The following is a 72,089-nucleotide window of genomic DNA, read 5'->3' as shown; positions in this document are numbered from 1 at the left end:
ATCCGGCTTGTGGAGTTAAAGGAACATGTGCTGATTACAAAGTATCATTGAAGATTAAGGGAAAGAGACTTTGTTGCTTACAAGTTCATGGTGCAGCTGCACAGGTCATTATCTTAAACAGTCAAGTTTAAGTAATATGGCAATATAGTAGTTTTTATGTTTATTTTTATATTTATCATACTAATGTGTATTGACGCTGGCCGGTATCAACTATAGTGATATATTCTAAAAAATGTATAATAAAATCCACTAACAGATTAAATAGCGCTTTCCCATTGTTTTTCTTGTTTTTGTTGTATAAATAAAGCCTGCTGCAGCCTGGCCTGGCACAAGACTCACAACGTTATCTATTAGATGATGGAGGACCGGACCGGGAAGCGCACGCGAATATACTCACGTATGTACATTGACTGTAGCCATTTACTCTGTTATATTGTAGTGTATTATTTGTATTGTAAACCCCCTTTCAGCAATAATCCACTGTGGTGTCGGAACCCAGCAGTAAAATCACAATTGGTGTCGTGTCCTCATTGCCCTGCTAAGGTTTAAAGTGTTTTATCATTGCATTACATTACTGCTAAGGTTTAAAGTGTTTTATCATTGCATTGCATTACTGTAAAGGGTTAAAGTGTATCTCTGGGTGTGCGCGCGCTGTGTGTACTTTGTACCCCCAGCGCGGCGTTTGTACGCAAAGTCCGTACAGTGATACGGGACTCCGTGCGCAAACAGTGTATAAAGTACGTAGCGTGTGTACTAAGGTTAGCGGCCGCAGCGGCTCCATGGTAAAGTGTATTCTAAGTGTGTGTAAGGTATAGCTTTCATTCCTGTAAGAGAATCAACATTATCAATATATATATATATATATATATAAATAATTTATATATATATAGATAGATAGATAGATATATATATATATAGATATACATACATGTTGACAGTCTCTAGATGAGAGTGCCAGACAACAAGACATTTTATATATATATATATACATGTATATATATATATATATATATATATATATATATACTGTACATTCATAGATTGCAATGGTGGTGGCACGCCTGGTCATGCAAGAAACGTAATGTTACATGCTTCTAATTTTCGTTTATTAAAAAAGAGTAGCATTTTGCTTTAAATTTCTTGCATAACCGTGAGTGCCTACCGCCATTGCAATTTATTTTATTTTTATTTTAGATTACTAGGTTGATGCAGTACCAGATAAGCAGGAGCACTGGGATTTGAAGTACACAAGGCAGGATTACTGAAGGGAGTCAGTGAGTGCTAGAGGTGACAAGCGCACTGGAGTCAATCAGCTGAACATTAGCCAGAGACAGAGGTGGAACTACCGCCAGTGCAACCAGTGCGTTGCACTGGGGCCCGCCTCTGTCCAGGGGCCCAAAGCATGTAATGAGTCAAACTGACTCATTACATGCCGCTGTGTGCTGCAGGCAACCGCTGCCCGCAGCACACAGCCGCCCGGACAGGAGAGAAGAACAGCGCAGCGGTACGGGGGAGAGAAGGAGGAGGAGGGAGCCGCAGCAGTGCTGTTTCATTGGCTGCTGTCCCTGTGCTTCACTATAGGCTGTTCTCCGCCCATCCCAGCATTCACAGCGGCGGAGAACAGCCTATAGTGAAGCACAGGGACAGCAGCAGCAGCGCCTCCACCAATAACACAGCGCTGCTGCGGCTCCCTCCTCCACCTCCCTCCTCCTCCTTCTCTGCTGCCCGGGATCTCTGGAGAAGCTGCAGAGAGGGTAAGTATAATTCTTTCTTTCTTTCTTTCTTTCTTTCTTTCTTTCCTTCCTTTCTTTCCTTTCTTTCTTTCCAAAAAGGGGGACTGTCTGCCGTAATGTGTAAAAAAGGGGGAATCTGCCTGCCGTAATGTGTAAAAAGGGGCACACTGTCTGCCGTAATGTGTAAAAAGGGCACGCTGTCTGCCGTAATGTGTAAAAAGGGCACACTGTCTGCCGTAATGTGTAACAAGGGCACGCTGTCTGCCGTTATGTGTAAAAAGTGTACGCTGTCTGCCGCTATGTGTAACAAGGGCATGCTGTCTGCCGTTATGTGTAAAAAGGGGACGCTGTCTGCCGTTATGTGTAAAAAAAGTGCACGCTGTCTGCCGCTATGTGTAAAACGGGCATGCTGTCTGCCGTTATGTGTAAAAAAAGGGGACGCTGTCTGCCGTAATGTGTAAAAAGGAGACGCTGTCTGCCGTAATGTGTAAAAAGGGGAATCTGTCCGCCGTAAGGTGTAAAAGGGTCTCTACCTGGTGTAGTGGTGCTATTGTGCGGCGTAATTTGAATAATGGAGACTACTGTGCACCGTTTTATGAATTGGTATTATTTTGTGGCCACACTCCTTTCCCACGAAGCCAAGCCCCTATGTATTTTTGCGTGCGCCTACGGCGTGCACTGCCCCTGTTTTGCATGCAGGGGTGGGGCTCCGATGCCGTTTCATTCACACAGTGCTAAAATGTCTAGTTATGGCACTGTTGCTAGGTATCCATTTCTCTGGCCCTGAGCAGGTCCCCCTCACCAGATCCTCTCCAGGGGTGAGCGAGTGGACTTGGATGGGATGGGGGGAGGGCCCAGAGCATTTTGTCGCACCTGGGCCCCCCGCTCGCTAGTTCCGCCACTGGCCAGAGAGATACTCAGCGTAGGTCTCAGCAGGTTATGGACAACAAAGCACTGACAACCAGGAAGTGCTTTTGCAGGATGCTTATACCTCTGTGTTTCCAGTGATTGGTCAGGGAAGTCGCTTCCTGTTATTCACCATTGGTGCTCGGCAGAAAAGTAACAAGAAGCCAAGATGCTGGCATCCACATAGGATGCCGTGATGACAGTGACAGCATAACAATACTGCACACAGGAGATTGCGAAGATTTTTACAGAGCGAACAACTCGGAATGACCCCCACAGTCTTACATTGAAGTCTGAAGTCTGTAGCAAATCTGAAAGAAATCCTGAAAATCACTTCATACATGAATAAAATAAGAATCGTGACAGTACACCCCTCTTCACAGGTGGACTCCAGACACCAATCTTGAATCTTAGGCAAACTTGACGGATTTTCATATAAACTAAATGGTTCTGACAAGGTGGGTTGTGAGATTTGCGCAATAAAAACAAAAGAACTTGCAGCACAATTAATCAGTCTGAAAGTAAAAAAAACAATAATTACTTGAAGTTCATAATTGGACAAATGGATGACTGATTAATTCTGTGCGCTGAACCTTGTTAGATGTAATAAACTTAACCCAAGTAGAGGTATAATCTGTTTTTTGAGTTAAAACATTTATTTGCAACACGGGTGATATAATGACACAGTACGTTCACCTTGTGCATGAAGACAACAAAAAATCTCATAAAAATTGCATGAGAAAAAAGACAATGGGTACCATATGAATTTGTATCACTATTTAAATATCTTGTGAATTATAAAGGTGCTCCTCGCTCACACCGTATGTGCCTAGGTGGTGTAGTCGAATATCAGGCAGTTCAGCAACACACCACAAAGCTTGAGCCCAAAATAGGTGTCAGAGTCCTCAGGAGCCCAGGTATACAGCATTCAGCAGTACATCTCCGGGAAGCTGAAGTTGAAGTACTGGAATTCACATCAGAATTGAGGCACTTACATCTCCTTCAAAAGCTGAGAACTCTGAACGCTTTGTTGGAAGAGTTGAAATAGAACCTCTTCCTGAAGCAACAGATTTGAGTCTTGTACTGAAGCAGACAGAATCTGGACTGGAGCCAGAAACAGGAAGACTCTAGATGTTTAGAGGGCCCATTTTGTAGCTGGAACATAGAGACACTCTCAGGATATGGCTGACTGGAGTTCAAGTCTGCATCTATAACACTGCAAACCCCTCCTGGGACAGAGAACTCTAATGTCTTCCTGGAGCTTGAACATTGAATGCCCCTCCTGGGACTGGCGGATCAGGCGCCTCTTAAGAGGCTGTAAAGCATTGGGCTGCTGAGTCAGGTGCCCCTTCTGGGGTTGTAACTTCAAATATATTTTATAGGATTGTTAGAACGGATGCAGTTCTTGAGGGTGAGGATGTCTCTCCTGAGACTACCAAATCAGATGCCTCATTTGATGAAATGGGATCAGTCCTCTGTCTGGTTATGAACATCCTATTTTGATTCCTAAACTTAGAATAGGGCCTCCTTGTCATAGGACCCCAATCATAAACTTGTGTTTCCTCTAGGGCACCTTTCTTGATTTCCTTTCAGAATTAGTGGAAGCTGGAAATGCAGATGACACATTGGATAACTTGAATACGTAGACACTGTAGCAGTGAATTCTGTCCTCAATTCTTGGCATACAGAGGGTGCAATCTCTAAAGTGATGATCAGAACTTCCACAGTAGAAGCAGAGGCATAGCTGCTTAAGCCGCATGAATTCAGTTTCAGAGAGCTTGGCCCTTGGATAACTATAATGCACAACTTCTCTCTGTACAGACTGAAGGACAGTGGCATTAGAGTGGCTCAAACCAATAGATTTCTTAGCCACTGGATATGTGGTAGTAGTCTTTATTGTTTCAGCAGTATTTTCAAAAAGTCTGGGTATTTCTGAGTTAGAAGGTTTTGTTACTGTACAAGCATTTGCTGAAAGGCTCTCAGTTGATCGGAATGGGCTATACTGGAAGTCTGGGAACTGCCAAAATTGAAATCCACTTACTCAGGGACTGTGAGCAAAGAAGGGGTGGAAACAGCTTTAATTGTAGAACTTACAGGAGGAATCACTGCCGAATTGTCCCGGTAGTGGACATGGACAAGCAGGGTAAAGCCAATGAGGATTGCACATTATCTTGGTGTGCAAAGAGGTCACTTAAGCCTTGTACTAGTTGCCTCTGTGTTGCTTCCAGTCCTTCTATCTGTTCTGCAATGAGTTGCAGGAGGTTAGAGTTAACTCCTGGGTTACCCACCGAATCCATGGGTCAGTGCTTACTGTCAGGCTTGGCTTGATTTGTGGGCCAAAACTAAGTGTTGCCATGGGAGTGGGGCTGGAAGTTTGGGTAGAGAACTAGGCAGCTTAATGCAATTCATGATGCTTGGGTTTAGAACAGAACCAGTTACACAGAATAGGATACTGGGCTTCAGAGCAGGACCTTCTTTCAGGATAGCTGGGACACAGCTCCAATACTTGGATGCCAGGATGTGTAGCAGGACCGGCTTTCAGTATAGCTGGGACACAGCTCCAATACTTGGATGCCAGGATGTGTAGCAGGACCAGCTTTCAGGCTACAAATGAAGCCATGCTAATCATGGCTCCATCTGCGCTGCTGTACACCCGCCGAGGTGCACCTATCGTAGCGTCTGAGACGTGAGTGCGTGTAAGACGCGCCCGCGCCCCATTCACTTCAATGGGAGCGTATCTGTGCACTCCCGTAGCATGGTTAGGTGCCAGATAGCCTAGCTGCGCCAGGAGAGCACGTTTGCGATGGAGCCACATTAGATGAGCGCAGCTCCATCTGTAGCTAGGACACAGCTATAACACTTGGATGCCAAAATGTGGAGCAGGACCAGCTTTCAAAGAACTACTGGGATTCTGCAGTACCAGATAAGCCGAAGCACTGGGATGTTGTAGTACCAGTTAGGCAGGATTACTGGAATGATGCAGTACCGGAAAAGCAGGATCACTGAGATTTGCAATACCAGCTAGGCAGGATTACTGGGATGATGCAGTACCAGATAAGCAAGACCACTGGGATTTGCAGTACCAGTTAGGCAGGATTACTGGGACGATTCAGTACCAGATAAGTAGGAGCACTGGGATTTGCAGTACCAGTTAGGCAGATTTACTGGGATGATGCAGTACCAGATAAGCAGTGGCACTGGGATTTGCAGCACCAGTTAGGCAGGATTACTGGGATGATGCAGTACCAGATAAGCAGTGGCACTGGGATTTGCAGCACCAGTTAGGCAGGATTACTGGGATGATGCAGTACCAGATAAACAGTGGCACTGGGATTTGCAGTACTAGTTAGGCAGGATTACTGAAGGGAGTAAGTGAGTATTAGAGGTGACAAATGCACTGGAGTCAAATCAGCTGAACATTAGCCAGAGAGATACTCAGCGTAGGTCTCAGCAGGTTATGGACAACAAATCACTGACAATCAGGAAGTGCTGTTGCAGGATTCTTATACCTTTGGGTCTCCAGTGATTGGTCAGGGAAGTCATCTGACTGCTGATTGGATTCTTAAGTGGTCTGCTGGTCTGTGATGTCATAGCTGCTTCCAGCTGATGCCGCTGTTATTCACCATTAGTGCTCCGCAGACATGTGACAAGAAATCACGATGGCAGAACCTGGTACCAGCTCCATGTGGGACACCATGATGACAGTGACCGCATCACAATACTGCACACAGGAGAGCTTGCTTAACCTCTGCAAACAAGCAGTCATTGGGGCTAATTCAGACCTGATCGCTGCTGTGCGCCGGCGCATTCCAGACAGCCGACCGATGTCTTAGCCCTGCGATCACCTCTGCCTGATTGACAGGCAGAGGCGGTTGCTGGGTGGGAGGGGGCGGGCCGGCGGCAGTTGGCCGCCAGTAAGGGTCGTGGTCTGGGCAACGCAGGCATGCCCGGACCGTTGGGAGGGTGGGCCCCGGCGGCTGCGTGATGTCACACGCAGCCGCTGCAACCCGGGCAGCGACGAGTAGCTCCCTGCCAGCGTGCAGGAGCTGCACAGGCTGGGAGGGAGCCGCTGTGCAATGCTTTTGTACTTGTGTGGTAGGGGTCGAGCCTGACATGCTGGGCGTCCCCCTGCATGTCTGAAGACTAATCGTAGTTGTGCTAAATTTAGCACATCTACGATCAGGTCTGAATTAGGCTCATTGTCAGCTAGTCTGTGATCACTGCTGCAATCTGGAGTTGGCAGCGGTGCACAAACAGCCTGGAAAAGTGCTGCAGCAGTAACATAGTCTTACACTGAAGGTGCAACTGCTTGGAAGCTAAAGTCTGTAGCAAAGCTAAAAGAAATCATGAAACCACTGCAGGACAAGAGGGAAGGCACAAGTAATCACTCAGTACATAAATGAAATAAGTCAAGACAGTACACCCCTCTTCACAGGTGGACTCCAGACACCCATGTTGAATCTTAGGGAAACTTGAAGGATTTTCATATAAAATAACTGGAGAAGAGAAATCCAGAGTCTTCTCAGCTTTCATCTCCATTAGAAAGACCCTTATCTTCTGAACGGTGGGCCTAATTCAGACCTGATCGTAGCAGCAAATTTGTTAGCAGATGAGCAAAACCATGGTGGTCATTCCGAGTTGTTCGCTAGCTGCTTTCGGTCGCAGCGCGGTGATTAGGTAAAAATGCGGCATTTCTGCGCATGCATATGGTGCGCAGTGCGCACGCGCGACGTACTTTCACACAAGACTATGCAGTTTCACACAAGGTCTAGCGACGCTTTTCAGTGGCACTGCTGACCGCAGAGTGATTGACAGGAAGTGGGTGTTTCTGGGTGGTAACTGACCGTTTTCGGGGAGTGAGTGAAAAAACGCAGGCGTGTCGTATAAAAACGCCGGCGTGCCTGGGGAAACGGGGGAGTGGCTGGCCAAACGCAGGGCGTGTTTGTGACATCAAAACAGGAACTAAATAGTCTGAAGTAGTGATGTGCACCGGAAATTTTTCGGGTTTTGTGTTTTGGTTTTGGATTCGGTTCCGCGGCCGTGTTTTGGATTCGGACGCGTTTTGCAAAAACCTCCCTGAAATTTTTTTGTCGGATTCAGGTGTGTTTTGGATTCGGGTGTTTTTTTTCAAAAAACCCTCAAAAACAGCTTAAATCATGGAATTTGGGGGTCATTTTGATCCCATAGTATTATTAACCTCAATAACCATAATTTCCACTCATTTCCAGTCTATTCTGAACACCTCACACCTCACAATATTATTTTTAGTCCTAAAATTTGCTCGAGGTCGCTGGATGACTAAGCTAAGCGACCCAAGTGGCCGGCACAAACACCTGGCCCATCTAGGAGTGGCACTGCAGTGTCAGACAGGATGGCACTTAAAAAAATAGTCCCCAAACAGCACATGATGCAAAGAAAAAAAGAGGTGCACCAAGGTCCTGGATGGCTAAGCTAAGCGACCCAAGTGGCCGACACAAACACCTGGCCCATCTAGGAGTGGCACTGCAGTGTCAGACAGGATGGCACTTAAAAAAATAGTCCCCAAACAGCACATGATGCAAAGAAAAAAAGAGGTGCACCGAGGTCGCTGGATGACTAAGCTAAGCGACCCAAGTGGCCGGCACAAACACCTGGCCCATCTAGGAGTGGCACTGCAGTGTCAGACAGGATGGCACTTAAAAATAATTGGCCCCAAACATCACATGATGCAAAGATAAATTAAAGTAAAAAGAGGTGCAAGATGGAATTGTCCTTGGGCCCTCCCACCCACCCTTATGTTGTATATACAGGACATGCACACTTTAACAAACCCATCATTTCAGCGACAGGGTCTGCCACATGACTGTGACTGAAATGACTGGTTGGTTTGGGCCCCCACCAAAAAAGAAGCAATCAATCTCTCCTTGCACAAACTGGCTCAACAAAGGCAAGATGTCCACCTCCTTCTCGTCGTCCGATTGCTCACCCCTTTCACTGTGTACATCCCCCTCCTCACAGATTATTAATTCGTCCCCACTGGAATCCACCATCTCAGGTCCCTGTGTACTTTCTGGAGGCAATTGCTGGTGAATGTCTCCACGGAGGAATTGATTATAATTCATTTTGATGAACATCATCTTCTCCACATTTTCTGGAAGTAACCTTGTACGCCGATTGCTGACAAAGTGAGCGGCTGCACTAAACACTCTTTCGGAGTACACACTGGAGGGGGGTAACTTAGGTAAAATAAAGCCAGTTTGTGCAAGGGCCTCCAAATTGCCTCTTTTTCCTGCCAGTATACGTACGGACTGTCTGACGTGCCTACTTGGATGCGGTCACTCATATAATCCTCCACCATTCTTTCAATGGTGACAGAATTATATGCAGTGACAGTAGACGACATGTCAGTGATCATTGGCAGGTCCTTCAGTCCGGACCAGATGTCAGCACTCGCTCCAGACTGCCCTGCATCACCGCCAGCGGGTGGGTTCGGAATTCTTAGCCTTTTCCTCGCAGCCCCAGTTACGGGAGAATGTGAAGGAGGAGCTGTTGACGGGTCACGTTCCGCTTGACTTGACAAGTGTCTCACCAGCAGGTCTTTGCACCTCTGCAGACTTGTGTCTGCCAGAAAGAGAGATACAAAGTAGGCTTTAAACCTAGGATCGAGCACGGTGGCCAAAATGTAGTGCTCTGATTTCAACAGATTGACCACCCGTGAATCCTGGTTAAGCGAATTAAGGGCTCCATCCACAAGTCCCATATGCCTAGCGGAATCACTCCGTTTTAGCTCCTCCTTCAATCTCTCCAGCTTCTTCTGCAAAAGCCTGATGAGGGGAATGACCTGACTCAGGCTGGCAGTGTCTGAACTGACTTCACGTGTGGCAAGTTCAAAGGGTTGCAGAACCTTGCAAAACGTTGAAATCATTCTCCACTGCGCTTGAGTCAGGTGCATTCCCCCTCCTTTGCTTATATCGTAGGCAGATGTATAGGCTTGAATGGCCTTTTGCTGTTCCTCCATCCTCTGAAGCATATAGAGGGTTGAATTCCACCTCGTTACCACCTCTTGCTTCAGATGATGGCGGGGCAGGTTCAGGAGTGTTTGCTGGTGCTACAGTCTTCGGCACGCGGTGGCTGAATGCCGAAAGTGGCCCGCAATTCTTCGGGCCACCGACAGCATCTCTTGCACGCCCCTGTCATTTTAGAAAAAATTCTGCACCACCAAATTCAATGTATGTGCAAAACATGGGATGTGCTGGAATTTGCCCACATGTAATGCACGCACAATATTGGTGGCATTGTCCAATGTCACAAGCCCCAGGAGAGTCCAATTGGGGTAAGCCATTCTGCGATAATGTCCTTCAGTTTCCGTAAGAGGTTGTCAGCTGTGTGCCTCTTATGGAAAGCGATGATACAAAACGTAGCCTGCCTAGGAACGAGTTGGCGTTTGCGAGATGCTGCTACTGGTGCCGCCGCTGCTGTTCTTGCTGCGGGAGGCAATACATCCACCCAGTGGGCTGTCACAGTCATATAGTCCTGAGTCTGCCCTGCTCTACTTGTCCAAATGTCCGTGGTTAAGTGGACATTGGGTACAACTGCATTTTTTAGGACACTGGTGACTCTGAGGTTTCTCTGAGGTCTGTGTACATTCTTGGTATCGCCTGCCTAGAGAAATGGAACCTAGATGGTATTTGGTACCGGGGACACAGTACCTCAATCGATTCTCTAATTCCCTGTGAATTAACGGTGGATACCGGACACACGTTTAACACCACCGCAGCCGCCAAGACCTGAGTTATCCGCTTTGCAGCAGGATGACTGCTGTGATATTTCATCTTCCTCGCAAAGGACTGTTGGACAGTCAATTGCTTACTGGAAGTAGTACAAGTGGTCTTCCGATTTCCCTCTGGGATGACGATCGACTCCCAGCAGCAACAACAGCAGTGCCAGCAGCAGTAGGCGTTACACCCAAGGATGCATCGGAGGAATCCCAGGCAGGAGAGGACTCATCAGACTTGCCAGTGACATGGCCTGTAGGACTATTGGCGTTCCTGTCTAAGGAGGAAATTGACACTGAGGGAGTTGGTGGTGTGATTTGCAGGAGCTTGGTTACAAGAGGAAGGGATTTAGTTGTCAGTGGACTGCTTCCGCTGTCACCCAAAGTTTTTGAACTTGTCAATGACTTCTGATGAATGCGCTCCAGGTGACGTATAAGGGAGGATGTTCCTAGGTGGTTAACGTCCTTACCCCTACTTATTACAGCTTGACAAAGGCAACACACGGCTTGACACCTGTTGTCCGCATTTCTGTTAAAATAATTCCACACCGAAGAGGTGATTTTTTTTGTAATTTGACTAGGCATGTCAATGGCCATATTCATCCCATGGACAACAGGTGTCTCCCCGGGTGCCTGACAAACAAACCACCTCACCATCAGAATCCTCCTTGTCAATTTCCTCCTCAGCGCCAGCAACACCCATATCCTCATCCTGGTGTACTTCAACAGTGACATCTTCAATTTGACTATCAGGAACTGGACTGTGGGTGCTCCTTCCAGCACTTGCAGGGGGCGTGCAAATGGTGGAAGGCGCCACCTCTTCCCGTCCAGTGTTGGGAAGGTCAGGCATCGCAACCGACACATTTAGACTCTCCTTGGGGATTTGTGATTTAGAAGAACGTACAGTTCTTTGCTGTGCTTTTGCTAGCTTAAGTCTTTTCATTTTTCTAGTGGGAGGATGAGTGCTTCCATCCTCATGTGAAGCTGAACCACTAGCCATGAACATAGGCCAGGGCTTCAGCCGTTCCTTGCCACTCCGTGTCGTAAATGGCATATTGCCAAGTTTACGCTTCTCATCAGATGCTTTTAATTTTGATTTTTGGGTCATTTTACTGAACTTTTGTTTTTTGGATTTTACATGCTCTCTACTATGACATTGGGCATCGGCCTTGGCAGACGACGTTGATGGCATTTCATCGTCTCGGCCATGACTAGTGGCAGCAGCTTCAGCACGAGGTGGAAGTGGATCTTGATCTTTCCCTATTTTACCCTCCACATTTTTGTTCTCCATTTTTTAATGTGTGGAATTATATGCCAGTAATATATCAATAGCAATGGCCTACTGTACCGTACTGCTATATATATACTGGTGGTCAGCAAAATTCTGCGCTGTCCTCCTACTATATACTGCGCACAACTACAATGCAGCACAGATATTGATGGATAGTATACTTGACGACACAGAGGTAAAGCAATGGACTACTGTACCATACTGCTATATATATATACTGGTGGTCAGCAAAATTCTGCACTGTCCTCCTACTATATACTGCGCACAACTACAATGCAGCACAGGTATGGATGGATAGTTTACTTGACGACACAGAGGTAGAGCAATGGACTACTGTACCGTACTGCTATATATATACTGGTGGTCAGCAAAATTCTGCACTGTCCTGTTACTATATACTGTGCACAACTACAATGCAGCACAGGTATGGATAGATAGTATACTTGATGACACAGAGGTAGAGCAATGGACTACTGTACCATACTGCTATATATATACTGGTGGTCAGCAAAATTCTTCACTATCGTCCTACTATATACTGCGCACAACTACAATGCAGCACAGGTATGGATGGATAGTATTCTTGACGACACAGAGGTAGAGCAATGGACTACTGTACCGTACTGCTATAAATATACTGGTGGTCAAAAAAATTCTGCACTGTCCTCCTACTATATACTGCGCACAACTACAATGCAGCACAGGTATGGATGGATAGTATACTTTATGACACAGAGGTAGAGCAATGGACTACTGTACCATACTGCTATATATATACTGGTGGTCAGCAAAATTCTGCACTGTCCTCCTACTATATACTGCGCACATCTACAATGCAGCACAGATATGGATGGATAATATACTTGATGACACAGAGGTAGAGCAATGAACTACTGTACCGTACTGCTATATATATACTGGTGGTCAGCAAAATTCTGCACTATCGTCCTACTATATACTGTGCACAACTACAATGCAGCACAGGTATGGATGGATAGTATACTTGACGACACAGAGGTACAGCAATGGACTACTGTACCGTACTGCTATATATATATACTGGTGGTCAGCAAAATTCTGCACTGTCCTCCTACTATATACTGCGCACAACTACAATGCAGCACAGGTATGGATGGATAGTATACTTGACGACACAGAGGTAGAGCAATAGACTACTGTACCGTACTGCTATAAATATACTGGTGGTCAAAAAAATTCTGCACTGTCCTCCTACTATATACTGCGCACAACTACAATGCAGCACAGGTATGGATGGATAGTATACTTGACGACACAGAGGTAGAGCAATGGACTACTGTACCGTACTGCTATATATATACTGGTGGTCAGCAAAATTCTGCACTGTCCTCCTACTATATACTGCGCACAACTACAATGCAGCACAGATATGGATGGATAGTATACTTGATGACACAGAGGTAGAGCAATGGACTACTGTACTGTACTGCTATATATATACTGGTGGTCAGCAAAATTCTGCACTGTCCTCCTACTATATACTGTGCACAACTACAATGCCGCACAGGTATGGATGGATAGTATACTTGACGACACAGAGGTAGAGCAATGGACTACTGTACCATACTGCTCTATATATACTGGTGGTCAGCAAAATTCTGCACTGTCCTCCTACTATATACTGCGCACAACTACAATGCCGCACAGGTATGGATGGATAGTATACTTTACGACACAGAGGTAGAGCAATGGACTACTGTACCGTACTGCTATATATATACTGGTGGTCAGCAAAATTCTGCACTGTCCTCCTACTATATACTGCGCACAACTACAATGCAGCACAGGTATGGATGGATAGTATACTTGACGACACAGAGGTAGAGCAATGGACTACTGTACCGTACTGCTATATATATATATACTGGTGGTCAGCAAAATTCTGCACTGTCCTCCTACTATATACTGCGCACAACTACAATGCAGCACAGATATGGATGGATAGTATACTTGATGACACAGAGGTAGAGCAATGGACTACTGTACTGTACTGCTATATATATACTGGTGGTCAGCAAAATTCTGCACTGTCCTCCTACTATATACTGTGCACAACTACAATGCCGCACAGGTATGGATGGATAGTATACTTGACGACACAGAGGTAGAGCAATGGACTACTGCACCATACTGCTCTATATATACTGGTGGTCAGCAAAATTCTGCTCTGTCCTCCTACTATATACTGCGCACAACTACAATGCCGCACAGGTATGGATGGATAGTATACTTTATGACACAGAGGTAGAGCAATGGACTACTGTACCGTACTGCTATATATATACTGGTGGTCAAAAAAATTCTGCACTGTCCTCCGACTATATACTGCGCACAACTACAATGCAGCACAGGTATGGATGGATAGTATACTTGACGACACAGAGGTAGAGCAATGGACTACTGTACCGTACTGCTATATATATACTGGTGGTCAGCAAAATTCTGCACTGTCCTCCTACTATATACTGCGCACAACTACAATGCTGCACAGGTATGGATGGATAGTATACTTAATGACACAGAGGTAGTGCAATGGTCTACTGTACCATACTGCTATATATTATACTGGTGGTCAGCAAAATTCTGCACTGTCCTCCTACTATATACTGCGCACAACTACAATGCAGCACAGGTATGGACGGATAGTATACTTGACGACACAGAGGTAGAGCAATGGACTACTGTACCATACTGCTATATATATACTGGTGGTCAGCAAAATTCTGCACTGTCCTCCTACTATATACTGCGCACAACTACAATGCAGCACAGATATGGATGGATAGTATACTTGACGACACAGAGGTAGAGCAATGGACTACTGTACCATACTGCTATATATATATACTGGTGGTCAACAAAATTCTGCACTGTCCTCCTACTATATACTACAATGCAGCACAGATATGGAGCGTTTTCAGGCAGATAACGTAGATATTTGCAGCACACTGAGCACAGATATTTGCAGCACGCTGAGCACAGATATTTGCAGCACACTGAACACAGAAACTGAGAGAACGCAGCCACGTCCTCTCGCTATCATCTTCAATGCACGAGTGAAAATGGCGGCGATGCGCGGCTCTTTATATGCAATACGAATCTTGCGAGAATACGACAGCGGGATGATGACGTTCAGGCGCGCTCGGGTTAACCGAGCAAGGCGCGAAGATCCGAGGCTGCCTCGGAACCGTGTAAAATGGGTGAAGTTCGGGAAGGGGGGTTCGGATCTCGAGGAACCGAACCCGCTCATCTCTAGTCTGAAGTGATCGCAAGGTAGGAGTAGGTCTGCAGCTACTCAGAAACTGCTTGATAAAATTTAGACGCTGTTCTGCGATCCTTTCGGTCGCACTTCTGCTAAGCTAAGATACACTCCCAGAGGGCGGCGGCCTAGCGTTTGCACTGCTGCTAAAAGCAGCTAGCGAGCGATCAACTCGGAATGAGGGCCGATGTGCATTGCAGGGGGGGGCAGATATAACATGTGCAGAGAGAGTTAGATTTGGGTGGGTTAAATTGTTTCTGTGCAGGGTAAATACTGGCTGCTTTAGTTTTACACTGCAATTTAGATTTCAGTTTGAACACACTCTACTCAAATCTAACTCGCTCTGCACATGTTATATCTGCCCCCCTGCAGTGCACATGGTTTTGCCCATCTGCTAACAAAGTTGCTGCTATGATCAGGTCTGAATTAGGCCCAGTATGCGGTGCACGGGTAACACATACCGAACCCTTCTAAACAAGTGAACAGATAGCTACTCCGTTGACAACTAAATGACCCTGAGTGTGTAACCAATGTAGATTCGCAGTGATCAAGTCATGTCTGAGTCATGTTGTTTTTTTTTCTTTGAATCTGGCATGTGTGTCCTTGATTGTGGATTATTGTTTTGAGTTCTAAAGCCTATTTGTAAGGTTAGGAAGTATGAACAGAAAGGCTTATTTTCTACTTACCATTCAACAGTCTGGAACACTAACATGTTATAATCAATGGTCGAGGCAACCATACAAGTCCAGGATAAAAGATATCCATGTTTATCAAGAGTTGACATACACTATTGTCATAGGGTGATCAGTATGTAATAGCGATGGCCAGGATGTTTGTGCTGGAGGTGCTTGCTGGTATCCTGGAATAATTTGTCTTGCTAGGAGATGTTGCAAGTTCTTATTCATCTGCCACAGTGATGTGACAATAATGCTGGAACTAGCAACCATCTGCCTGTAGCTGTACAACATGTTTCAGAGGCTGTCGGCTTGACAAGAAGTGTTCTCTACCAGCTTGTTCAGAGAAATGGGATCCGGTCTGCCGGCATTCTGCTGTGGGGATCCCGGGGGTTGATATGCTGATCCCCAGCGCCAGTCTCCCCTACCCAACCTCAGAGAAATTACCATGATTTCCAATTTCTTTATCATTTTCCATGTATGCTCTTGGTCCTGCTTTCTCATCTTTGCAGAGTGTCCATAATGCGGCCCAGGGTTTTGTCTATCTGTGCAAGTCCTTAATCAATGCAGTACTTCACGAAATGTATTCTGCGATCGCTTCATTTCAGAAGCCATGTCACGTATCTGCTGCACTCTTCAAGTCGGCTTTTAAAGATGGAACATAGTAAATAATCCTGTATCGCAGAGTAGTAATGTAATGTAACATCAGCAGGCTTTATACATACTGTTCAAAATATGATTTATATAAGTTACATACTGTTCAAAATATGATTTATATAAGTTAGCTGCATTCAACATGTTGTCAGCCATCCAGGAGTACACATGTGCCGTGCAGTACAGCCAATGCGACAACCCTGATGTTAGCAGTACTGGCTACACACTACACATGTGCACGATATGTTTAACCAATCTGTGGAATTAGGCAACATATTGGCAGTTGTGCACACAACATAACACATTTTTAAAGTTAACAACATTGTTTTGTTAACATATCTTACCAGTTGGAGTAGACACTCTAGAAAGGGTTGGATCCACATCCTCGTGTTTATCATCGTCATTGTCATCATGAAGTAAATCTGAATGGAACAGTGGTCCAATTCCTGAGGCTGCTCCACTGCTGGTGGTTGGTCCAAATTCTTCTGTCTCATCTCAGAAAAGAAATGCTAAAATTTAGAAAAATTTAGGTTTTTAATTTTAAAATAAACAAATCTAAGATGTATATTTACCTGGTTGATCCAGAGGTTCTGCCATCCCAAAGCTAGAACCTTCTTGGGTCCTTCTTGGTCCTGAATCTTCCACACTTGGCACTGTGTCCCTTGTTCCTGTAGCTCTTCCCTGAGACATGCTGTCCATCAAAGGTAACATCTGTGACTCCAGTGGACACATACACAGTGGTTGTCAGAGGCTGGAGTTCAAGTGTGAAAGTTTCCATCTCACTCTCCTGTACTGTGGTCTCTTCATGATGGGCCTACTCCTTCCTTGATAGCCTTGCCCCCTTTTGTTATCTGTTTTAATTTGTCGATGTTCTTTGTACTGGTAAATTATCTATAGGGATAAAAAAAATTATGTGAAAAATAAATGCAGATGGTATACAAGTTTGCACAGCACATGTGAATAAATTCTTACCATGCTGAGGCCTTTGTTGTACAGAAGATCCTGACTCCTGGCAGATATTTCTGATTTAGAAGGGCTTGTTCCATCTCCTCCCATTACTTGTTGTCCAGATGTCCATCCTGATGATGCACTTGCGTGAGTGGTGGATGGATCATTTGAGTCCAGCATTCCCTCTATTCCTACCACCATGGTGTGGTTCATCCATTCTTGCAACTTCCCCATAGCACCTGCACTCCCTGCACCTATGGTAGCTATGCCCTTGGCTGCAGGCTATGTCCTCTCTAATGGTTGGCCAAGCTTCTGTGGTGGCTGGTCACACCCCTTAGGGTGACAGGCCATCCCCATTAAACTGTCCGTCCGTGTGCATAACAAAAACAGAAAGGGGGGTTATACCCCAGGTGTCCCCCATCACACTAAATTGTGTTAGGATATGGTGCGCTCTGTACCTGTCTCCTTCTGTGTACCAGTCTGTGGGTGCATCCCCTAGTGTCAGACTTCTAGTGCTAGGAGTCACTAGGAGGCAGAGTTATATGATGTAAGTTCCTGTTCCTCCATCTCAGAGAGAGAGTGAGGAGAGCATGACACACAGAGACTGAGAGACAGAGTCCTGGTGGACAAAATTTACAAGATCAACAGATACCAGCTTAAAAGTATTCTGTGATGCCAACTGGGGATCAGATGAGGATGACAGACGTTCTTATACTGGAAAACATGTTTGCACTGGCAGGCACAGCCGTAATCTGGGCAAGTAGGAAACAACCCACAGTTGCTCTTTCTACAATAGTGGCAGAGTACATGGCGTTCACAGAAACTTCAAAAGAAGCACTTTGGATAAGAGACTTTATGCCCATTAGGTCTTCTTTACCACAGTGAGATCATCAACATAAAGTGTGATAACAAGGGAGCAATAGATTTTTCTTGTAGCACAAAGCATCATGAATGGTCTAAGCACATTGCTATAAGACATCATTTCATCTGTGAGTTGGTGGAAAACAAGTCCGTCAATGTGAAATATGTTTCAAGTGAAGAAAATATTGCCAACATGTTGACAAAAGGACTGTCATCACACTTGCTACTTTCATTACTGATGGGATGTGGACTAGAATATGGTTAATATTGATTTATTCTTACTGTTTTTGCTTCGTGTTATGTTTTTAGTTACAGGAGTGACTTTATTGATTTGTTTGATAAAATGCCATGTTCTTTAAACTTGTGACCGGAGACAGTCTTGAGCGAGGGGGAGTGTTAGGATATGGTGCACTCTGTACCTGTCTCCTTCTGTGTACCAGTCTATGGGTGCATCCCCTAGTGTCAGACCTCTAGTGCCAGGAGTCACTGGGAGGCAGAGTTCTATGATGTAAGTTCCTGTTCCTCCATCTCAGAGAGAGAGTGAGGAGAGTGTGACACACGGAGACTGAGAGACAGAGTCCTGGTGTACAAGTGTGCAGAGCTGAGACTGGGAGCAGATCTCAGCTACAGAGACTCAGTGTTCCAGTGCATGCATCATCTTCTCTACAGTTGGAGTCAGACTGCACGGCTGTGCAGTCCTCCATGCTTTACCACCACAGACATCTTCTGATAAGTACCACTACCTAATGCTGTTACCGTGTGTTATATCTGAGCTCTTGATTACCGATATCAGTGTTACATCTGAGTCACCTGTGTTCACTAAATAAACCTGCGTTATTGTTTAAGTCACTAAGTATGTGGACTGACGTCACTGCACCGGATAGCCCAGTACACTTTACCAACAAATTGTACCATATAGTTTTTAAAGTATTGTCACTGGTACAATTTAGTGTGCACCTGGAAAGCACTGCCAAATTGATTTGAGCAGCTTACACTGTTTTTGTTTGCTGTATTGAGAGGTATGGATGTAATCAGCATTTGGATGGCATGCTGGTTCCTGTAGTTCCATTTGGTGATCCAAGGGGTAGCTTCTAGAGCTCCTTTCACATCGCCAATGCTGGATCCCACAAGGGAATTGAAAATGGGTTCTTCCCGGGTGGGATCCGGCATTGGTCCATAACAGCTGGCTTATCATAGAGGTTGCCATAGCGGCGGGGGGGCGATAGCGCTGGGAGATGAGCTCATCTCCATGCCGCCTCTCCCTATGTAGTGAACGGGTCCCTGGTCGCATTGACCCGGGAACCGTTCACGCTGCCACTGACCCGGTATTCAACCCGAGAATAACACTGCTTATAACCCAGGTTGAATTACCGGGTCAGGTGACCTTTGAATTCGACCATGGCCCTTTCACACCGCACACCGACCCATGTCGACTCGGCAATATGCCGGGTTGATACTGGGTTATTTGTGCGGTGTGAAAGGGGTATAGGTAAGCTTTCTCTCAGTATGGGTGTATTTCTGTATGTGCCTTTATCATGAGGCCGTATAATAGACAATTATATGGCCCAGAGTGGGTACTGTTATTATGCAGTGTAGGGACCACCAGTATCAGAGAAGCCTTGAAGTTGGCCCGGTAGCTTACCATGTATTTGCAAATGCATCTCTGAATTTATATTACCATATAGGTTTCTAAGTATTATTGCTGGTACAATTTGGTGTGCTGGAGGACACCTAGGGGGATAACCCCCATTTCATACCATTTTGTTTGGTATGACCCCTCCCTTTCATGCACCTGAAAAGTACTGCCAAATTGATTTGAGCAGCTTCCACTGTGTTTGTTTGCCATCCGTGTGCTTTGGCACATGCGCAGTTGCTACTTTATTTCTTTTGCACATTCTCAGTAAGCTGAAATCTATGAGACATCTGCATTTCCACTTGCATCCAACTTGGAATGTGCTCCAAAATAATCAAGTTTTATAACAGTATATATGTCAATAAGTAGAATATAAAACAAGGTAATATACTACAGCTTGCATCCAGAATAAATAAAAACAGATGTTATCCAGCCAGAGACAAAAGCTTTGAGGGTCAAATCTTTAATAAAACCATCACTTAAGCGCAGGCTCTCCACTGCTGCATTCCAGCATGGGGTTAAATGGAATACATAATATAAAATGAAATGTGTCTAATGTAAAAGGGTTAAGTCCCTACCCCTACATCCGTGCATCTGCTTTGCAGAGATCAGTTTTTGAATGGGAGTACATCATAGTGTACAGTATACAATTACCCACAGTAATACAAATGCAGCTTACACTAGTACTAAAACTGCCAGGTTCTTTATAAATTAAAATAAACTAAAAATCAGAAAAATCATCCGTTAGACCGAGTAAAGTAGTCTTCATTGGCTGTCATGATCTAGATTTTGGGGAAATATGGAAAAACTTGAGCCAAAAACAAAAAAGAAGTTAATACCTATTAATTTTAATAGAGTTTACTCTTATCCTTAATTGTTTTATAATTATCATACAACAATCAACAATTCTTTATTTTATATTAATGTTTCTTGTTGAACTTTTCGCAAAGAAAAAAAAAGTCCATTCGGAATACTGAACCCGGAATTTTCCTCTGGAAGAGTACCCAGTATTGGTTCAGACAAGTTTCACTGTGTTTTCTGCGACTGAAGGACTGATTTTTGGAAGTGGAACATGGCTTTCTGTCCTACCAAGTAAGTGACTGGGTTCATTGGTTTCAATGTGGCTTATATTATTTTTTTTACTTTTTCAATTTTTATTAGCATTTCTGCTAAACATGAAGATACACATGATTTGCTTAACTAAATCCTTAATCTAAAATTGCATACAGCATTTAGTGACCTCTTGATTAAATTAGTTAATAATAATAATAACAATTTATTCTTGAAATGTTTTTAACAATTATATTGCAGAAGGTTTAATTAGAGTTCTAATGCTATGGAAATACTAAAGATATTCAGAGTGCCTTTAAATTCCTGCATACAGCAAATACTGTAGATTTCTTATTTTGATACTGTCACATTACGAAGAAACAAGCACATTTTCCTAAGTTACAGTAGATATATAAATATGTAGAAAAAAAATGTTTTCCAAAATCACTGAGTATTTTGTATATTTTATCTTGTCTAAAAATATATTTTTCCTTTCAATGTAGATTACCATTAACAGATGTGCACAAGTTTGGTACAGTTAATAATTACAATAACAAAGTGCATGTAAAAAAAGCATACGGCTTTTAGCAACTAAAGGCAAACTATAATGTTTTTTAAGATAATTTATAATCATTGTCAATAAATTGCTTTGTATTTGCAAAGTGACCTTCCATCTTGAGGCTGTTTCCGCTTTTTGCTATGCTGTTGACACTTTTACGCAATGAAATATTTTAATTTCTGACCTGAGAATCAGTTTTCAAATGGCTTACCTTATTTTTAGGGCAAACAGTTGTGCCTTGTTTTTCATTTCGAACTAATGTACAGAAGGGTGGTATTCATGTGACCGGCGGTCTGCTGACCGACAGTCACATGACCTCCTCCACCATCCCGCCAGCTCAGTATCCCGATGGTCGGCATGCCGACCAACAGGGACTATTTCCACTCGTGGGTGTCCACGACATCCATAGAGTGGGAATAGAACTCGTGGCGACCGCAGGTCGCCACCGAGCCCGCAGCGTGGCGAGCGCAGCGTGGCGAGCGCAGCGTGGCGAGCGCAGCGTGGCGAGCGCAGCGAGCCCGCAAGGGGCTTGCTGCACTCGCCCCTCCTTGCCGGGAACCCGGCGTCGGTATGCTGCCGGGATCCCGGCGTCGGTAAGATGACCGGCGGTCAGGAGACCGGCGGTCAGCCATACTACACCCATACAGAATGTAGATTAGAGACAACTGTTTCTACAATTGTCAGTTGTCTTCTTTATCCCAAATGTTTTTCAACTGCCTTGTGTCATTTTGTGAAATTCAGTGTCCCTCTGTGATTTACTACCCGTTCCATTAAAAAACCCATAAATTACATGTCAATAATGTGCACAGTCATAGTGTTATCAGCCAGCTGGTAAATATTAGCCATACAGTAATCCTACTTTGACGGAGTGAATGGAATGATACATGAATAATTAATATACCTGTTACATAACCAGGGGCAAAACTAGGAATGAAAAATGTAGGGGATACCGCACTAAACCATTGATATTATGCTTACCAGTTTGTGAAAACCAAAATTTATTATACAAACATACAGGATAAATTCCTCTAAATGTTCATATTGGTGGTGCACCCTGAGTCAGTATTGTACTAGATAGTTATACATGAAGAGAAAGAAGACTCTTTTGTGGGTACATGCTTGGAATTAGTCAAAGAAAGACTGTAGTATGAAAATATTAAAATATAATGTTTTAATGATACAATGTTAAAATTAAACAGATGGTGTATCCTACACAAAGGAAACAGTTACAACAACACACAGACAGAATTTTAAAAAAAATTGTCACATGGATGGTCCCTTAACTCGATTGCAAATATGATAACCCTAAATGGGGGGACCAGACATGTCCAACACATAAACTAAAAAATACCGTCACATGGGTGATCTCTTACTCTGTTTAGGGTATATTTTCTCACCATTGAGTAAGAGATAACCCATGTGATGGTATTTTTTAGTTTATGTGTTGCACATACCTTCCTCAGCCCCATCATTTTCCTCAGCCCCCATCACCTTCCTCAGCCCCCAGATCCCATCACCTTCCTAAACCCCCAGTCCCCATCACTTTTCTCAGCACTATCACCATCCTTAGCCCCTAGTCCCATCACCTTCCTAAGCCCCCAGTCCCCATCACTTTTCTCAGCACTATCACCATCCTTAGCCCCTAGTCCCATCACCTTCCTCAGCCCCCAGTCCCCATCACTTTTTTCAGCACTATCACCATCCTTAGCCCCTAGTCCCATCACCTTCCACCGCAGCCCACAGCCTGCCTCAGCACAATGTGCATGCGGCGACGGGACCTATGATTTCGCGCCACTGCACTGTGGACGGTTGGGTCATGCCCAGCCCGGGCCACACTGCATGCGAGGGGCACCATGGATAAGGGTAGAAAATCTGTTGGTTTAGGGAGTAGGGTGGAGGTCTTGATGCCTGATATAACTGGTAAAACTATTAAGACTGTAAATAGTTATGTCCACCCCAGCTCCTACCTGATATAAATAAGATTGACATATATTCCAATCTCCAATGTTCCAGTGAAAAAGAACTGTAGATGTATGATGTATTGGAAGATTATTATAGACAAAGCTTGTGGTTGATTTAAGTATTTAACACAATAATGATAAACATAGATTCTTCAAATGTTTAAATGTAATGCCTGCTTCATATAATTTTGTTTCTTTTTTTGCTTAGCAGAAACAAAAAAAAACAATCCCTGGTTTTCGCAGAGAGAGTGTATACATTATTAAGCTACATTAAAAATGTGTCCAAATGAAATGTGGAGAAAATAATATTTTTTTAATATTTTATGCATTTTAAAATCATCCTAAATTTTGATCATATTGCTGTGTAAGAACTTCTACAGTATAAAGCAAATATATTACGTCAGCAATGAGTTAAGCTCTCAGATGTACATATACTTCCTGTCATATAACAGTCTATACCGCATCTAGGATGCAATGGTGATAGCGTGACCACATGAAATCTTCCTGTTACTGTTTGTACGGATTAGATAAAATGCACAGCGTCTGCACTGTAACTCGCCTACATTACACTCAGATACCTGCACACCGTTCTTGGAAAATATCTTTGGAAATAAAGTTTTTATGTCTTTTCTTATGGAGCTCTATTTAATTTCTGTAGATTATACAACTTTATTTTAATTTATGCAAATATTTGAATATTATTTAAACCATAAAGGCTGTCATCAGGTTTTTCAGACTACCTTGAGTATTATAATACATTCTGATCTATCAAATGATCAGTTTCTTTTCAACAGAACAGGGTCACACTGTTTGGCTCTGGAACTAAACTGGCAGTGTAACCAGGTGAGAACACATAGGGGTATATTCTAGAGGTTCTAAAAATAAAAAGTGGTGATGTTTCCCATAGCAATCAATCAGATTATGTCTATCATTTCTCTATTGCATCTTAGAAATGATAGAATCTGATTGTTTGTTAATTTACCCCACAGTACTATATATTTGTATATCAGTCAAATGCTGATATATCTTCCCTAGAGTATATGCAATGCAATTAAAATTATATATGCCATAACTAAACAGAGGCAAGACAATTCAAGATAAACTATGCTATCAGGGTAAACTATGCTTAAAATTAATTCATTTGAGTTCAAACTATCACTTTTAAAATTGGTAGCATCAGCTTTGTTTTGGATGATGATGATGATGATGATGATGATGATGATGATCTAGTGGTCTTCTAGTGTAATTGTGTAATGTATAGCATGCTATTTGTTTTATAATTATAATTGTTATTATACAGCATATACCATGATTAAATCGCACAATACTGTTCAGCTTTTGATGCTCAAACAACCAGTAATACAATTTTCACAACCAATGAGCAGGGCTGGGGTAAGAGCAGAGAGAGCATTTGGGCCCATCACTAGGGAAAGTCACCACATCCTGCTGTGAATGTCAGGACAATCTGAAAGGACAATGACCATGCTGTCTTTTGGCATGGCTGTTCCTCCCTGGCACACTCGGATGGTTAGTACCTGCCACCACTTCCCTGTACAGCTGCTAATGAGGCCACTGACACAAAACCATACCTCCCAACTGTCCCAATTTTCACGGGACAGTTGGGAGGTATGAGACAGCGTCTAATTCATGTGAAACATAGGAACTGCTGACAGCCTAGCAGCCCTGTGCAGCAACAGAATCCCTGAAAGCAACAGGGGGGGAAAAACATCGGGCATACAGGTAACCTCGACAGTGTATAACCATCTGGTTATACATGATCAATGGTATAAGTATTCAACATTGGCCGTAGACCATCATTGATTTTGAATCATCGATGGTCGATGGCCATCCTTATCACTAATCATGAAAGTTGGAAGATATGCAAAAGAAAAGATAATGATATTTAATTGAATAGTTTTGTTTTATTTAAAACAAGCTGTTATAACAATACATACTGTATATCACATTTATAAAAATATCACCGGCCAGTGATTTCTATACAACTAAAACAGCACAAAAATGATTGTTTAAACATTTCCCTATTCCAAGGATACACAGTAGCAATCAATTCTAAGTAACAGCTGAGAGTAGTATCCCTTGTTTAAGTGCTACTTTGTAGCCTAATGTTGCGGACATCCCCATTAAAGCAGAGGAAAGCCCCTCAGGATAATTAATCTTCTTCCGGATAGGGCCACTTCTGGGTAGTGGCACCAGTGGCCGTGAAGTCAGATTCGGAGCAACTCCTTGCAGAAGGGTATTATAAAAAAGCTCTTCATTTACACGTCTATGCTGCTTGCTATTTACCATATTAACCGCCTGTTTGCTGAACTCTTCATAAGTTCTTAAACAAATTGCATGCTACTAATCAGTTAATCATGGCCACCACATATACGATGGAGCAAATAATATAGATTTGTTGTAATTCTCCGGCCAAACTAAAGCCCCATACACACTAGACGAGAAAGTAAAAGATCTCGCTCAGAAGGGCCGATCTGGGCAAGATCTTTTACACTCTCGTCCAGTGTGTATACTCAATGTCATTAACGATGCGCGCTCCTGCGCATCATTAACGACCCCCTCCCCCATCTGAACATGTACAGACGAGGTAAGTCCTCGTTAACCACAGCCATGCTGCAGATGCAGCATGGCCGTCATTCCCCCTGCCACCTCCCCACCGTCAATCCCTTCCCGCCGGCATTCGCAAGTGTGTATACACTTGACGATGCCGGGTCCCCACCGCCGACAATATCGCCGTCGGCGGAGAATGCTTAATGTGTACTGGGCTTAACTGATTCTTTTACTGCAGCATTAGGCTACGAAGTAGCACTTAAACAAGGGATACTACTCTTAGCTGTCACTTACAATTGATTGCTACTGTGTATCCCTAGAATAGGGAAATGTTTAAACCAGTGGTTCTCAAACTTTTTTGAATCACGGCGCCCTAGAGAATCAGATTTTTTTTCACAGCACCCCTAGGCCAAATGTTTCTTATTGAGAAATTTAGAAGAAATATTAAATTAAGTAAATTGTATTTATATGGGATCCTAGGGTCCAACTGTGTGGTGAGGACAGGATTTGCTTGAGTTTGTCCACATATTTTAAGATTCAAAGCCACAAACACTGGTATTGCCTCTTACATTGACCATAAATAATTTGAATTGGTCCTGGACCACCAACCTGAGTCACCACAGCAAGGGTCCCGCAGCACCCCAGGGTGCCATGGCACACAGTTTGAGAACCACTGGTTTAAACAATCATTTTTGTGCTGTTTTAGAAATCACTGGCCGGTGATATTTTTATAAATGTGATATATATGTATTGTTATAACAGCTTGTTTGAAATAAAACAAAAGTACTCAATTAAATATCATTTTCTTGCTAAATACCAGCGCTCTTCACAATTATCATTTCTTGATTTTCTCTTACGCGGTAAGTACACACGATGAAAAGCAGCAGTTATCTGGCTACTAATAGGCGCTGGGTCCTTTTTCTGTTTTTACCAGGTATGCAAAAGGCTGCATAGAGCAGCATGCGTTAGCATAAACTGTCCACACATCCTACTCCACATCTGATCAAGAATGTTCACAAGTCAATGAGCACTGACCACTATGTTGATATGTGTGTGTGGTCATTGTGAAACCTTGTTTGCTCTGCCCCACATGACTTAGCTATACTACTTGGGCAGTGAAAAGTTCAATGTGTCCATCTTGGCTACATACTTGTGCCCATAGTACACAGCTGCTTGTGTTTAGTCATCTTTACAGTTTATTTGTGACCTTAGGATACAGGTAAAATGAATAGTCCAAGGTCACAAATAGGTACTACTGAAATTCTAATTGGGGGAAGGCAAATTAATCAGTGTAAGTTCTACACAAGGTAGAAAAAAAATAATGTTTCCAAACTTTTGTCACGCTACATCAAGGGTGTTCAACATGCTGCCCTCAAGCTGCTGTGGAACTACACATTCCAGCATATCCTGCCACAGTTTTAGCATATCCTAATAGCAAAACTGTGGTAGGGCTTGGTGAGATGTGTATTTCCACAAAAGCTGGAGGGCCACTCATTGAAAACCCTTGTGCTATATCAATTTTATACCTTGTAGGTATTATAGACTTACCAAGAACTGAATCACATTATGCAAAAGTTTATTAAGTGGCATACATAAGAGTGGTGGTCTTAAAATGTACATGTTTAATGGAGAGATTACAGTAGCATTTATGTATTATTTTTTTTCTATGAACCTTCAACCTGGAATTCTTGTGTACACATCAACTTTTCTTCTTGTCAGAATAATTTTTCTCATGAGTTTAAATAATATTGCAGTAAATGATGACTGAGTCCAAATTTCTAAACAAAACTTTTGGGTATAGTTATATACGGTTTTGCAGAAATGGGGATGTTGCCCATAGCAACCAATAATTATCTTCTAGAAGGTGATAGATAAATGACAAGTAAAATCTGATTGCAAGCTATGGGCAACATCTTCACTTCTAAAAACCTGCACTCTATTACCTCTTCGAGTGGAACATCGTAGGTACAATTCGGTCACAAGCATAAAGTACTACTTACAAAGGAACTTCCATTTTAGGCTCAAACTATCCTTTTAATTTCAAATTAATATTTGTGAATTCCAGTACATTTTGCAATGGCACTATTAAACATATCAGACTGTGTAGTTGATAAATGAGCATTTTAATATATATATATATATATATATAAAACCAAAATAGATGCGGAAGCGCCCAGGTGACACTCGGAATTGCACTACTAAGGCACGTGGTAGAGAATTTATAATTAATATAAAATTAATTCAATGGATTGACACTCCTCTTAAAAACGAGTGGCAGCAACCTTAAACAGAAGAACATGTGCTTGGAACACACATATATAGTGAGATTTAAAAAATAGAGATAAGGGCGCCTTCTAGTGTCTAGATAAATAAATATAGTGTATACCCAATGTGAAAGAAAAAGTGGACACTACTTATCTGAGGCATGTATTTCTCTTCGGTCACAAGACCAATAATGGTACATAAAAGAGATAAAGGAAATATAACATAGCGCACAAGAAATAGATATATATTAGGCTTATTGCTGTACCTGAACCTCCTACAAGGACAGATAAGCCTAATATATATCTATTTCTTGTACGTTTGCATTGCTACTATTTGTATGGTCTATATGAAAAATATTTGACGTACCAGTTTTTCCATGTGGACAGATAAGCCTGATTGAATTTTATATATTGTACGCTCACACTTCTACCATTTTTTTTTATGTGTTGTATTAAAATCTGTAAAAACCTTTTATCCCTGGCTGTGGATTTTAAATTATGGGATTTGTTCATCCCTGTAAGGTTTTTTATATACAACCATATTTTTGCTGATTAATGGTATAAAAACGGTACGCGCTATGTTATATTTCCTTTATCTCTTTTATGTACCATTATTGGTCTCGTGACCGAAGAGAAATACATGCCCCAGATAAGTAGTGTCCACTTTTTCTTTCACATTGGGTATACACTATATTTATTTATCTAGACACTAGAAGGCGCCCTTATCTCTATTTTTTAAATATATATATATATATATATATATATATATATAAATCATTTTTTATCTATGAAGAGCAGAGGAAAGAGCATGCAATTTGTCGCTGAAGCCTGTATAGTTTGAATGCTCTTATTTTGTACATTATTATAAGGATTGTGGGTCTGCTACATATTTTTGCTAAACCTACTGTATATCTATGGTCCGTCTATTCCAGATGAGAAGAGTGTCATACCTCCATCCGTGTTTGTGTTGACACCTAAAGAGAGAGCCTACTCCACTGCCTGCCTGGCAAAAGATTTCTACCCCAAAGATTTTGAAATCTTTATTAATAACATCAAACAAGAAAGGGTACCACCGGTCCTGTCTAAGGAGGGATTGTACTCTTCAGCCCTTGTTACGGATGCTCAGTCAGATAATTTTAAATGCCAGGCCAAGCACCTTGGAACCCTGGTGACAAATCTGGACAGAACTTCAAAGTCGAAAGGTGAAAATTAGCTTGGCTGCTTTCTGCCTTTTCTCAGTTACCTTATCAATTTCATTTATTATGGCCCTCATTCCGAGTTGATCGCTCGCAAGGCGAATTTAGCAGAGTTGCTCACGCTAAGCCTACGCCTACTGGGAGTGTATCTTAGCTTCTTAAAATTGCGACCGATGTATTCGCAATATTGCGATTACAAACTACTTAGCAGTTTCAGAGTAGCTTCAGACTTACTCGGCATCTGCGATCAGTTCAGTGCTTGTCGTTCCTGGTTTGACGTCACAAACACACCCAGCGTTCGCCCAGACACTCCCCCGTTTCCCCGGCCACTCCTGCGTTTTTTCCGGAAACGGTAGCGTTTTTTCCCGCACGCCCATAAAACGGCCTGTTTCCGCCCAGTAACACCCATTTCCTGTCAATCACATTACGATCGCCGGAGCGATGAAAAAGCCGTGAGTAAAAATACTATCTCCATTGTAAAATTACTTGGCGCAGTCGCAGTGCGATTATTGCGCATGCGTACTAAGCGGAATTTCACTGCGATGCGATGAAAAATACCGAGCGAACGACTCGGAATGAGGGCCAATGTTTATATCGATAGTTTATAGTACCTGAACTACAGATGTGTTTGACATTCAAAGTTTTATAAACTAGAAAAGAAAACAGGAATAATCTAAATCATCAATTACATGTTTACATTCATAGTACATATGATGTAAATGTTACTTGAGCAACATGCATTTCACTCAGTGGGGGAAATTATCAAGTCTTGATTCTTACCTAGCAATGCCAGGGCCTTAAGACCACTACAGTAGGGATGCCCAGGCCATAGGACCACTCTTGTTTGGCTATACAATACAGATGCCTGGGCCATAAGACAATTTCTAATTTCAATTAAATAGGTGGCTTAGAATATATGCATCAGAGATCATCTAGTGAGCAGTTCATTTTGCTGGTTGAAGGTTATTTTTAAACCCTTGGACTATGGCAGATCAAGAAATGAGATCAAGAAAAGAGATAATAAGTCCCATACATTACAGAAAATGATGGAGACAATACTTATTACTATTACTATTATTATTAGTAGTAGTAGTAGTAGTAGTAGTAGTAGTAGTAGTAGTAGTAGTAATAGTAGTACTATATAACTATTAGTAGTAGTAGTAGTAGTAGTAGTAGTAGTAGTAGTAGTAATAGTAGTATTTTATTAGTAGTAGTAGTAGCAGTAGTACAAGTATATTTTACTACTATTCTAAGTAGTAGTAGTAGCAGCAGTAGTATTAGTAGTAGTAGAAGTAGTACTAGTATTATATGATTATTATTATTAGTAGTAGTAGAAGTATATTATTTTTATTACTATTCTTAGTAGTAGTAGTTGTAGTAGTATTAGTAGTAGTAGTAGTAGTAGTAGCAGCAGCAATAGTAGTAGTAGTAGTAGTAGTAGTAGTAGTAGTATATAAGTAGTAGTAGTAGTAGTAGTAGTAGTAGTAGTAGTAGTAGTAGCAGCAGCAGCAATAGTAGTAGTAGTAGTAGTAGTAGTAGTAGTAGAAGAGGTGGTGGTGGTGATGGTAGTAATAGCATATTTGTAGTAGTAGCAGTAGTAGTAGTAGTAGTAGCAGCAATAGTAGCAGCAGCAATAGTAGTAGTAGTACTAGTAGCATATTATTATTATTATTATTATTATTATTATTATTAGTAGTAGTAGCAGCAGCAATAGTAGTAGTAGTAGTAGTAGTACTAGTAGTATATTATTATTATTATTATTATTAGTAGTAGTAGTAGTAGTAGTAGTAGTAGTAGTAGTAGTAGCAGCAGTAGTATATAATTAGTATTAGTAGCTGTAGTAGTATATAATTAGTATTAGTAGCAGTAGTAGTATATAATTAGTATTAGTAGTAATACTAGTAGTAGTAGCAGTAGTAGTGGTATATTATCATTAGTAGTAGTAGTAGTAGTAATAGTAATAGTAATAATTTATTATTATTATTATTATTATTATTATTATTATTATTATTATTATTATTATTAGTTGTAGTAGTAATATATTCTTATAATTATTATTATTAGTGGTGGTGGTGGTGGTGGTGGTGGCAGTAGTAGTAGTAGTAGTAGTAATAGTAGAAGTAGTAGAAGTTTATATTATTGCTACACAGAAAATATCAATATAAATTATGAATATAAATTATTGTATTTTAAGTAAAATAAGGGCCAATATTAACATTATTAATTCAGGGGGATATATTATTATACTTTAGGGGCAACATATATTACTATTATAGTAGTGGGAATATTTTTAAGTCATAGCATCCTCTCCCCAGTATTCAATATAGTATCCAATTTCATGGCAATGATATTCTGTGAAGTTTTAAATATTATAATAAATATTTGTTCTTGTTGTTGTGATACAGGTGATCATAATCAGTGTGGAGGAAGACGAGGTATGCAATACAGTATCTTATTTCATTACTATGATATTTTGAGAAGTTTTAAATGTGATAATCCATTTTTGATCTTGTTGTCATGTGATACGTGCGATTATAATCAGTCTGGAGGAGGACCGGGATGAATGGGCTATGAATGTGACATTTTCTGTCATTGATACATGTTCACTAAAGAGTTACCTAAATGAGGAAGTCTTAGGGGCCAATTTATCAAGGAATATTTGCAGGATATCCCCCAAAACACCCATTTTTGTGGGTACCTGCAAAAATTAAGTATCCCCAGGTTGTACCTATAGGGACCATAGCATATAATGAAGATATATGAGAGATGATAGCCTTGCCTTTGCTGCCCTCAGATTTTGGCCATCTGTGTTAGCATTTCTAGGAAGGAACCTATAAGTATTTCTTTCTTTTTTTTGTTTTTTTGTTTTTGTTTTTTGCATTAGCACTTAAAATAAAAAGTGTGGCAATTATAGAGACTTTGTGACACCAGGTGGGTATCTCAGATTTCTGTAAAAGAAAATGGTAGCTCTTAGAATGAATAATAAGAACTAAACATAGAAACATAGAAACATAGAATTTGGCGGCAGATAAGAACCACTTGGCCCATCTAGTCTGCCCCTTTTTTTTTTTTTTTTATATTATTTTTATCTCTAACCTAAACAGATGACTACAGTGTTATAAATGATACAGTATATTATGACAGCAATAAGTTCAAATAATTCTTATTGTTTTAGTTATTTTTGGGGGGTGTTGATCACATGTCTGTAAATTGAATATACCTTGGCACGTTACATGTGCAACTCATCTGGCAGATAATAGAATCTGCCTTTGGATAAACACCTTAGTATTTCTTTATTGACCTGTATTTGTATAATGCCAGCTCTCTGCAATGTGAAACAAAGACAGTGATAAAACAAGACTGGGTATTAGCCAACAGACAAAGCGGTGACTGGGCCCTAACCATAAGCTTATACTCTTTAGAACAATAGGCATCATAAAGTGCCATATTCTGCATATTTGTCCAACCAGATGGTAATGGCAAAACAGAAAGAGCGTATGCTGTACTTTGTATTTTCCTGTGCATGAAGATGCAGTGTAAAAACTGGGAAACATTTTTTTTCTACTAAACACTTTGCTGTCTTCCAGTTCACACAAGTCCAAGAGTTAATATGCGCTCCTTAACTGTACTTGGGATGAGGTTCCTGTTTGCTAAATCTCTGGGCTTCAACATGCTGCTGACTGTGAAAGTCTTCCTCACATAAGGTAAGACCCTGAAGCTGATCCAATCTAAAATAAAGAAAAAGACAACAGAATCAGAGACCGGTATATATGGGATTATCCCATACTTGCATACTCTCCCGGAAGTTGCAAAAGAATCCTGAAATTTCAGGCAGTCTCCCACACCCTGGGAAGAGTGGTTGAATCTTGTGTATCCCACATACTTCATAGGGAAGTCAGCAGGAAGGGGAGATAATAACAGGAATTGTGGGTCCATACGCAGGGGATTGGGCAAAAAAGTATGTGCCCCTTCCTTGTGTACCCGCAATTCACAACATTTTGCCAAGACTGCCCCGACAGCATTACAAACACACACTGCCCACATAGCCTTACACACACAGACTGCCCTCATAGCCTCTCACACACACTTGCCACATAGCCTTACACACACAGACTGCCCTCATAGCCTCTCACACACACTGCTCACATAGCCTCACACACTGCCCATATAGCCTCATACACACACATTGCCCACATAGCCTCCCACACATACACTGCCCACATAGCCTCACACACACATACACTGTCCACATAGCCTCACACACACACAACTTCCCATATAGCCTTGCACACACACTGCCCACATAGCCTCACAAACACACACTGCCCACATAGCCTCACACATATACAGTCTGCCCCATAGCCTCACACACATGTTGCCCCCATAGCTTTACACAAACCCTATCCCCATAACCTTACACACACACTACCAACCCCATGGCCCTACGCTCTGGTACATCCTCCTGCAGCCTCTCTGGCCTCTGGCTCTGAGTCCTCACTGTTCTGAGTGGGGAGCCAGCCAAAGAGAGTAGCAGGTGACCTCTGGATTCCTAGATGCTCATGTGTGGAAGCCCAGGCTGCGTCTAAGCAGCAAATTGAGTCTAGAGCAGCCCGGGCCAGACATTCATTTGGCGCTGCAGCCTCTAGGCAATGGCACTCCGGTCAGCCTGTGCCTTGTGAACAGAAAACATAATTGACAGTATTAAACAAAGCACAGACAACAAAGAATAATAAATAATTTCACAATAAAAAATTATAGAATGACCAATTAACAACAAGGGCACACTCAAAATAGGGTATCAATAAGTGGGGAGTAGTGTCACCAAATGCATAGGAATGATTAGTTTTAGAGAGTCAAGGGATAGCACTAGCAGCGTGAAAGCACAGTGTCACGCCTGAGGGTTGGGTTTGGTTTGGACAGGCGTTTGTGGATAGAGCTGACACAGAGGGAGTATAACTGAATTGAGGAGGCTTTAACCAAGTATGATGCATGTACTTGAAAGAATTGTTGGTGTTCTAGCAGTGACAAACCCAGAGGTAGATATAATAATAGATGAAGCTATATTAAAGAACAACATCCATGATTCACTGCAGATACTGTATGCTGACATCAAATATAATAGCATCAGGAATGAAACCGGAATGGACTGGAGTGCTCACTGAGCTTAGGGGCTAATTCAGATCTGATCGCATTCGCACAGCAGCGATCAGGTCTGAACTGCGCATGCGCTGGTGCCAGAGTGCACCGGCGCATGCCAGACAGCAGTCTTAGCCCTGCGATCACCTCTGCCTGATTGACATGCAGAGGCGGATGCTGGGCAGGAGGGGGTGGGCCGGCGGCATTTACCCGCTGTTTAGGGGGTACATTCCGTGCAACGCAGACGTGCCCGGACCGTTGGGGGGGTGGGCCGCGGCAGATGCGTGATGTCACACGCAGCCGCTGCGACCCTCACAGCGACGAGTAGCTCCCTGCCAGCGCGCAGGAGCTGCGCTGGTGGGGAGCTACTCTACCGGTACAAAAACATTGTCGCTGTGCGATGCTTTTGTACTTGTGCAACGGGGCAGGGACTGACATGCAGGGCAGACTAGCCCTGTGCTGGGCGTCCCCCCTCATGTCAGAGAAGCTGATTGTAGATGTGCTAAAGGTCTGAATCACCCCCTTGATTGGGAATATTAACACTGATAGCATTGAAGAAAGACATAGTTCAAATATAATAGCATCCGGAACGGACTGGAGTGCTCACCGAGATTGATCCGGAATATTAACACTGATAGCATTGAAGAAAGACAAAGTCCATATAACAATGGTAGCCGGAGTGGAATCGAGATGGACTGGATCATACAAAGTCACTGGAATGAAGGAGCTCAGCATAGAGCTGTTACTTAGATAGAGACTGTTGTACTGACAAATTAGTAATCCCAAGAAGTTACCTTTATACCTTGCAATATGGATTCATTGGATGTTGCAGTCAGCTGATGAAAGGAGCTCCAGGATTGGACAATGGAGAATCAGCTGATGGAATCCAAGATGGCAGCACCCGTGTCCAGACTTGGAGGAAAACTCCTACTAGGCCCAAACACCAAGAAGTGAACAAAATGAGAAATAAACACTGAAACAATGGAAGACAGCGCTGTTAAGTACTATACACTGTAGCAGCAGTCTCTGCAGTAGACTTCATTCTGGAAAAGCGCTGGCGGACCTCTCGGAGCGTTGTGAGCAGGTGATTAGACAGAAACTATGCATGCGTATGCACCACAATGCGCAGGCGTGTCGGATGGCTACAAAGCGGATTGCCGCTCAGAGATGGGTTTGTGCAAAGGATCAGTTCGCACGGGCGGTCGCAAGGAGATTGGCAGGAAGAGGGCGTTAGTGGGTGGCAACTGACCATTTTCAGGGAATGTTTGCAGGGAGGGTTCCTGACATCAATTCCAGTCCCAGAAAGGATGATGTGATCGCAGTGACTAAGTAAGCCCTGGGCTGTGCAAAGACTGCACAAAATCTGTTTTTGCAGCTCTGCTACACATGCGATCGCACACTTGCACAGCTAAAATACACTCCCCCCCCATAGGCAACGACTATCCGATCGCAGGGCTGCAAAAATCGCTGCCCAGCGATCAGGTCTGAATTACCCCATAGTTTTTATCAGGAACCATGTTATGGGCATTATGCGACTCCCTGCTGGGAGATCGCAGGTTGTGACCTACTCACTGCCCCTTCATGTTGGTATCTAGAAGTGTTGCATGAACTAGGAACTGCAGGACAGAATCAGGAACCTTAGGGCGGGATGTACTATGCGATACATCCCACCACTTATTGCATGCACGGTTGCATTAATAATGCCAGCATGCAAGTACAATTATGATTAAAATCACAAAGAACAGCTCTTCTGAAAAGAGGTAAGTGGCCCCACCACTGCTCTTACCTGGAAGTACATTAAACCCAAAGTTTGGCCTTTAGATTATTCTATCAGTTGATGAAAGCCTTCTTATCTGCTATAATGTTACAATGATCACCTTCTGTGAAATTACATTACTATAGATTCTTTACTAACAAATTGTTTCACTCGCAATGAGGATTTCACGGAGAACTGATTGACAGGAAGTGATCATTTGGAGGTTTTAGCGGAGAGTTGTTGGACGTATGTCATGCTGTTTCGGAGCATGGATATGCCTTCAGCTGTGAGCTTGTACGTGCAAAAACATGGCACCTGCGTTGCTACAGCTGTGTCCAGTCTACGTAGCCATAGGTCTTCCATTAACCTCAATGTTCTTTATTTTCGCATATAGGCTGAAAATGTGTACACAATTGAGAATTAATTTGCAATGGCTCTGATGGGTGTCTCTTTTCTGGGTGGCACTTCACTTGCTAATATTAGCAGTTCCGTAGCCTAGAAAATCACAATTGCATTTGCGTACAAACAGGAATTAGGTCCTAAGTTTTAATATCCATGAAATTCCCATGCACAGATGAACCAGATGTCAGCATGGGGACATAATTGGTACATAGGATTGATTAGGTCTGAGCATAATTAAACCACAAAGCTGTCAGTGAAAGGCCCCTTTTAGAGGTTTCGTATTAGTGTCCGGCAGCCATTGTAGGTCTCTTGTCTTTGTAGAAAACCCTGCCTCCCCTTTTTGATTTGGGTCTTTTGTTGCTGTAGTGGCAATAAGAATTTTTGTTGTTGAGTTGATAGTCATGTTGTTTAGTGGTTGATTACATACCATCAGGGCAGTTTTTGTTGCCCATCCGAGTGAGAGTTATACTCCAATTATTGAGTTTGGTATCCATGAATGTTTCTTCTTCTGTATTGTCCGTTCTTGTTGTCCCACACAGAAAAAAGGAATGCAGGTACGCTCATCAAATATTAGTAATCAGGATAATTGTAGGAAATTTTAAATTAACATCAAGTAAAAGTGAGGTACTTTGCATAATTATGACCAAAAGTATGAGCCTACCCACCACGTCCAGGTGACCTCATCATAAAGTAGGTTTATAACATTCTGTAGGTTCAAGCCCAGGGCATGGGACACCACCAGGCTGGCCCAACCGCCCCAAGTCACCACACTAGTGAGAGATAGCAAATAAAGTGTTAGAGTGTTACATGGGTGAGAGGTAAAAATAAATGTTTTAAAAGTGTTACATTGATTAAAAAAATAGGCAGCTGTAAAATGCTAATTTAAGTGCTACATTATGATGCCCTGAAGTGGCCCAGCCACACCAACCCAGGGGGCTCCATGCCGTAAATGTATCCCCATTACTGACATTCTATATAAATGTATTCATGTCTTACCATTAACAGTGCCTTGTTCAGTATGCAGTTAGCAAATGAAAGGGTACCTTATAAAAACACCCAAGGGCAGGTGGTATGGGTTCCAATCCGGGCTTAAGGAGTCTCCACCTACAAATGTACCTACATAAACACAATATAGAATATGGAGTACAACAGTTGTAAGGAAAGCGCTCAATATCACTTGACAGTTCTCAAATAGTCCTTTTTGTGAATTTTCTTTTATAATGAGTATCAGACGGAAAATGAACTGATGGTTCTGGAATAAACCCTCATGACAAAATCACGGAACAGCGAGACCACTCGTTATTCCATATTCTTTCAAATGGTTTATTAAAAAAAAATTTTATTAAAAATAGTATGTGACTCTTACATTCATCTTAACATTCATGGATTAGTTCGTAACATAGGGACTTGCTGTCTACGCCAGCCGGGGAGGAGCTCCTATGACAGCTTGTCCACCCACTATGTCTAAGATAATCACTCAATTTCATCTAAAAAGACTTCCTCAGGGGTGTTTTCAAAATGTAAGAGACAAAGAGACGTCCTTATACTATATTTGGGGGAGCATTCCCGTGAATAAAAATATTAAAATCAAAAGTGATAATCCAAGTGATCAAAAAATTACAATCCAGGGATCCTTATTATCAATATGGCCCTTATTGTACTGTAACCTGGTGCAAGTGATCCCAATGCTGTCCTGGCTGTTTTTACATAGTGGGTGGACAAGCTGTCATAGGAGCTCCTCCCCGGCTGGGGTAGACAGCAAGTCCCTATGTTACCAACTGACCCATGAAGGTCAAGATGAATGTAAGAGTCACATACTATTTTAAATTACCAAAAATTTCAATATACCATTCGAAAGAATATGGAATAACCAGTGGTCTCATTGTTGGGTGATTTTGGTATGAGGTTTTATTCCAGAACCATCAGTCCGTTCTCCGTCTGTTCCTCATTTTGAAAGAAAATTCACAAAAAGGACTATTTGAGAACTGTCAAGTGATATTGAGCACTCCCCTTACCACAGTTGTAGTCCATTTCTTATTTTGGTTCTCCACTGGCAAGAGGACCCATTTGGGGATAAGCTGTTGACTCCCCCAAGGACTATTGCATCCTAGATGTTTTAATTGAGTGTTAGCGCAATTTGGTTATTTGTTCCTTACAATATAGAATATATTAGGGAGGGGGTGCTGGACTGCACAACCTAACTAAACATAATGAGAGGTGCTATCAGTCTCAGCATGGTAGCATCTCCCATTGGGTCTAATTCAGATCTGTTCGCTTGCTAGCTATTTTTTGCAGCGCTGCGCACCAATAGACACCGCCTATAGGAGAGTGTATCTTAGCTTTGCAAGTGTGCGAAAGCATGTGCTGCCGCCCTGTACATAAACTGCTTGTGCAGTTTTTGAGTAGCTCTGACCTTATTCAGCCGCTATGATCACTTCAACCTATTTGAGCCCGGAATTGACGTCAGACACCCGCCCCGCAAACGCTTTGACACGCCTGTTTTTTTCCAACCACTCCCAGAAAATGGTCAGTTGCCACCCACAAACGCCCTCTTCCGGTCAATCTCCTTGCGAACAGCTGTGCAAATGGTTTCTTCGCTAGAACCAGTGCACAACAATGATCCGCTTTGTAACCGTACGGCTGAATTAGGCCCATTATGTTTAGTTAAGGCGTGCAGTCCAGCCCCCCCCATACGTTATTGTTGTATGCCACCTTACTAACAGCAAGCAACATTTTATATTGATTATTTCAAATACTTTTGATCTAATCTGAAGCAACTCCCGTTGTTGCATGTTTTATTTATTAGCTACGTGGTTTATATATATGTTTAACAAATACTGTATCTATAGTAACATGAGCCATTTATGCACTAGAGAACCTAGACCATTTATTGTCTGTTGTAAGATAAAGAAATCTGTGTTGCTTTCAAATCTTGATTTGCCATATGCAGTGCCAGCATTTACTGTTAAGACTTTATACAGGTCGAATATCCCATATCGGGAATGCTCAGGACCAGGAGCATTCTGGATATGGGATTTTCCGAATAACAGAATACCTGTTATCCGGTTGGGTCCTGGGTGTTTGACACATCGGCAGGTGGGTTCTGGGGGTCCGCAGCAGGTCCGGCGCATCGGCAGAGGGGTCCCAAGGGTCCACTGCTGGTCTGGCGCATCAACAGAGGGGTCCAGCGTGTCCACGGCGGATCTTGGCAGTAGTGACAGTGAGAAAATGGCTGCAAAGCCACTCCTAAACCTGTCTGTGATTGGCCGTGGACTCCAGTGATGTCATGATCCCAGCCATACCATGACATCACTAGAGGGCCGAAATATTCCAGTTTTTGGAATATTTCAGTTTTCGGGTATCTGAATAACAATTACCTGACCTGTTTAGAAAGTGAAAAGGTTGTCCTTGGGCCAGAGACATTTGTGGACACTCCTAACAAATGTTTTTCTTTGTAGATTTTGGTGTGCGGCCACGTGGAGGTTTCATGTACCTGAGCTTTATCATCTCCTACTACAACGTCTTCTGCTACGTGACACTGTACACCATGTGTTTGCTGCACTTATGCCCTATTATAACTTAAAATGGCTTAATTTCCCTTTGTTCCTATCTAGCAGTATGTATCTGTAACATTAATTTCCTGTTTCCTAGTATAAGGCAAATATTTAATTTTTTTCCCCTATGATTTGTTTCTATTAGTTAAATGCATATGTTGTTTTATTATACAATGTTGTTTGATCCTAAAATTACATAAACTTCTTATATCCTAAGTCTACTGTAACTTCGGCAATGATGTATGAACTCAATCTATAAAATGCCTGTAATGTGATTTGTGGTTTCTAAGTCATCTTCTTGCCAAATTTAAAAGAGAATAAAAATAATAATGAATAATAGAATTAAATATTTAACTGAAAATTATTTACCTGTTAGTGGTAGCTCACACAAAATGGTTATACAAACACTGGGGTAGATGTATTAACCTGGAGAAAGCATAAGGAAGTTATAAACCAGTGATATGTGCAAGGTGATAAAGGCAGCAGCCAATCAGATCCTAACTGTTAATTTACATATTAGAGCTGATTGGCTGGTGCCTTTATCACCTTGCACATATCACGGGTTTATCACTTCCTTATGCCTTCTCCAGGTTAATACATCTGCCCCACTGTATCTACTGTGTCTAGAATTGCACTTTCCCTGCAAATAATAACCCAGGGCTTGATTCAGTGGTGGATGCAGCTGTATTCGCTATTGTATTTTTTTCCTGATTTGAGATTGCGGTAATAAGCAAATACTAGTTTCAGCCTTGTGTACTACTGTGCTTCAGAATGTGCAATGCACACTTTCAATTGCCATGGACGGTGTAAACCTGCCAACGGTTGTAAATACTCCACCATCGGCACATCATCACTCTCACCATCAACACTCGCACCAGCCTATGGCAGACGCAATGTCTTCTCAACTCCAGCTAAACATGGCCTCTGTGGCTGCGGTCCTGCATCTGAGGATGCAGCCGCCTGCATTGAGACATCCCATAATACGTCCATGAAATGGCCCTTTTTTGCGTTCACTACAGGACACCGCCCAGTCACCCCCTGGGGATAATGCGGGTTTTGCCTTAACGCTCCCATGTAGATCAGACATTTTAATACATCTTGTGTTGATCAAACCTTACTGTTTAACCATTTTAAATATCTAAAATATAAGCACTGCATAATGTTTCAACACTATATAAAGGAAATAAATAATGTTAATACTTAGTATTACTATCAGTATCGTTGATTGGTGAAACCACTTTTGAACTGGATGCCAGAGAAAAATATTCTTAGAGCTGAAAAACAACAGCACTCCAGTAAGCATTATAGGGGTACATTTACTAAGCAGTGATAAGAGTGGAGAAGTGAGCCAGTGGAAATATTTCCCCATCAACCAATCAGCAACTCTGTATCATTTTATAGTATGCAAATTATAGATGTTACTTCAGTGGTGATTGGTTGCCATGGGTACCTTCTCCACTGGCTCACTGCTCCACTCTTATCACTGCTTAGTAAATGTACCCCATAGTGTTGTATGTACAGTAGTGTAAATATATCTTAGCTTCTACAGTATATTAGGTTTTGGATAAACAGCTTTCTGAGTGTGTGATTACGCGATTATAGAGTTACTGAAAGGAAAGCAGTTGGGCTAATAGATGTGGGAGTCACTATGCAAGATGTATGTGATATATTAGAGACGTTAGCTTGAGGTTTTCCGCCATAAAAGTTCATTGCTGAGCTGTGGTTTAATTGTGCTGTGTGAGTACAGAAAATTCTAGCATAGCACAAGTGGTTGGTGACTGCTCATGTTATGTTCTTACCTTTTACAGAAGGGACAAGTTATTTCGTTTAATATATTATTGAATTTTAACACTTCAGATCCAAAACAGTGTCAACAAATTCTTGTAGTAAGGAGCAAATACTAAAGTATAGAAAATAGAAACATAGGGGTGTATTCAATAACTGTCGGAAGCTGCCATCTTGTCGGAAAGATGGCAGCTTCCGACAGAAATAGGTCGGAAGGGGTTCCGACCTATTCAATAGGGGCTGATTTTTTCTGACAAGTCGGGAATTACCGACTTGTTGGAAAACACGTGGATCGGCGGAATAGCCGCCGATCCACGTGCTTCTGTCGGGAATGGGGCCAAATCCAACAGGTATTGGCCCCCTTTCCAACAAACTCAATCTGACTCAATCCCGACGGCCGGCGGGAGGAGCTGGCTGTGGGGAGAGGCACTGCAGGGAGAGAGGTGCCTGGCCGGGGGATGGCCAGGCACCTCTCTCCCTGCAGCGCTTCCCCAGACATGTGCCCCTGCAGCCAGCTCCGGCCACAGATCTCTGCTCCCCCCGCCGCCCAGCTTACCCCCACTGCCATCTGCACTCCTAGCCGCTGCTGTCAGCGCATCTGCAGCCGCTGACAGTAGCAGCAGAACAGGACCCTATGTACGGCCAAATCCGACAGTCGGATTTGGCCGTCCATTCAATAGGGGTTGTCGGATCCATACCGACAACTGCATGTCGGAATGGATCCGACTCTTATTAAATATACCACTTAGTTGCTATGTTTCATGAGGTAAAACACATAAAAGTAAATAAAGCATATAGGAAAGGCAATATATTCCTATACATGCAGGAGTGGATCCAGAAAAAAATGACAGGGTGGGCACCGTAACAGTGAAAGGAAGGGGTGGGGGGGTATTTTGGCTTGCATGTTCCTGGAAAAGTGGACCACCTATTTGGGAAATACAAAAAAGGCGAGGGGGCTGGGTGGGGAGGGAGGAGGGGGGAGCCAGATAAAGCAGCAAGATTATAACGTCCAAGTATTAGACAAATATATAGGAAATATAGCTATAAATAATAGATGATATACCAATATATTTTATAATTCCCTACTTTCGTAGTAATTAATGCAAGAATGGTGTAATGTCATAAGTTTCATTTAAACCTGATGGCACAAGGGTATTTAACTTATATATCCAAAATGTCTCTCTCTTACTTAATTGTTTTAGTATATCACCACCCCTCTCATCTACGATTACATGTTCAAGAGCTTTAAAAGTGAACTTGGCCAAAGATGACTTACAGCAAATAGCCCAGTGTCTTGGGACACTATGTGTAGTAACATTATTAACTATATTTCGGGTGTGCTCTAAAATCCTTAATTTTAATTGGCGCTTGGTTTTCCCAATGTATCTAACTCCACATCCACATTCTAGCATGTATATAACATTAGTGGTTTGGCAATTAATAAAGCCTTTTATATCCTATGATTCCTCATTATTAGTACTGGATATCTTTTTCCTTTCTCTACTGGCATATTTACAAACCTTGCATTTGTTACATGGAAAAAATCCATTAACATTGCCTAACCAGATCTTTTCCGAGGTATTTTTCAGCCTAGTTGGTGCTAATCTATTTTTCAGAGTGGGTGCTCTTCTAAAGATTACTTGCGGAGTTTCAGGAATTATTTTATTGAGTATGGGATCAAGCTTTAAAATGTCCCAGTGTTTATGCAAAATGTTCTTTATTTATCTATTTCTTGTATTAAATCCTGTGGAGAATGGAACTAGGTTTAAATCTTTATTATTCTTATCTTTATATCTTAATAGACTGGATCTGTCCATGGCTCTCACTTACTTTTTACATTCATTGATAAGTTTCTCAGGATATTGTTTTTCAAGGAATCTATTACTGTAAATTATTGATTGCTCATCATATTTATCTATATCTGCACAGTTACGACGGATTCTAATAAACTGGGATAATGGTATATTATTAACCCATTTTTTAAGATGGCAGCTATTATAATGGATGTAATTGTTGCTATCTACTTTTTTAATATGGGTGTAAGTTTCTATCTTTGACCCTTGTGTCCATTTACTGGTGTCTAATACTAGGTCCAAAAACTCTATAGAGGTTGCTTAAAAGTTGGAAGTGAATCATAAATTCCATTCATTAGTGTTCAACTCCTGCAAAAATAACTCAAAACTTTCTTTTCCGCCCTGCCAAATTATTAACACGTCATCTATGTAACGCTTGGGCTATGAATGTGACATTTTCTGTCATTGATACATGTTCACTAAAGAGTTACCTAAATGAGGAAGTCTTAGGGGCCAATTTATCAAGGAATATTTGCAGGATATCCCCCAAAACACCCATTTTTGTGGGTACCTGCAAAAATTAAGTATCCCCAGGTTGTACCTATAGGGACCATAGCATATAATGAAGATATATGAGAGATGATAGCCTTGCCTTTGCTGCCCTCAGATTTTGGCCATCTGTGTTAGCATTTCTAGGAAGGAACCTATAAGTATTTCTTTCTTTTTTTGTTTTTTTGTTTTTGTTTTTTGCATTAGCACTTAAAATAAAAAGTGTGGCAATTATAGAGACTTTGTGACACCAGGTGGGTATCTCAGATTTCTGTAAAAGAAAATGGTAGCTCTTAGAATGAATAATAAGAACTAAACATAGAAACATAGAAACATAGAATTTGGCGGCAGATAAGAACCACTTGGCCCATCTAGTCTGCCCCTTTTTTTTTTTTTTTATATTATTTTTATCTCTAACCTAAACAGATGACTACAGTGTTATAAATGATACAGTATATTATGACAGCAATAAGTTCAAATAATTCTTATTGTTTTAGTTATTTTTGGGGGGTGTTGATCACATGTCTGTAAATTGAATATACCTTGGCACGTTACATGTGCAACTCATCTGGCAGATAATAGAATCTGCCTTTGGATAAACACCTTAGTATTTCTTTATTGACCTGTATTTGTATAATGCCAGCTCTCTGCAATGTGAAACAAAGACAGTGATAAAACAAGACTGGGTATTAGCCAACAGACAAAGCGGTGACTGGGCCCTAACCATAAGCTTATACTCTTTAGAACAATAGGCATCATAAAGTGCCATATTCTGCATATTTGTCCAACCAGATGGTAATGGCAAAACAGAAAGAGCGTATGCTGTACTTTGTATTTTCCTGTGCATGAAGATGCAGTGTAAAAACTGGGAAACATTTTTTTTCTACTAAACACTTTGCTGTCTTCCAGTTCACACAAGTCCAAGAGTTAATATGCGCTCCTTAACTGTACTTGGGATGAGGTTCCTGTTTGCTAAATCTCTGGGCTTCAACATGCTGCTGACTGTGAAAGTCTTCCTCACATAAGGTAAGACCCTGAAGCTGATCCAATCTAAAATAAAGAAAAAGACAACAGAATGAGAGACCGGTATATATGGGATTATCCCATACTTGCATACTCTCCCGGAAGTTGCAAAAGAATCCTGAAATTTCAGGCAGTCTCCCACACCCTGGGAAGAGTGGTTGAATCTTGTGTATCCCACATACTTCATAGGGAAGTCAGCAGGAAGGGGAGATAATAACAGGAATTGTGGGTCCATACGCAGGGGATTGGGCAAAAAAGTATGTGCCCCTTCCTTGTGTACCCGCAATTCACAACATTTTGCCAAGACTGCCCCGACAGCATTACAAACACACACTGCCCACATAGCCTTACACACACAGACTGCCCTCATAGCCTCTCACACACACTTGCCACATAGCCTTACACACACAGACTGCCCTCATAGCCTCTCACACACACTGCTCACATAGCCTCACACACTGCCCATATAGCCTCATACACACACATTGCCCACATAGCCTCCCACACATACACTGCCCACATAGCCTCACACACACATACACTGTCCACATAGCCTCACACACACACAACTTCCCATATAGCCTTGCACACACACTGCCCACATAGCCTCACAAACACACACTGCCCACATAGCCTCACACATATACAGTCTGCCCCATAGCCTCACACACATGTTGCCCCCATAGCTTTACACAAACCCTATCCCCATAACCTTACACACACACTACCAACCCCATGGCCCTACGCTCTGGTACATCCTCCTGCAGCCTCTCTGGCCTCTGGCTCTGAGTCCTCACTGTTCTGAGTGGGGAGCCAGCCAAAGAGAGTAGCAGGTGACCTCTGGATTCCTAGATGCTCATGTGTGGAAGCCCAGGCTGCGTCTAAGCAGCAAATTGAGTCTAGAGCAGCCCGGGCCAGACGTTCATTTGGCGCTGCAGCCTCTAGGCAATGGCACTCCGGTCAGCCTGTGCCTTGTGAACAGAAAACATAATTGACAGTATTAAACAAAGCACAGACAACAAAGAATAATAAATAATTTCACAATAAAAAATTATAGAATGACCAATTAACAACAAGGGCACACTCAAAATAGGGTATCAATAAGTGGGGAGTAGTGTCACCAAATGCATAGGAATGATTAGTTTTAGAGAGTCAAGGGATAGCACTAGCAGCGTGAAAGCACAGTGTCACGCCTGAGGGTTGGGTTTGGTTTGGACAGGCGTTTGTGGATAGAGCTGACACAGAGGGAGTATAACTGAATTGAGGAGGCTTTAACCAAGTATGATGCATGTACTTGAAAGAATTGTTGGTGTTCTAGCAGTGACAAACCCAGAGGTAGATATAATAATAGATGAAGCTATATTAAAGAACAACATCCATGATTCACTGCAGATACTGTATGCTGACATCAAATATAATAGCATCAGGAATGAAACCGGAATGGACTGGAGTGCTCACTGAGCTTAGGGGCTAATTCAGATCTGATCGCATTCGCACAGCAGCGATCAGGTCTGAACTGCGCATGCGCTGGTGCCAGAGTGCACCGGCGCATGCCAGACAGCAGTCTTAGCCCTGCGATCACCTCTGCCTGATTGACATGCAGAGGCGGATGCTGGGCAGGAGGGGGTGGGCCGGCGGCATTTACCCGCTGTTTAGGGGGTACATTCCGTGCAACGCAGACGTGCCCGGACCGTTGGGGGGGTGGGCCGCGGCAGATGCGTGATGTCACACGCAGCCGCTGCGACCCTCACAGCGACGAGTAGCTCCCTGCCAGCGCGCAGGAGCTGCGCTGGTGGGGAGCTACTCTACCGGTACAAAAACATTGTCGCTGTGCGATGCTTTTGTACTTGTGCAACGGGGCAGGGACTGACATGCAGGGCAGACTAGCCCTGTGCTGGGCGTCCCCCCTCATGTCAGAGAAGCTGATTGTAGATGTGCTAAAGGTCTGAATCACCCCCTTGATTGGGAATATTAACACTGATAGCATTGAAGAAAGACATAGTTCAAATATAATAGCATCCGGAACGGACTGGAGTGCTCACCGAGATTGATCCGGAATATTAACACTGATAGCATTGAAGAAAGACAAAGTCCATATAACAATGGTAGCCGGAGTGGAATCGAGATGGACTGGATCATACAAAGTCACTGGAATGAAGGAGCTCAGCATAGAGCTGTTACTTAGATAGAGACTGTTGTACTGACAAATTAGTAATCCCAAGAAGTTACCTTTATACCTTGCAATATGGATTCATTGGATGTTGCAGTCAGCTGATGAAAGGAGCTCCAGGATTGGACAATGGAGAATCAGCTGATGGAATCCAAGATGGCAGCACCCGTGTCCAGACTTGGAGGAAAACTCCTACTAGGCCCAAACACCAAGAAGTGAACAAAATGAGAAATAAACACTGAAACAATGGAAGACAGCGCTGTTAAGTACTATACACTGTAGCAGCAGTCTCTGCAGTAGACTTCATTCTGGAAAAGCGCTGGCGGACCTCTCGGAGCGTTGTGAGCAGGTGATTAGACAGAAACTATGCATGCGTATGCACCACAATGCGCAGGCGTGTCGGATGGCTACAAAGCGGATTGCCGCTCAGAGATGGGTTTGTGCAAAGGATCAGTTCGCACGGGCGGTCGCAAGGAGATTGGCAGGAAGAGGGCGTTAGTGGGTGGCAACTGACCATTTTCAGGGAATGTTTGCAGGGAGGGTTCCTGACATCAATTCCAGTCCCAGAAAGGATGATGTGATCGCAGTGACTAAGTAAGCCCTGGGCTGTGCAAAGACTGCACAAAATCTGTTTTTGCAGCTCTGCTACACATGCGATCGCACACTTGCACAGCTAAAATACACTCCCCCCCCCATAGGCAACGACTATCCGATCGCAGGGCTGCAAAAATCGCTGCCCAGCGATCAGGTCTGAATTACCCCATAGTTTTTATCAGGAACCATGTTATGGGCATTATGCGACTCCCTGCTGGGAGATCGCAGGTTGTGACCTACTCACTGCCCCTTCATGTTGGTATCTAGAAGTGTTGCATGAACTAGGAACTGCAGGACAGAATCAGGAACCTTAGGGCGGGATGTACTATGCGATACATCCCACCACTTATTGCATGCACGGTTGCATTAATAATGCCAGCATGCAAGTACAATTATGATTAAAATCACAAAGAACAGCTCTTCTGAAAAGAGGTAAGTGGCCCCACCACTGCTCTTACCTGGAAGTACATTAAACCCAAAGTTTGGCCTTTAGATTATTCTATCAGTTGATGAAAGCCTTCTTATCTGCTATAATGTTACAATGATCACCTTCTGTGAAATTACATTACTATAGATTCTTTACTAACAAATTGTTTCACTCGCAATGAGGATTTCACGGAGAACTGATTGACAGGAAGTGATCATTTGGAGGTTTTAGCGGAGAGTTGTTGGACGTATGTCATGCTGTTTCGGAGCATGGATATGCCTTCAGCTGTGAGCTTGTACGTGCAAAAACATGGCACCTGCGTTGCTACAGCTGTGTCCAGTCTACGTAGCCATAGGTCTTCCATTAACCTCAATGTTCTTTATTTTCGCATATAGGCTGAAAATGTGTACACAATTGAGAATTAATTTGCAATGGCTCTGATGGGTGTCTCTTTTCTGGGTGGCACTTCACTTGCTAATATTAGCAGTTCCGTAGCCTAGAAAATCACAATTGCATTTGCGTACAAACAGGAATTAGGTCCTAAGTTTTAATATCCATGAAATTCCCATGCACAGATGAACCAGATGTCAGCATGGGGACATAATTGGTACATAGGATTGATTAGGTCTGAGCATAATTAAACCACAAAGCTGTCAGTGAAAGGCCCCTTTTAGAGGTTTCGTATTAGTGTCCGGCAGCCATTGTAGGTCTCTTGTCTTTGTAGAAAACCCTGCCTCCCCTTTTTGATTTGGGTCTTTTGTTGCTGTAGTGGCAATAAGAATTTTTGTTGTTGAGTTGATAGTCATGTTGTTTAGTGGTTGATTACATACCATCAGGGCAGTTTTTGTTGCCCATCCGAGTGAGAGTTATACTCCAATTATTGAGTTTGGTATCCATGAATGTTTCTTCTTCTGTATTGTCCGTTCTTGTTGTCCCACACAGAAAAAAGGAATGCAGGTACGCTCATCAAATATTAGTAATCAGGATAATTGTAGGAAATTTTAAATTAACATCAAGTAAAAGTGAGGTACTTTGCATAATTATGACCAAAAGTATGAGCCTACCCACCACGTCCAGGTGACCTCATCATAAAGTAGGTTTATAACATTCTGTAGGTTCAAGCCCAGGGCATGGGACACCACCAGGCTGGCCCAACCGCCCCAAGTCACCACACTAGTGAGAGATAGCAAATAAAGTGTTAGAGTGTTACATGGGTGAGAGGTAAAAATAAATGTTTTAAAAGTGTTACATTGATTAAAAAAATAGGCAGCTGTAAAATGCTAATTTAAGTGCTACATTATGATGCCCTGAAGTGGCCCAGCCACACCAACCCAGGGGGCTCCATGCCGTAAATGTATCCCCATTACTGACATTCTATATAAATGTATTCATGTCTTACCATTAACAGTGCCTTGTTCAGTATGCAGTTAGCAAATGAAAGGGTACCTTATAAAAACACCCAAGGGCAGGTGGTATGGGTTCCAATCCGGGCTTAAGGAGTCTCCACCTACAAATGTACCTACATAAACACAATATAGAATATGGAGTACAACAGTTGTAAGGAAAGCGCTCAATATCACTTGACAGTTCTCAAATAGTCCTTTTTGTGAATTTTCTTTTATAATGAGTATCAGACGGAAAATGAACTGATGGTTCTGGAATAAACCCTCATGACAAAATCACGGAACAGCGAGACCACTCGTTATTCCATATTCTTTCAAATGGTTTATTAAAAAAAAATTTTATTAAAAATAGTATGTGACTCTTACATTCATCTTAACATTCATGGATCAGTTCGTAACATAGGGACTTGCTGTCTACGCCAGCCGGGGAGGAGCTCCTATGACAGCTTGTCCACCCACTATGTCTAAGATAATCACTCAATTTCATCTAAAAAGACTTCCTCAGGGGTGTTTTCAAAATGTAAGAGACAAAGAGACGTCCTTATACTATATTTGGGGGAGCATTCCCGTGAATAAAAATATTAAAATCAAAAGTGATAATCCAAGTGATCAAAAAATTACAATCCAGGGATCCTTATTATCAATATGGCCCTTATTGTACTGTAACCTGGTGCAAGTGATCCCAATGCTGTCCTGGCTGTTTTTACATAGTGGGTGGACAAGCTGTCATAGGAGCTCCTCCCCGGCTGGGGTAGACAGCAAGTCCCTATGTTACCAACTGACCCATGAAGGTCAAGATGAATGTAAGAGTCACATACTATTTTAAATTACCAAAAATTTCAATATACCATTCGAAAGAATATGGAATAACCAGTGGTCTCATTGTTGGGTGATTTTGGTATGAGGTTTTATTCCAGAACCATCAGTCCGTTCTCCGTCTGTTCCTCATTTTGAAAGAAAATTCACAAAAAGGACTATTTGAGAACTGTCAAGTGATATTGAGCACTCCCCTTACCACAGTTGTAGTCCATTTCTTATTTTGGTTCTCCACTGGCAAGAGGACCCATTTGGGGATAAGCTGTTGACTCCCCAAGGACTATTGCATCCTAGATGTTTTAATTGAGTGTTAGCGCAATTTGGTTATTTGTTCCTTACAATATAGAATATATTAGGGAGGGGGTGCTGGACTGCACAACCTAACTAAACATAATGAGAGGTGCTATCAGTCTCAGCATGGTAGCATCTCCCATTGGGTCTAATTCAGATCTGTTCGCTTGCTAGCTATTTTTTGCAGCGCTGTGCACCAATAGACACCGCCTATAGGGGAGTGTATCTTAGCTTTGCAAGTGTGCGAAAGCATGTGCTGCCGCCCTGTACATAAACTGCTTGTGCAGTTTTTGAGTAGCTCTGACCTTATTCAGCCGCTATGATCACTTCAACCTATTTGAGCCCGGAATTGACGTCAGACACCCGCCCCGCAAACGCTTTGACACGCCTGTTTTTTTCCAACCACTCCCAGAAAATGGTCAGTTGCCACCCACAAACGCCCTCTTCCGGTCAATCTCCTTGCGAACAGCTGTGCAAATGGTTTCTTCGCTAGAACCAGTGCACAACAATGATCCGCTTTGTAACCGTACGGCTGAATTAGGCCCATTATGTTTAGTTAAGGCGTGCAGTCCAGCCCCCCCCCATACGTTATTGTTGTATGCCACCTTACTAACAGCAAGCAACATTTTATATTGATTATTTCAAATACTTTTGATCTAATCTGAAGCAACTCCCGTTGTTGCATGTTTTATTTATTAGCTACGTGGTTTATATATATGTTTAACAAATACTGTATCTATAGTAACATGAGCCATTTATGCACTAGAGAACCTAGACCATTTATTGTCTGTTGTAAGATAAAGAAATCTGTGTTGCTTTCAAATCTTGATTTGCCATATGCAGTGCCAGCATTTACTGTTAAGACTTTATACAGGTCGAATATCCCATATCGGGAATGCTCAGGACCAGGAGCATTCTGGATATGGGATTTTCCGAATAACAGAATACCTGTTATCCGGTTGGGTCCTGGGTGTTTGACACATCGGCAGGTGGGTTCTGGGGGTCCGCAGCAGGTCCGGCGCATCGGCAGAGGGGTCCCAAGGGTCCACTGCTGGTCTGGCGCATCAACAGAGGGGTCCAGCGTGTCCACGGCGGATCTTGGCAGTAGTGACAGTGAGAAAATGGCTGCAAAGCCACTCCTAAACCTGTCTGTGATTGGCCGTGGACTCCAGTGATGTCATGATCCCAGCCATACCATGACATCACTAGAGGGCCGAAATATTCCAGTTTTTGGAATATTTCAGTTTTCGGGTATCTGAATAACAATTACCTGACCTGTTTAGAAAGTGAAAAGGTTGTCCTTGGGCCAGAGACATTTGTGGACACTCCTAACAAATGTTTTTCTTTGTAGATTTTGGTGTGCGGCCACGTGGAGGTTTCATGTACCTGAGCTTTATCATCTCCTACTACAACGTCTTCTGCTACGTGACACTGTACACCATGTGTTTGCTGCACTTATGCCCTATTATAACTTAAAATGGCTTAATTTCCCTTTGTTCCTATCTAGCAGTATGTATCTGTAACATTAATTTCCTGTTTCCTAGTATAAGGCAAATATTTAATTTTTTTCCCCTATGATTTGTTTCTATTAGTTAAATGCATATGTTGTTTTATTATACAATGTTGTTTGATCCTAAAATTACATAAACTTCTTATATCCTAAGTCTACTGTAACTTCGGCAATGATGTATGAACTCAATCTATAAAATGCCTGTAATGTGATTTGTGGTTTCTAAGTCATCTTCTTGCCAAATTTAAAAGAGAATAAAAATAATAATGAATAATAGAATTAAATATTTAACTGAAAATTATTTACCTGTTAGTGGTAGCTCACACAAAATGGTTATACAAACACTGGGGTAGATGTATTAACCTGGAGAAAGCATAAGGAAGTTATAAACCAGTGATATGTGCAAGGTGATAAAGGCAGCAGCCAATCAGATCCTAACTGTTAATTTACATATTAGAGCTGATTGGCTGGTGCCTTTATCACCTTGCACATATCACGGGTTTATCACTTCCTTATGCCTTCTCCAGGTTAATACATCTGCCCCACTGTATCTACTGTGTCTAGAATTGCACTTTCCCTGCAAATAATAACCCAGGGCTTGATTCAGTGGTGGATGCAGCTGTATTCGCTATTGTATTTTTTTCCTGATTTGAGATTGCGGTAATAAGCAAATACTAGTTTCAGCCTTGTGTACTACTGTGCTTCAGAATGTGCAATGCACACTTTCAATTGCCATGGACGGTGTAAACCTGCCAACGGTTGTAAATACTCCACCATCGGCACATCATCACTCTCACCATCAACACTCGCACCAGCCTATGGCAGACGCAATGTCTTCTCAACTCCAGCTAAACATGGCCTCTGTGGCTGCGGTCCTGCATCTGAGGATGCAGCCGCCTGCATTGAGACATCCCATAATACGTCCATGAAATGGCCCTTTTTTGCGTTCACTACAGGACACCGCCCAGTCACCCCCTGGGGATAATGCGGGTTTTGCCTTAACGCTCCCATGTAGATCAGACATTTTAATACATCTTGTGTTGATCAAACCTTACTGTTTAACCATTTTAAATATCTAAAATATAAGCACTGCATAATGTTTCAACACTATATAAAGGAAATAAATAATGTTAATACTTAGTATTACTATCAGTATCGTTGATTGGTGAAACCACTTTTGAACTGGATGCCAGAGAAAAATATTCTTAGAGCTGAAAAACAACAGCACTCCAGTAAGCATTATAGGGGTACATTTACTAAGCAGTGATAAGAGTGGAGAAGTGAGCCAGTGGAAATATTTCCCCATCAACCAATCAGCAACTCTGTATCATTTTATAGTATGCAAATTATAGATGTTACTTCAGTGGTGATTGGTTGCCATGGGTACCTTCTCCACTGGCTCACTGCTCCACTCTTATCACTGCTTAGTAAATGTACCCCATAGTGTTGTATGTACAGTAGTGTAAATATATCTTAGCTTCTACAGTATATTAGGTTTTGGATAAACAGCTTTCTGAGTGTGTGATTACGCGATTATAGAGTTACTGAAAGGAAAGCAGTTGGGCTAATAGATGTGGGAGTCACTATGCAAGATGTATGTGATATATTAGAGACGTTAGCTTGAGGTTTTCCGCCATAAAAGTTCATTGCTGAGCTGTGGTTTAATTGTGCTGTGTGAGTACAGAAAATTCTAGCATAGCACAAGTGGTTGGTGACTGCTCATGTTATGTTCTTACCTTTTACAGAAGGGACAAGTTATTTCGTTTAATATATTATTGAATTTTAACACTTCAGATCCAAAACAGTGTCAACAAATTCTTGTAGTAAGGAGCAAATACTAAAGTATAGAAAATAGAAACATAGGGGTGTATTCAATAACTGTCGGAAGCTGCCATCTTGTCGGAAAGATGGCAGCTTCCGACAGAAATAGGTCGGAAGGGGTTCCGACCTATTCAATAGGGGCTGATTTTTTCTGACAAGTCGGGAATTACCGACTTGTTGGAAAACACGTGGATCGGCGGAATAGCCGCCGATCCACGTGCTTCTGTCGGGAATGGGGCCAAATCCAACAGGTATTGGCCCCCTTTCCAACAAACTCAATCTGACTCAATCCCGACGGCCGGCGGGAGGAGCTGGCTGTGGGGAGAGGCACTGCAGGGAGAGAGGTGCCTGGCCGGGGGATGGCCAGGCACCTCTCTCCCTGCAGCGCTTCCCCAGACATGTGCCCCTGCAGCCAGCTCCGGCCACAGATCTCTGCTCCCCCCGCCGCCCAGCTTACCCCCACTGCCATCTGCACTCCTAGCCGCTGCTGTCAGCGCATCTGCAGCCGCTGACAGTAGCAGCAGAACAGGACCCTATGTACGGCCAAATCCGACAGTCGGATTTGGCCGTCCATTCAATAGGGGTTGTCGGATCCATACCGACAACTGCATGTCGGAATGGATCCGACTCTTATTAAATATACCACTTAGTTGCTATGTTTCATGAGGTAAAACACATAAAAGTAAATAAAGCATATAGGAAAGGCAATATATTCCTATACATGCAGGAGTGGATCCAGAAAAAAATGACAGGGTGGGCACCGTAACAGTGAAAGGAAGGGGTGGGGGGGTATTTTGGCTTGCATGTTCCTGGAAAAGTGGACCACCTATTTGGGAAATACAAAAAAGGCGAGGGGGCTGGGTGGGGAGGGAGGAGGGGGGAGCCAGATAAAGCAGCAAGATTATAACGTCCAAGTATTAGACAAATATATAGGAAATATAGCTATAAATAATAGATGATATACCAATATATTTTATAATTCCCTACTTTCGTAGTAATTAATGCAAGAATGGTGTAATGTCATAAGTTTCATTTAAACCTGATGGCACAAGGGTATTTAACTTATATATCCAAAATGTCTCTCTCTTACTTAATTGTTTTAGTATATCACCACCCCTCTCATCTACGATTACATGTTCAAGAGCTTTAAAAGTGAACTTGGCCAAAGATGACTTACAGCAAATAGCCCAGTGTCTTGGGACACTATGTGTAGTAACATTATTAACTATATTTCGGGTGTGCTCTAAAATCCTTAATTTTAATTGGCGCTTGGTTTTCCCAATGTATCTAACTCCACATCCACATTCTAGCATGTATATAACATTAGTGGTTTGGCAATTAATAAAGCCTTTTATATCCTATGATTCCTCATTATTAGTACTGGATATCTTTTTCCTTTCTCTACTGGCATATTTACAAACCTTGCATTTGTTACATGGAAAAAATCCATTAACATTGCCTAACCAGATCTTTTCCGAGGTATTTTTCAGCCTAGTTGGTGCTAATCTATTTTTCAGAGTGGGTGCTCTTCTAAAGATTACTTGCGGAGTTTCAGGAATTATTTTATTGAGTATGGGATCAAGCTTTAAAATGTCCCAGTGTTTATGCAAAATGTTCTTTATTTATCTATTTCTTGTATTAAATCCTGTGGAGAATGGAACTAGGTTTAAATCTTTATTATTCTTATCTTTATATCTTAATAGACTGGATCTGTCCATGGCTCTCACTTACTTTTTACATTCATTGATAAGTTTCTCAGGATATTGTTTTTCAAGGAATCTATTACTGTAAATTATTGATTGCTCATCATATTTATCTATATCTGCACAGTTACGACGGATTCTAATAAACTGGGATAATGGTATATTATTAACCCATTTTTTAAGATGGCAGCTATTATAATGGATGTAATTGTTGCTATCTACTTTTTTAATATGGGTGTAAGTTTCTATCTTTGACCCTTGTGTCCATTTACTGGTATCTAATACTAGGTCCAAAAACTCTATAGAGGTTGCTTAAAAGTTGGAAGTGAATCATAAATTCCATTCATTAGTGTTCAACTCCTGCAAAAATAACTCAAAACTTTCTTTTCCGCCCTGCCAAATTATTAACACGTCATCTATGTAACGCTTGTATAATTTTATATTATCCCGGAAAGGATTACCATTTTCAATATTCTCAGTCTCCCATTTTCCTAAATAGAGATTAGCGAAGCTAGGTGCGTATGGTGTATCCATCGCCACACCGTGTTGCTATATAAAACTGGTCATTAAACATAAAATAATTATTTTTTAGTACAAAATCTATGCAATCCAGGAGGAAATTTATTTGATCTTTACTTAGATTGTCATCCATGTCAAGGTAATATTTAATAACTTCTAACCCTCTCTTATGGTGGATACTGGTGTACAGTGACTCTACGTCCACCGTACACTAGTAATAATCCTCCTTCCATTAAAAATCATTCAAAAACTGTAAAACTGCTGTGGAATCCTTTATATATGAATTTAGATTGACTACATATTTCTTTATATATATATCCACAAACTCCGACAGTCTAGCTGTTACAGAGTCGGTCCCTGATATTATAGGACGTCCCGGAGGGTTATTTAACCTCTTGTGGATTTTGGGCAGCTGATAAAATAAAGCTATACGTAGATGTGAATTAAAAATATAGGCATATTCATTTTGATCAATACATTCTTTCAACATACCATCATCTAAAAGATTCTTAAGATCACTTATTATACTAACTAGGGTAATTGCATAGTATTTTATACGTAGATGAATCACTCAACAATCTTAGGGATTCCTCCATATAATCCTTTTTATTGATAACCACTAAGCCCCCCCCCTTTATCTGCCATCTTAATAATGACTTGATGATTACTCTCTAACGATTTAATGGCACTCCTCTCACCTTTGTCTAAATTATCCTTCCTTTTAATTTTATCTTTACATAGATTTTTAAAATCTTTTTGTATTAAATTCGCAAAAGTCTCTATATGACTACCACGCGATTCAATGGGGTAATAAATTGATTTGGGCTTTAAACCAGTTTTATTTGATTCTTTTGTATTTTTTATAACCTCTCCTCCTTTTAATTCGTTTTTGAGAAAATGTCACTTTAAAGTTAGCAGACGTATATATTTATTGGCATCAACAAACAATTCAAATCCATTAGGTTCAACTTCAGGTGCAAACGTTAACCCTTTAGATAGCAACTTAATTTCATTAACCGTTAACTCACGGTCAGACAGATTAAAAATACCGGAGGGAACTAATGTTCCTCTCTTCTCATTTTGCTTGTTCTTAAATCCTCTCTATCCTCTCTTACTTCTTCTTGTTTTTTTCTTTTTGTACCCGGGCTGTTTTGTAAATCTTTGTTCAAGGGTTTCATCCTGTCCCTCCAGTTCTGGCCCCTCCGTAAAAAATTAGTATTCCCTTTATGTGGCGTATCTAACACCTTATATCTGTTGGAAGTATGAATATCTGATTTTTCTGGTATATAAGATCGCTTTCTCATTCTAGTATAGGGTACTTTCTGCCAACCATTGTTCCTGGCAACCTCATCAGTAAAATCTCTATCTCTATTGGCTCTAAAATTCCAATTTCTCACTCTGTCATTCCTATAATCATCCAGATCACGCTTGAACTTTTTTACTTTCACTTCAATAAGTTCTTTCTCTGCCTTATCTATTTTATTATCCATCTCACATTTTAACTCTTTCAATTCTTTGAGTCCTTTAACAGGCTCCATTTTAATCTCCAATTCTCCTAGTTCATTATCTATATCATAAATTTCCCTTTTCCTCTCATGAACAATAAGTTTAATAAGTTCATTTGAGCAATTATCCAAAATTTTATACCAACAATCTATAAACTCTTTCCTTTTGTTCCCAAAGGTAGGGGTTTTATTAATACGTAAACCTCTGGGTATTCTTTCTGATTCTAAATAATTTTCAAGGGCAGTGATTTCCCAGCTGATCCTCATCTCCTTCATTAACAACTTTTCTGTGTGGTTACAAAGAGAGTCTAAATCACAGTCAGTATTCAAATGTCTCTTATTACCTAAACATTCATTGAACCTCTTATGGCAGTCCTCAAACCGCCTTATTCTTTTTTCCATATTTAAAAAATGACCACAATAAGATAACCTAAAATCAGGACAATATATAACAATTTACACAGATAGGACACAACAGATAGCAGCAAACCAAATGGTTACAAATAGTTTAAAAAGAAAGAATGGTTGTGCATTCAATGTTATCCGTCCTTAAAGTCCATAAGATCCGTATTAATTTCAGATGTAGGTGCTGGCACTTCTAAGCAGTGTAACCACACTGCTAATTGGACATGTAACTGAAAAGGAATGAAGGCGCACTCAGTGAATCAATGTATCAAGTAAATTTACTACAAGTAACAAGCTCACATACATCAGAAGTTTAAAATCACCAGCTCGTGAGAACCGCAAACGCTGTCTCCAGTATCACTTGCAGCAGTCCGTCTCTCAAGATCCTGGCACACAATTGCACTCAGTTCAGCGTCTCAGCTTACAGATCCAGTGTTCATGAATGGAACGAACGCGTCCTCGTTTAGGCCACGCCCAACGCGTTTCGTCACTGTATGACTTCATCAGGGGGTGTGGTCTATGCCTCCAGCGACGTCTTTTTATACTCATCATTTGCTTACATCATCTATTCAGGTCTAGCACATTACTACCAAACGTATACACGCTTTTACATCAACAAATGGTTCTAGACATCTTATAACTTGCTCTTCTTTAAAAACTTAATGAATAAACTTTATTTACAAAGAAAAATATATACTTTTTAAAAAAATCATAAGAATCCATAAAAAATGGTCAAAAATGAAAAAAATATAACGAGCAGTGATAAAATGTCCATTACAGAGGTTCAACTAAGCCGGTAAATGGCATAAATATTATAAAAGCCAATTGCTACAGCATTATACAACATGACATACTTCATTAACATATATATTCTTAGTAACTATTATATTAGCTAACAGGAGTGTACAACCGCTATGGAGGGCGTCCGCGGGAAGGGGAACAGACCGAGTCACCACTGCGACTGCCGGAAGAAGCAGGAGCGAACTAGAAAGGTCACTCCACCCGCAATCGCCCACCCAGCGTGCAACTCAACCAGTCAAATGCACAACCCCAATGCGTTACTGAGGGCAATATCACTATTTACTGACTTATATTTACTGACTTATATTAAAAAATAAACAATAAACAGGGAAAGAGTTCATGATTCTATCATACGATACATCTGTATAGCGGACCACCTATTTGGGAAATACAAAAAAGGTGGGGGTCTGGGGGGGGGAGGGGGAGAGCCAGATAAAGCAGCAGAATTATAACGTCCAAGTATTAGACAAATATATAGGAAATATAGCTATAAATAATAGATGATATACCAAAATATTTTATAATTCCCTACTTTCGTAGTAAATAATGTAAGAATGGTGTAATGTCATAAGTTTCATTTAAACCTGATGGCACAAGGGTATTTAACTTATATATCCAAAATGTCTTTCTCTTACTTAATTCACGTGTTCGTTCCATTCATGAACACTGGATCTGTAAGCTGAGACACTGAACTGAGTGCAATTGTGTGCCAGCATCTTGAGAGACGGACTGCTGCAAGTGATACTGGAGACAGCGTTTGCGGTTCTCACGAGCTGGTGATTTTAAACTTCTGATGTATGTGAGCTTGTTACTTGTAGTAAATTTACTTGATACATTGATTCACTGAGTGCGCCTTCATTCCTTTTCAGTTACATGTCCAATTAGCAGTGTGGTTACACTGCTTAGAAGTGCCAGCACCTACATCTGACATTAATACGGATCTTATGGACTTTAAGGACGGATAACATTGAATGCACAACCATTCTTTCTTTTTAAACTATTTGTAACCATTTGGTTTGCTGCTATCTGTTGTGTCCTATCTTTGTAAATTGTTATATATTGTCCTGATATTAGGTTACCTAATTGTGGTCATTTTTTAAATATGGAAAAAAGAATAAGGCGGTTTGAGGACTGCCATAAGAGGTTCAATGAATGTTTTTAGGTAATAAGAGGCATTTGAATACTGACTGTGATTTAAACTCTCTATGTAACCACACAGAAAAGTTGTTAATGAAGGAGATGAGGATCAGCTGGGAAATCACTACCATTGAAAATTATTTAGAATCAGAAAGAATACCCAGAGGTTTACGTATTAATAAAACCCCTACCTTTGGGAACAAAAGGAAAGAGTTTATAGATTGTTGGTATAAAATTTTGGATAATTGCTCGAATCAACTTATTAAACTTATTGTTCACGAGAGGAAAAGGGAAATTTATGATATAGATAATGAACTAGGAGAATTGGAGATTAAAATGGAGCCTGTTAAAGGACTCAAAGAATTTAAAGAGTTAAAATGTGAGATGGGTAATAAAATAGATAAGGCAGAGAAAGAACTTATTGAAGTGAAAGTAAAAAAGTTCAAGTGTGATCTGGATGATTATAGGAATGACAGAGTGAGAAATTGGAATTTTAGAGCCAATAGAGATAGAGATTTTACTGATGAGGTTGCTAGGAACAATGGTTGGCAGAAAGTACCCTATACTAGAATGAGAAAGCGATCTTATATACCAGAAAAATCAGATATTCATACTTCCAACAGATATAAGGTGTTAGATACGCCCCATAAAGGGAATACTAATTTTTTACGGAGGGGCCAGGACTGGAGGGACAGGATGAAACCCTTGAACAAAGATTTACAAAACAGCCCGGGTACAAAAAGAAAATACAAGAAGAAGTAAGAGAGGACAGAGAGGATTTAAGAACAAGCAAAATGAGAAGAGAGGAACATTAGTTCCCTCCGGTATTTTTAATCTGTCTCCATGAGTTAACGGTTAATGAAATTAAGTTGCTATCTAAAGGGTTAACGTTTGCACCTGAAGTTGAACCTAATGGATTTGAATTGTTTGTTGATGCCAATAAATATATATGTCTGATAACTTTAAAGAGACATTTTCTCAAAAACAAATTAAAAGGAGGAGAGGTTATAAAAAAATACAAAAGAATCAAATAAAACTGGTTTAAAGCCCAAATCAATTTATTACCCCATTGAATCGCGTGGTAGTCATATAGAGACTTTTGCAAATTTAATACAAAAAGATTTTAAAAATCTATGTAAAGATAAAATTAAAAGGAAGGATAATTTAGACAAAGGTGAGAGGAGTGCCATTAAATCATTAGAGAGTAATCATCAAGTCATTATTAAGATGGTTGATAAAGGGAGGGGGGGGCTTAGTGGTTATAAATTAAAAGGATTATATGGAGGAATCCCTAAGATTGTTGAGTGATTCATCTACGTATAAAACACGGGTTCACTACGGCTGGCCGGCGGTTGGGCTCCCGGCGACCAGCATCCCGGCGCCGGGAGCCCGACCGCCGGCTTACCGACAGCTTGGCGAGCGCAAATGAGCCCCTTGCGGGCTCGCTGCGCTCGCCACGCTACGGGCACGGTGGCGCGCTACGCGCGCCACACTATTTTATTCTCCCTCTATGGGGGTCGTGGACCCCCACGAGGGAAAATAATTGTCGGTATTCCGGCTGTCGGGCTCCCGGCGCCGGTATACTGAGCGCCGGGAGCCCGACCGCCGGCAAACAGAAGACCACCCATAAAACACTATGCAATGACCCTAGTCAGAGTATAATAAGTGATCTTAAGAATCTTTTAGATGATGGTTTGTTGAAAGAATGTATTGATCAAAATGAATATGCCTATATTTTTAATTCACATCCACGTATAGCTTTATTTTATCAGCTGCCCAAAATCCACAAGAGGTTAAATAACCATCCGGGACGTCCTATAATATCAGGGACCGAATCTGTAACAGCTAGACTGTCGGAGTTTGTGGATATATATATAAAGAACTATGTAGTCAATCTAAATTCATATATAAAGGATTCCACAGCAGTTTTACAGTTTTTGAATGATTTTGAATAGAAGGAGGATTATTACTAGTGTACGGTGGACGTACACCAGTATCCCCCATAAGAGAGGGTTAAAAGTTATTAAATATTACCTTGACATGGATGACAATCTAAGTAAAGATCAAATAAATTTCCTCCTGGATTGCATAGATTTTGTACTAAAAAATAATTATTTTATGTTTAATGACCAGTTTTATATACAGCAACGCGGAGTGGCGATGGATACACCATACGCACCTAGCTTCGCTAATCTCTATTTAGGAAAATGGGAGACTGAGAATATTGAAAATGGTAATCCTTTCTGGGATAATATAAAATTATACAAGCGTTACATAGATGACGTGTTAATAATTTGGCAGGGCGGAAAAGAAAGTTTTGAGTTATTTTTGCAGGAGTTGAACACTAATGAATGGAATTTAAGATTCATTTCCAACTTTCAAGCAACCTCTATAGAGTTTTTGGACCTAGTATTAGATACCAGTAAATGGACACAAGGGTCAAAGATAGAAACTTACACCCATATCAAAAAAGTAGATAGCAACAATTACATCCATTATAATAGCTGCCATCTTAAAAAATGGGTTAATAATATACCATTATCCCAGTTTATTAGAATCCATCGTAACTGTGCAGATATAGATAAATATGATGAGCAATCAATAATTTACAGTAATAGATTCCTTGAAAAACAATATCCTGAGAAACTTATCAATGAATGTAAAAAGAAAGTGAGAGCCATGGACAGATCCAGTCTATTAAGATATAAAGATAAGAATAATAAAGATTTAAACCTAGTTCCATTCTCCACAGGATTTAATAAAAGAAATAGAGAAATAAAGAACATTTTGCATAAACACTGGGACATTTTAAAGCTTGATCCCATACTCAATAAAATAATTCCTGAAACTCCGCAAGTAATCTTTAGAAGAGCACCCACTCTGAAAAATAGATTAGCACCAACTAGGCTGAAAAATACCTCGGAAAAGATCTGGTTAGGCAATGTTATTGGATTTTTTCCATGTAACAAATGCAAGGTCTGTAAATATGCCAGTAGAGAAAGGAAAAAGATATACAGTACTAATAATGAGGAATCATGGGATATAAAAGGCTTTATTAATTGCCAAACCACTAATGTTATATACATGCTAGAATGTGGATGTGGAGTTAGATACATTGGGAAAACCAAGCGCCAATTAAAATTAAGGATTTTAGAGCACACCCGAAATATAGTTAATAATGTTACTACACATAGTGTCCCAAGACACTGGGCTATTTGCTGTAAATCATCTTTGGCCAAGTTCACTTTTAAAGCTCTTGAACATGCAATCGTAGATGAGAGGGGTGGTGATATACTAAAACAATTAAGTAAGAGAGAGACATTTTGGATATATAAGTTAAATACCCTTGTGCCATCAGGTTTAAATGAAACTTATGACATTACACCATTCTTGCATTAATTACTACGAAAGTAGGGAATTATAAAATATATTGGTATATCATCTATTATTTATAGCTATATTTCCTATATATTTGTCTAATACTTGGACGTTATAATTCTGCTGCTTTATCTGGCTCCCACCCTTCCCCCCTCCCCAGCCCCCCCCCACCTTTTTTGTATTTCTCAAATAGGTGGTCCGCTATACAGATGTATCGTATGATAGAATCATGAACTCTTTACCTGTTTATTGTTTATTTTTTAATATAAGTCAGTAAATATAAGTCAGTAAATAGTGATATTGCCCTCAGTAACGCATTGGGGTTGTGCATTTGACTGCTTGAGTTGCCCGCTGGGTGGGCGATTGCAGGTGGTGTGACCTTTCCTAGTTCGCTCCTGCTTCTTCCGGCAGTCGCAGTGGCGACTCGGTCTGTTCCTCTTCCAGCGGACGCCCTCCATAGCGGATGTACACCCCTGTTAGCTAATATAATAGTTACTAAGAATATATATGTTAATGAAGTAATGTCATGTTGTATAATGCTGTAGCAATTGGCTTTTATAGTATTTATGCCATTTACCGGCTTAGTTGAACCTCTGTAATGGACATTTTATCACAGCTTGTTACTTGTAGTAAATTTACTTTAATAACTCTTATTAACCATGGTCACAGGCCTTTTCATGCACCCCTGTGTAATCTTAATTGTTCTAAACCTGTGTCAGCTGCTCCTTAGTAATTTACCGGCTGTGTCAGGTGACTAGTATGCCTTTTAAAAGCCACTAGATATGTGGCAGGCATACATTAAACCTAGTGGGCATATTTGCAGTTATATTATATATGATACAGTTGCCAGGTTTTAATTCTTTAGGCTTTGTGATAGTGTAGGACCTGCATGAAGGTGGGGTACCTTGAAAATCGGTATGCAGGCTTCCGTGCATTGGCCAATTCACCAACTAAACCCCCATCATTTATTTATTGATGTAGTGAGGACAAGTGAGCTTGCTATGGTGAGTGCTGAATTCTCTATTTTGTATGTATTTGGGTAGGTGGCCATGGGCTGCATGCACCCCACCCTATGAGTGGTGAGTGCAGACACTGCACCCCACTTCTGGGGTGGCGAGTGCTGTGGTTTTCTATATTTGTTTGTATATATATGTGTATATATATATATATATATATATATTTTTTTTTTTTATATATATATATATATATATATATATATATATATAAATAGTATTTGTATTTGGCACTCATGAAATAAACATCACAGTCAGCTTGCCCGGTGCCCTCTAAATCAACTTTGTAGGTTGAAGATATAAGCACAATGAAGCGGCACTCCAGGACTTAATTCAAATAAACAGGTCCAGTCTCCTGATTTTGATGTGCAACGTTTCGGTTTTAATCACATTCCTTTGTCAGGCATATACATACAACAGAACAAGTCTTACCTATATAACAAATGAAATCACCAGGTGCAGTGCAGTCCAGGAAGAACCAGAGTTAGACATCCAGCTGATGTCATGCAGCATGGACTAATTACGTAACAAGAGAGTGTTAACCCTTCACCACACTACAGACATGGAAATGAATGAATGACGTTTAATATTCAAACGATACTTTGTAAATACAATGATCATCCACAGGATAAAATGCAACAAGTTATATCAAAGATTATATATGAGTATAGCAATCGGGGCGATTATACAACACCACATCACAATTGACTTACATGGTTAACCAGGGGGAATCAATTAGATCAATTAATGAAAACAACATGTAGAGATGAAGAAAAACATCACAGAAAACTGTTACAGTGTTGAGCCTGTCAATCCACTGTGCTTCCCTTTGTAGCAAGAGCCTAGATCTGTCACCACGTCTCCTGCTTTCTGGAACCATGTCTATCATTTTGTATTTTAATGAAGACAAAGTGTGTCCTCGTAACTTAAAATGTTTAGAAACAGGTTGTTCGGATGGTTTGCCTTCAAGCGCAGATTTAATAGCGCTCCTGTGTTGGGCCATGCGTACTTTAAACATGCATGTGGTCTTCCCTATGTAGTATAATCCACAGGGGCAAATGATACAATACACCACATAGCGTGAGGTACATGTGAAACAATGTTGCAGTTTGATTCGTTTGCCATAGTGCGGATGTACTATAGTGCCTCCTGTTTCTAGGTATGTGCAAGTGGTACACCCTAAACATTTATAATTACCCATTTTTTTTGGTAAGAAAATGTTGGGGTGCCTGGGAGTCAAAATCAGAAATGTCACTGTGCACAATCATGTCAGGAATACTACATCCTCGTTTATAACAAGGCATTATCCGTTTCTTGGATAAAGATGGTAGGTCAGGGTCAGTTTGAACAATAGGCCAAATAACCTTCGCCTTTGACATTAATCTAGTACTGGCAGTTGTATACTAATTCACATAAATCATAGTATTTGTTATGCGGCTCTGACTAGAAATGTCTGGTTCTTTAACCTTCGGCGCTGTGAGTGCCTTTTTCCTAGCACTGGTCAGTGCATTGTTGGAATACCCCTTTCTAGGAACTTAGTGGTCATAATATCAAGCTGTTTACATTCATCATCAAAATTACTACAGATGCGATGTACTCTCAAGAACTGAGAGTACGGTAGACCCTTTTTAAGTGGAGCAGGATGATGGCTTGAAGCTAATAATAAATTGTTACAGTCAGTAGGCTTAGTGTAAAGAGAGGTACTTAACACCTCACCATCTCGACTCACAAGTACATCAAGAAAATGTATATCTTTCTCCTGAATATCAAAAGTGAATTTAATATTGTTATCTTGGGTATTAATGTCAGCCAACATGCTCAAAAACTCACACCTCGTGCCTCGCCAAAGGAGGAACACATCATCTATGTACCTGGTGTAGAAAATGATTTTGCTTGCATATTCAGGTTTACCAAAGAACAGATCATGTTCAACTTTGAACATAAAGGCATTGGCATAGGCTGGTGCGACCGAAGACCCCATGGCACAGCCAAGAGTTTGTAAGTAATATTCCTTGTTGAATAGGAAGTAGTTACGTGTGAGAACCAATTGTAGTAATTTCACAAACAGAGATTTATCTGGACCATTGTACAGTGTATTGTTGCTAATCAAGTTCTCAACAGCTGTAATACCTCGGCTGTGTGGAATGTTAGTGTATAAACTTAGCGATGTAACGCCATCCTGTCTCTAAAAGGCCTAGTTGTCTGACCAACATAATATAGGCCAGAATTTTGTGGTTTATGTGATTTGTTGTCCTTGTGGCCTATATTATGTTGGTCAGACAACTAGGCCTTTTAGAGACAGGATGGCGTTACATCGCTCTGCCATCCATTTGTCCGGAAAAAATCTGGATCAACCTGTGGCACGTCACTTTAGGGAAAAGGGACATTCGTTATCCTCATTGCGACATTTTATGATCGATCATGTCCCATTGTCCCTGAGGGGGGATGACCGTCAGAAGTTGCTATTATTGTCCGAGTCTAGATGGATCTTCCGGCTCAAGACTATGGCCCCCGATGGTCTTAATGATAAGATCAACTGGAATAGTTTGATGTGAGTTAAATCTGTCTTAGTATTACTGTCAGGATGTTCTCCTTTTTCCTTTCAATTAAGCACTACTAATAGACCTCCTGCTCTGGGTTCCTTAAAGTAATGCAGTGATGCAGTGATGTATTCTAATATTGTACGTTCTGTTTCTATTATAACACTCTGTTTCATCTATTTACAGCGTTGCTTTACGTATACATATGTATTTATCTGTATATGTTTTTAACATGGTATTTAGGTTATGTTTTACTGTATTCCAGATCTCCTGTTCCGCCTGCACAGCACCAGGGATGACGCTTTCAGCATGCGCCTTCTCTGTGGAACGCAAGCCTCTTGGTTGCGGTGATGACCGTGGTCAGCAGTGAGCAGGAAGTGCGTCTCGCGGGGTGACTTCCGGCTGGGCGGCTTGCGGCGGGACGGTGAGACCGGGATCCTCTGCTATTTATGGTGGGTGAGTTTTCTATCTTATTGTATGTCTTGATAAAGGGGCGTAAGCTCCGAAACGTTGACACAGGACCTCGTATCTGTCTGAGTATTTTGTCCTCTCGAGTGCCTTTCATTGTTCCCCTTTGGATCTCTATGTTTGTGTGGACTATGGCACCGGGGCCTGTTGTACTATACCGTCTAAGTGCCGGCCGATAAGGGACTTTATATATATATATATATATATATATATATATTGGGTAAAGATTGTGTATAGGTGCACTGGTGATTCTAAATTAGTAGTTTACAGTCCACAAGTAGTTCACCACTGGACTGTTGCACTGGTGTAAACCAACACCGCTGCAGTTCTCCAGGAAGCTCAGGACCCCTTGAGCAATGGTGTCTGGAAGTACAAATTCAGAAGAACATGCCCATAGTGCAAATCAAATTTATTTCTTTAAAGCATATCTTTAAAGTAAGGCACGCAGTTTAAAAATACTCGTACCCTTTCAGACCCACTTTTTGGGCCCGTATATACACATGAGCACACTCCACAAGGCAATAACACCAACCGCTGGATCCAGAAGCCGGGACCATACACCGTGCCGGTAATCCCAACCTGTCCGGCCACCCGCAACGATCACAGGGAGATGTATGCACCAAGAGGAGAAAGACAGACGTCTAGCAAATTCCGCCCCTACGCGTTTCGTGGATACTTCATCAGGAGGCTCCTGACGAAGTATCCACGAAACGCGTTGAGTATATATATAAAAAGCAGTTTCCTCCGTCACTCCGGTCACTCCAATAGCTGGCTCTGGTGCCCTCCTGTGGGGTGTAATCCCCAAATACACTTGCACACAATATGGCAGGCGGCACTCAGAGACTTACACGTATAGTTGCATTAATACCCCGTGAGGTGTGCTGTAATGTCGTGACGTTTCAGGGACTTCTCCCCTATATATATATATATACACACTGCTCAAAAAAATAAAGGGAACACTTAAACAACACATCCTAGATCTGAATGAATGAAATGTTCTTATTAAATACTTTGTTCTTTACATAGTTGAATGTGCTGACAACAAAATCCCACAAAAATGATCAATGGAAATCAAATTTATTAACCCATGGAGGTCTGGATTTGGAGTCACACTCAAAATTAAAGTGGAAAAACACACTACAGGCTGATCCAACTTTGATGTAATGTCCTTAAAACAAGTCAAAATGAGGCTCAGTAGTGTGTGTGGCCTCCACGTGCCTGTATGACCTCCCTACAATGCCTGTGCATGCTCCTGATGAGGTGGCGGATGGTCTTCTGAGGGATCTCCTCCCAGACCTGGACTAAAGTATCCGCCAACTCCTGGACAGTCTGTGGTGCAACGTGGCATTGGTGGATGGAGCGATACATGATGTCCCAGATGTGCTCAATTGGATTCAGGTCTGGGGTACGGGCTGGCCAGTCCATAGCATCAATGCCTTCGTCTTGCAGGAACTGCTGACACACTCCAGCCACATGAGGTCTAGCATTGTCTTTCATTAGGCGGAACCCAGGGCCAACTGCACCAGCATATGGTCTCACAAGGGGTCTGAGGATCTCATCTCGGTACCTAATGGAAGTCAGGCTACCTCTGGCGAGCACATGGAGGGCTGTGCGGCCCCCCAAAGAAATGCCACCCCACACCATTACTGACCCACTGCCAATTTGGTCATGCTGGAGGATGTTGCAGGCAGCAGAACGTTCTCCTTGGCGTCTCCAGACTCTGTCACATATGTCACATGTGCTCAGTGAGAACCTGCTTTCATCTGTGAAGAGCACAGGGGGCCAGTGGCGAATTTGCCAATCTTGGTGTTCTCTGGCAAATGCCAAACGTCCTGCATGGTGTTGGGCTATAAGCACAACCCCCACCTGTGGACGTCGGGCCCTCATACCACCCTCATGGAGTCTGTTTCTGATCGTTTGAGTAGACACATGCACATTTGTGGCTTGCTGGAGGTCATTTTGCAGGCCTCTGGCAGTGCTCCTCCTGTTCCTCCTTGCACAAAGGCGGAGGTAGCGGTCCTGCTGCTGGGTTGTTGCCCTCCTACGGCCTCCTCAACATCTCCTGATGTACTGGCCTGTCTCCTGGTAGCGCCTCCATGCGCTGGACACTACGCTGACAGACACAGCAAACCTTCTTGCCACAGCTCGCATTGATGTGCCATCCTGGATGAGCTGCACTACCTGAACCACTTGTGTTGGTTGTAGACTCCGTCTCATGCTACCACTAGAGTGAAAGCACCACCAGCTTTCAAAAGTGACCAAACATCAGCCAGAAAGCATAGGAGCTGAGAAGTGGTCTGTGGTCACCACCTGCAGAACAACTCCTTTATTGGGGGTGTCTTGCTAGTTGCCTATAATTTCCACCTGTTGTCTATTCCATTTGCACAACAGCATGTGAAATTGATTGTCAATCAGTGTTGCTTCCTAAGTGGACAGTTTGATTTCACAGAAGTGTGATTGACTTGGAGTTACATTGTGTTGTTTAAGTGTTCCCTTTACTTTTTTGAGCAGTGTGTATATATATATATATATATATATATATATATATATATTCTATTTTGTCCTGTGCTGTACCCCAGTATACATCCGGAGGCTGCTGCTGTTGGTCCATCATGGGGCTGCTCTGTTCATTAAGGGGTGCTCTGTCGGTCCATCCAGGGGCTCTGCCAAAGTGTTAAAAAAAATTATTAAAAATATATATTTAATTCTATTTTGGTGGCACTCATGTTTACACCTGTTTCAATGTAATCTGGTTGTTCCTTTAATACACCTTGTATATAATACACATTATATATTTTATGTTGGATGTTACAAATAAACATCAACATTTTACTAATCAAAGGCTATATATCTTGGGTGTCTACATTTTTTTTGTGAGAGGGTATCTTGTAGGTAAAATATCTGGCTGAGTACAATCAAGCATCGGATCCAAAAGAGATTAGAATATCTATTCCAGGCTGGGATTTTAATCACGCCCAATAGAAATACGGTTGAAAGCATTCAGACATCTAAATCCATAAATTTATATGGACTTTTATATAGACAATTGTTTTTGATGCTCTAGCGCCCTCCGGGTTGTACAGTATTTTTAAAAGAAAATAGTGAATTGCACTCCCCAAATAGGGTATATATCACCAATTGTAATGTCCGTCCAATTTATAAAGGATTGTACTATGTTCACTGTGTCACGCTTGTGTACAATGTGGCGGCCACAGTAATAAGCAGAGACTGACACAGCGTGGAACCTTAAAGGGCTTGACATCTGGACCGTGGAGGAGTTATACCCGGGACTACCCCTTTCATGTGAGACATATGCCTTGTATAGGCCCACTCTGGTACGCAGTCACTCTGTATGGTGGTAGAAAATTCATTTTATGTTAGTTTATGAACTTTATAATAAATGTAAAAAAAACTGTTTTACGCTATGAAAGGCGCATCTTTCTAATTTTGTTTGAGGTATCTTAAGAAAACGGATACAAAAGAAGATACCCAATGTAACCTGTATTCTGCGTTAATCTGTTCATATTATATTGTGCCTGCTGAATTAATGGTTTAGTACCGATTGACAGCAATGATTCCTACCACTCCCAGATAATTTTAATGTTACTATGTTAACTGCTGTAGCCCTGGATACGTTTTCCAGTTAGAAATTTGTCCAATCCTTTTTTAAATGCATTTACAGAGTCTGCCATTATTACCTTCTCCGGCAGTGAGTTCCAAATCTTTATTGCTCTTACCGTGAAGAACCCTTTCCTACGCTGTGTACGGAATTTTCTCTCTTCTAGCCTCAGCGAGTGCCCACACGTCCTATACAGAGTTCTTTTAATAAACAAATCTGCTTCTAGCTCCTAGTAATGACCCTTTACATATTTGAAGATATTAATTATGTCTCCTCTTAGGGTGTGTACACACGGTGCAGTGCCGTAACTAGGCATTTTAGCGCTGTGTGCAAGAAATGGCATTGGCACCCCCCCCCCCCCCTATGCAAGACAGGGGCAGTGCACGCCGCAGGCGAGTGAAAAATATATAGGGGTGTGGCTTCATGGGGAAGGGTGTGGCCACAAAATAATACCAATTCATACTACGGTGCACAGTAGTGCCACTACACCAGGTAGAGCCCCTTTTACACATTACAGCAGACAGCGTCCCCCTTTTACACATTACGGCAGACAGCGCCCCCTTTTTACACATTACGGCAGACAGCGTCCCTTTTTTACACATTACGGCAGACAGCGTCCCCT

At 41.6% G+C, this 72,089-nt stretch overlaps 1 gene segment (V, D, J or C); it reads left to right on the top strand.

Annotated features, from left to right (window-relative positions):
- Positions 1-20,743: 20,743 nt before the first annotated feature.
- LOC134898170 (T cell receptor delta constant-like) lies at positions 20,744-40,524 on the top strand (the record flags this gene model as incomplete). The annotated part of the segment is given in 5 exon segments: positions 20,744-20,843; positions 29,086-29,355; positions 31,755-31,784; positions 32,937-33,053; positions 40,102-40,524. Coding segments are annotated over 4 exon segments (516 nt in total), but the record flags the coding sequence as incomplete, so codon positions are not given.
- Between the last annotated feature and the right edge of the window lie 31,565 nt (positions 40,525-72,089).

Source organism: Pseudophryne corroboree, chromosome 1, assembly GCF_028390025.1.
Source record: "Pseudophryne corroboree isolate aPseCor3 chromosome 1, aPseCor3.hap2, whole genome shotgun sequence".
Taxonomy (NCBI): domain Eukaryota; kingdom Metazoa; phylum Chordata; class Amphibia; order Anura; family Myobatrachidae; genus Pseudophryne; species Pseudophryne corroboree.
The sequence above is the reverse complement of the archived record's forward strand: the minus strand, read 5'-3'. Positions and strand labels throughout refer to the sequence as shown.